We start from the raw sequence: 72,089 nt of genomic DNA, 5'->3' as shown, positions 1-72,089 counted from the left end.
TAACAATTCTGGCAGAGTGTCAGGGGTGAACGACTGAATTTCAACTAGGAAGTCAGCTAGTACCTGTCCTTTTTTAGCTTTTCGTGGCGAGAACTGAATATCGTACGTCCCTAGCTCAATTGCCCATTTAGATAACCTTCCAGAGAGGTCGGGCTTACTCAATACTTGCTTTAATGGATAGTCCGTATATACAATGATGGTGTGGCTTTCAAAATATTGTCGTAACTTCTTCTTTGCCGTAAGGAGTGCGAGTGCCAACTTTTCCATCATACTGTAACGAGTTTTGGCGTCCAAAAGCATCTTGCTGCAGTAGAACACTGGCTTCTGACGATTGGCTTCTTCTCGGAAGAGAACAGAACTCACAGCGAATTGTGAGATAGACAAGTACAAGAATAAATCTTCATTAGCTATGGGGGAGCTCAATATAGGAGGGGAGCTCAAATAAGTTTTCAATTCTTCCAACGCTTTTCTTTGCTCTGGTCCCCAGGTGGTGTTGGTAGATTTCTTTATGCATTGCAAGAAGGGCTGGCAACGGTCAGACATTCATGATATGAATCGACTTAATGCTACTACTTTGCCCGTCAGAGCCTGTATGACTCGGATGGTTTGGGGCTCTTTGACTTCTGAGTCGATGCCCCTCTGACTGACAACGTACCCCAAGAACTGTCCAAAGGACACCCCAAAGACACATTTAGAGGGGTTTAATTTCATTTTAAAAGCATCAAGGATGTCGAAGCACTCGGTCAAGTCGTCTATATGTGAAGAGCTTTGTTTGGACTTGATGACCATGTCGTCAATATAAACCTCCATATTTCTCCCGAGCAATGAGGAAAACAGCTTGTGCATCAGCCTTTGGTACGTTGCGCCTGCATTCTTTAGACCGAAGGGCATAACTTTGTAGCAATATAAACCACCTTCTGTTATGAAAGCCGTGTGAATCCGATCTTCTGATTTCATGGGGATCTGATTGTATCCAGAGTAAGCGTCGAGGAAGCTCATTCTTTCATATCCTGCCGTGGCGTCTATCATCTGATCGATCTTCGGTGGAGGGTAGCTATCTTTGGGACATGCTTTATTTAAATTTGTGTAGTCTATGCATACTCTCTTTTTCCCATTCTTCTTTGGGACCACGACGAGGTTGGCAAGCCAACTGGGATATAAGCATTCTTCGATTGCCCCTGTGCTCAGGAGCCGTTGGACCTCCTCTTGTATGACTTGATTCACCTCTGGAGCGAATCTCCTCTGCTTCTGCTTGACGGGTGGGAAGTTGTTGGAGATATTTAGGCTGTGACTCATGACGGAGGGGTCTATTCTGGGTATGTCATGTGGAGACCAGGCGAAAGTTCTCATTCTGGTCTTGAGAAATCGTATAAGGGTTTGTCTTTCTTCTTCAGAGAGCTTGGTACTTACCAGCACTGTCTTAGAGGGGTCGGCGTTGTCTAGACCCACTTGTTCTAAGGTATCCAACGTAACTAGGGGTTTTTCTTGGTCTTCCTCTAGATCGATTCCTTTTAGGCACGCTGGTAGGTCCTGCTGTAATTTCTATTTGTCAGGGGAGTTGTTATGGGAAGTAGTGCCAGAGCTATTTATTTCTTTCAAGGTAAGGAAGCACTTTTTGGCCTGCTTCTGGCAGCCCTTGATGTTGACGGTGTAGCGCCCGTTGAGTGATTGACACCGCATCACCTGATGTAGAGTTGAGACTACCCCCTGCATCCGGTGGATCCAATTTCTCCCCATGATGGCGTTGTAGCTTGTGGTGGAATCTATAATGAGAAAGTCTACTGGCAGGGCGCGTTCTGCGGCCACCACAGTTAATCGAATGACGCCCTTCGGATATACTCTTTGGCTGTTGAATCCCAAAATGGGCATGGTGGAGGGCCGGATCTGATTCTCCTCTAGCCCCATCTTCTGGAAGGCTTCCCAGAAGAGGATGTCGACCCCACTGCCCCCGTCGATCAGAACTCTGCCCAGCTGGCAATGGTCAACTTGTAGGGAAATTACGAGTGGATCATCATGGGGTAGGTGTACGCCCTTCAGGTCGTCATCGGTGAAGGTGATTGCAGAGGCTGGGCAGCTTCTGTCTTCTGAAGTGACAAGATTGGCCACATGGCCTAATGATTTGTATCGCTTCACTCGTTCTTCCATCCTTTTATGGATTTTGGTGATATGCTTTTGATTGTCAGTGAGTTCTACGATCCCGTGGATCATAGGGACTTGCTTAAGAGGCTCCTGGGTGCTGTCAGAGGCTGTGTGCACGGGGTCTGACGCTTGTGGAGCGGGGGCAGAAGCGGGATTATGCCGCGAGGCGCCGGGTCTGCCCGTCTCCTTGATGTATTGAGTGAGCCTCCCGCTCCTCATGAGGGCCTGGATCTGATTGTTCAGGTTGTGGCATTCGGCGATCGTATGACCGTGATCTTTGTGGAAGAGACAGTATCTGTTTTTGTAATTTTGTAGGGCTCTCGCCAGATAGGTCTGTCTTTATTTTCTTCATAAATGACTTCTTGCGGGATGGTGTATTCGAAGGACGAGTATCGTGATGACTGTCGATCCTGTCTTGGCCTTTTTCCTTCCTTCGTTTGATCTGTTTGGTTCCGCTTCCTCTTGTCATCCCTAGCAGGTGGCGGAGGATTATTTGTTGGTGGAGCAGAGATGAGTGCAGACTTCTTCTATGCGCGTTCTCGAAATTCTAAGACCCTGAAGACGCCCTCGGCTCGGGTCTGCACGTCTGCCATGTCGTATGGAGGCATCATGGTGAGATTCTCATGTAAAAGAGATCCCACCTGCAAGCTTTTGACGAAGAGATTTGCTGCGGTGAGTGGGTCGACGTCGTGGATTTGATGCACGAGGTCAATGAAACGCTGTAAGTATGCTTTCGGATGTTCATTCTCCCCCTGTTCAATCCGATAGAGATCAGCCATTGTTCTGGGTGCCTCTCGGTTCGCACTGTATTGCTGTAAAAAGGTCCGTCGGAGATCACTAAAACTGTTGAGTGACCCGGGTTTTAATTGTCGAAACCATAACAGAGCTGGCCCGGAGAAAGTCGTTGAAAAGACTTTGCACCGAATAGCTTCGTTATTAGCTTCTAATGCCATCTTCTGTTGAAATTGGAATAAATGGTTTAGTGGATCTCCCTTTCCATTGAATGCAGGCAGGGAAGGGATGATGAAGTCTCGAGGCTTTGGCTCATTCTGAATCCATTCCGAGAAAGGCGATTTCTTAGTGGTTCTTGATACTAGATCCAAATGTTCGGTGGCGTAGGCTGATCGCCCATCTGAGAACTTCTGCATCATTTCCCCCATCATGTCTTCTTTCCAACTATCTAAGAACCAGATCGAGGGAACACGACCTTCAGAGGGAGAATCGTGCGCGGCTTGAGGTGTGGTGCGTTGAGGACGGATTTCGGCTACTGGCTGAGCGGGTCCGGTGGGTTCTGCTTCCGTCCGCCCATGCGTGTCAGAGGTTGGGGCTCGTCGCTCTTCGGCCCCGGAGGATGGCGGGATACCTTGGGATCTTTCCTTACCTGGGTTCATGTTTTGATGAGGGGAATTAACGCGCTCGATTAGAATTTCATATCTGCCAGAATCAAGATTGTCGTGGGCTTGGGTGTTGCGAGTTGTGTCAGTAGATCTGCGCAGCTCAGCAATCTCGGGTTCAAGCCTAGCTTGGGCTTCGGCCAATGTCTTGATTGCTTCATCTGACCGCTGCTGGCTCGCCTCCAACAAGCGACACATCCTATCGATCTGGTCGCTCACGTCCACCGGAGGGACGCTCTGTGCGACTGGACCCGAAACTCTGTTGCCTTTTGGTGGCATGATTTCTGGGTTCGTAGTGGATCTTGATTTCTTGGTTCGACAACGTGGCTAAAGCCGAAATGTTTTTCGATTCCCACAGACGGTGCCAATTGTTGGAGCAACAATTTGTCTTTCTATATCTGGAGGCTTCTCCCGATAATGGACAATGCACAGTCACTATTCCGGTGAAATTTGCCTTTGACTCGTCAGGATCACCTGCAAGAAAGAAATTCTGATGCTTAAGTCAGTTCAAAGTTCGATCCCATTCCCTTCTATGAATCTTATATTTATAGGACAAAATATGCAAAGCAGTTAGTCTGTTCAAGCGAACCTTGGAATGGGGTGGGGGGGAAGAAATAACTGAATTTCCCTCCAAAAATACCGACTTTGAATGTCTCGCTCAGGGGTCAGAGGCGCGGATCGCCTCTGACCCACAGCTTCTGCCTTCGGAACTTCTATATGCCAAAACGTTCTGTTTTGAATTTTTGATAAATGAGGAAAGGGTTTTTGGGCCGAACATTTTGGGCCCAACACATAGTATGAAAGATGGTGGGTTAGGAGGCTAAGATGCATTGAAATATTATGTCATGTTTCCGCTGCACTGTCAATCACATTATCAAAACCCAACAAAGGCTTTCCTTCCGGGGAGTTGTAGGCGAGCCCACAGGGGCTTAATCATCTTCCATGAACCTTAATTACTCGCTCACTACACAGTTTCATAGAGATATGTATTTTAAGATGAAACAACAACAATTATTTATTATGGCAGCTTTATTTAAAAAAAAAAAGTTGTAGCTATGCGGGCGTTCCGTACGCTCGCATAGCAGAAGTCCCCTATATTTTTATATCTATTAGTAAATTAAAGTCAAGGCAATGTTCACCAAATCTACTACATAATTATATTCCTCATTTGTCGTTGTTAAAGGAGCTAGTAGATTTGTGATTATTGTGAGACGATATGCCACTCATCATTAGACAAAATTGATTGTGTGTGTAAATATATAATTAAGTACATATGTATGGATCTGTAATAGATTACTTGACTTTATAATATAATAAGATAATATAAGGCCATTAATATTGTTATAATTTTTGCCACACTTCTATGTTCTATAACATTAATTTTTTTTTGTGTTTGTGGTCATTTTTTTAATTTGAATAAAAAATGTTAAAAAAGAAGGATATGGATATACACTTAGCAAATTAAACATTATGTTATTATTAAAAAAAATTACGTAAATAAAAAATTGCTAGCTAGCTTTATTAACTTTAACACATACACACACTTTTAATATAAAGCTAAATATGTAGAGAGCCAAGTATGGATGGATTTGAATTATAGCTAGTGAGCCGCAAAAGTTGACTGTGCATGCAAAGTAGGCTAGCAAAAAATTATCTGCTCTCATACTGTTTATTATTAATGATGCACCAGTTTGATAACAAATCTCAGTAGTGTTATATAAAAACAAGTCATTAATTACGATTGACAATACCCTTACTTTACTTTTTCTGACTGACAAAGTTTTTGTGATTTTGATTTAAAAAAAAAAATTAAAAACCGTAGCTGTGCGGGCGTTCCGTACGCCTGCACAGAAGAAATACCCTATCAATATATACTTAAAGAATTGTGTCATTAGATAACGAGGCCACAATTTGGGATTATAAACTTAAAGGATAAAACAATTTTTTTTAAAATTATTTGTGTCAAAATTTGTGATGGTTTATTTAATGGCTACATTTTATTGTGTAGTGATTTTTTTTCCCTCATAGTAGGTTTTCAAATTTTGAAGAAATTAAAATTATTGTACATATATTTTTTATTTATCTTATCCACCTATTTTTATTATATATCTTGGTAAGTGATTCCAATATATATTTTTAAGTTTAAAATTACTTTTGTATGAAACATTTATTAAAATTCCGAATAACTGGTTACATTTCCCATTTTGTAATACTTCATGGATAAAGTTATAAAATGGGTCAACGTGGCAGGACCTCACATTTTTTTTACAACAGTCGAGTTATGTTTTACTTAAGACCAATCTGACAGAGAATAGTGTAAATAGGGCAGGGGATTTTTCAATAACACTGGTGTATGTTCCACCCACCGACGACACTGCCATTTGCCCATTCTGAAAGAAGATTAGTAAGGTTGAGCAACTGGTGGTATAGTACGCACACCATTAGCCGGTTTGTGAAATGGACTCTAACTCATCCGTGGATTCTTGCAATTTGGAGGTCTTCCCCGACAATACAGGACGACCCTCGTCGTTGGCCGATTATGATGAATTCACAACTGTCCCCCTTAAATTCCTTCCCAGTAATGCACTGGAGGTTATTAACAATCTCAGGCAGTTGGTTGGGCAGCAGAAGCTTGAGCTCTTCCAAAGCAATTGTGACCGCCGTCTCTTGGAAGAGTGTAATAAATCCTTTGAAAATAAGATAAAGTTGTTAGAGGCAGAGCTGGTGGAGAGGACCAATAAATGGGTTGCAGCAACTGAAGAATCGGCATATCTGTACGATACGTGGATGGTTGAAAGAGAAAGGTTAGTGAAAGGCTTGCATGAATTGAAGGCTGAGGCAATGGCCAACTATGAAGCTTGCATTGAGATGAAGATGGGTGTTGTTCTCGGTTCCAGCCTGTTTGGGAGGAGTGATGAGAAATAATCAATTTCGGGGATCACCAACAAAGGCTCCAGTGAACTCTAGGATCCTATCTACAAAACTTTAATATCATTTTAATTAGTTAATGGCATCTTTGTGTTTACTTCTTATGTGTTTTAAGTGTTGTAAAGATTTAGGGATTATGATGGTAATAGGGAATGACTAAACCAAAAATATTAAATATTAATGCTTGTTTTTAGGTCTTCTACATTAGTAGTGAGCTCAGCTCTATCTCATTCCAATTGATCTACTAAAATGCTTAGCAATGATTTCATTAACATAAACATACTGAATGGTCTAATTTAATAACAAGGGTTAGAGATAACATAAATTATGGGCATCACACAATAGTAAGCCTTTATAATAAAACTCTTCACATGGTCAAGCGTAGTGGTCATAATTATTAGGCGGCAAGGACAGCATGAGAAGCAAGAAGACAGTGTATGTAGAGTGGCATGTAGGTATAGGTTATAGTTTCAAGAACTGTGATTGGACTAGTTGTAAGGAGAAATATAAAAAATAAAAAAAAATAAAAATTAGGTCACTTCACGTTGCCTAGTTAATACAGAGTTGTTGTTATTTTTTATGTGTACAAAATCTCCCTTCCTCCCTATAGTCCACGTGTCACTGGAAATTTAATGAAGACCTTACAGGTTGTTTCAATTGAAGTGTACTGTGTACTCAATTTGATTTAACAAGATAAATGGAAAGGGTACTAAAATTTAGTAATATAAAAGTGGATATTGGTTTAATAATTATAGATAAATTTGTCGAAAAATCTTTAGATGTTTGCTTGTTAAAAAAAAGAGTGACTTTGAAATTATTTGAATAAAAAATAAATGACATAAGTTCTATAGTAATGTGGGGAGTGTTCATAACGTTTTTCGTAACTTATAATAGAATATCACTTAACATAGATTTAGACAAATATATAAATATACGATATTTTATGTGATTTATATATTAAAATCTATCTAGTCAACGAGTAAAAATTATTAAAAAATGAATTATGTAAAATATTTTACAATAAATTTAGAAGAGTATTCTTAGTATAAATTTTAGTGTATTTAGAAATTAATTTTTCCAATCTATTTATAGATTGATTTATAAAATATATTATCTCTTATTTTAGGAAGTTATTATTTAAATTTCAAATAAATACAATTACTTTGATTCATTATCAGATTACAAACCATTAGTTAAACTAGATTATCGACCTCGAACATATCATAAGTGACAAATAATAATGTTGTTATATTTTATTGGGATAATTGAGGCGAAATTGCAAAAGTAGTAGATTTGTAACACTTAACTTCCTCTAATTATTACATTATTTTATCGTATATAAAAAACAATATACATATATATTTATTATTAAATATTAATATAAAATGTAAAATAGTACTACTTGGTTGTTTTTGCCATTGCTACATGTACACCCTGATATTCAGCCCGGGTATTTTATGCAGCTTGAGTAAAGCTGGCTAAGAACAATACTAAGGGACCCAAAAGTTGATATCTCCTCGGCGGAGGTAGTGCGACCCCCCAGTTAATAACACGAGTTGAGGAATATAAAACATTAAAGTACGAGCTGGAGATGGATATAAATTACAGCCTCCTGGACACGGGTTGGTATTATATTCAGGTCGGAGTACTCTGACCACCTGCCATGCCCACAAGATTCTGTTAGGGTTGGATACCAAATTTTACCTTTTATTGGTTTGTTTCCCCAAATTTTTGTTTGAACGTTGGTTGATGCCAAAGCTTCACTATTAATGAAGTTTAATTAATTTTGAAGGGTATTTCGAAATTCGCTTATTATTTTTAAAGCATATTTGCCATTTATTATTAAAACTTTATACTACTAATTTTAAATAATATTAGTTTTTATATAATTATTATTTCATAATTAAATATTGTAAAAAGAAGAATTAAAAATCCAATTTAATTAGAAAGAGTTGAATTTTATAAAAAAACTTAATTTTTATTTCAATTAAAACTAATTAAATATTTTTGTTTGTAGATAATAATATTTTTGTTAACATACATTTTTAAAAGAATAATAAAAAAATATGACAAAAATTTGAAAGTAACTGAACGTAATCTGTTATAAAGTTCATTAAATAACATTTATTTTCCCTTTATTTTAAATATTATGTGATGGTTTTCAAATATTAACATCAAATTTTAAATATCAGCCACCCATGAGCCCAATAATCCACTTGCAAGTCTGTGTATGACGTGGCATCATTTCCTTCAATTATACTCTTTCAATCAAAGCATATGGACAGGCGGTGTTAGTTATCATTACGTTTTGCCCGAACTGGTACTCAAAATATTGTTTCCTTTTCATAGACGCTACCACTTATAGACGTTAGGAAGGTGATTAGACACCTTTCATTAGTGTCTAACCACTAATCAACACCATTCGCCACAATTTTGATATTTCATATACATAAACCCTTATTCTTCTTCCGGTCATAACCATTATCCCCTCTCTCTCTCTCTCTCAGTCAACCTCCCAGATACTCTGCAACATCGATGCCTTCCACCCACAAAGGATCTCGAAGGGGCGACTTCGGTAGACGAATCCCCAATAATTCAACTGATTCTTGGACATCAGATGGTTACTCTGACTATTCTGGGCCAGTTCAAGTTTCCTTCAAAGTGCCACCGGATATCCGACCGAAGAAAAAAGGATATGTCAAACGGACGCCATTCATAACGGAGTATATTAAAAAAAGGGGGGAGAAAGAGTCTGTCGTTGACCTCATTTCATCTGAGGAGTTTGGTCCACCAGAACCTCGCCATACCAGTAACTCCCAGTCAAATATCCCAACTGTTTTTGGTTCAACCCATAATCAAGGTACGTAGTTATTCCCAAGTTCAATCACTGTTTTTGCTCACCATGTTAATAGTTAATTGTTTGTTATAACCGTGTTTAGTTAATAATTTCTTATTAGTTATGTTTGTATTATTTTAGTTATTTAGTTTAGGCTTTTAGTTATTTTTCTCAGGCAGTTGTATTCTTTTTCAGTCTGTAAATAAAAGGATAAAACCCAAACATAAGCACATTTGTTGGCTTATGCACTTTCACTTTCTTTGTTGTTTTAACTTTCGCACCAACTTCAAATGGTACATTCCTTTACTAGATAAATTCATCCCTTTCCATGTTAAAGGGAATTTGCCTCACTCTACTCCTCACACAAACTATAATATTATGCGTAAAAACATTTTTTGTAATAAATTTCTTACCCAAAAAATGCAGGAGTTCCTCGCCGTAAACCAGATAATCAGACAAGTTCTTTTAGGCCAGGCAAAGGTGGTCGCATTGGAGATGATTCCGAACATGATGTGGTGTACGATGAAGACCTGCTGGAGGAGCCCATGCTCTACATGAGCCCTGATATCTTCCAGGCAATAACAATCGCTAACATGCGAACAATCCAGGAGGAGTTGGCTAAGTGTAACCAAAAGCTGAGTGACATATGCGAGCGTCTCCCAGCAGCGGCATATGGGGCTGCAGGAGGTAATTCTAAGTTAAAGGGGGTGACCGGTAATCAAATTACTATGACACTGCGCCGTTCCCCAAGATTACTCTCCCGTAAGTCAGGTTAGTGTTGCACTTCCAAGCATGGAAAACCTAGAGAAGTACCTTTTGGTTGTTTTGTTTATAATGCGTACTGGGTATCCAAAAACATCGGACTTTTCCTAATGTTAATTAGTGGTTCATGCTTTTGTATGCGTAATGCTTCAGACTCAAATAGCACGACTTTTGTATGGTTGATGTTTCTGACTAGATTAGGAGGACTTTTGTATGCTTAGTTTCATACAATCTTCTTAATCTTCCAATGAACATGAACATGTCTATTTTACTTCTACCTTTTGCTATGAGATTTTGTCACTGTACAAGTTTAAAACTACTGTCAATTATGATTGTTCGCTAATAGGGCCTTAATTTCGTCGTAGTTCCTATGTCATGTAATATGGCCAATTAACTGTGTTTGGAACATGTAAATTGAGTTCGCACAATCTCACCCTTGAAAAAAGTTAACGTATAACCAAGGACTATGTGTTGCTATCAGATACAATATTAAACCAATAATTCCGAATAACAATAATCACAACAATTTTGGTTTATAATTTTTCATTTCATATACACTTGATTTGCAAAACAATTCTTCTACCTCCCCACCTTATTTTTGCAATATATAATCTATTTATTATATATTCCCAATTTAGGGGGTGTAACATATAAATTGAAGGCTTTTATTAAATTTAATAGTTACTTAATATTCTTCTTATTATTATTATTATCAATCAAGTTTAATTGCAACTGAGCTAACAAAAACACGACAAGTAATGGGAAGCCAAGAGTATAACTGGGGAAGAATCTGTGAGAGTTACCCGGTTGAATGACATCAATAAAATGGGAGACTTCAAAACATACTCTAAAACAAACAACAAATTAACGAATGTAAAAGAACACACATTATATCTAATGTCATCAATGAATTAATCACTTCCAATGGGAACTCAGTTGTGGCATCTGCTTTTCCAAAATGTTCAAAATATAACCCTGTAACAGAAGACGCATTAAACATCCTTCCTATAAAAGAATCCTCCAATTTTGTTGCCTCTTCACTATTCATACGATCAACTAAAAAAAATCTGAAGAACTATCATTGGTGCTAGAACATTGTCAAAAGAATAGATCAATTTTAAAACAATAACCACTGAAATAGGTTTTCAAAAATCATTGTTCTTGATATTTGGCTACGATTTTACTGCCCATTCTTACCTAAAGTAAAAAATGCAATATCTCATTGAAATTGTTATACCTTATTATCACACTAAGTATATCAATGAAACATCGTATATCCTATACTTGATTAACCTTAACTCAAAAATAAATAACCTAATACCCACAGCCTAGAATATAACCAACCAAAAAATGATACTACCATCACAAAATTAAAATTATTAGAATCTATCATGAAGTCATAAACTATACTCAGAAAATATCAACAAAACAAAATTAGTCACTTGTGAAACATGCCTCAGACACAAAAAATGGTTAAAAAATCTCATATTCACATGTACCCGCCTTTCCAAGTGCTTCACAATGGGCCAAATTTAGTTCATTGACAACAGACTAATTTCTCAGACTTCTTCCCTCGTCGACAATTACTCTCCTCAATTATTTTATGAGCTGAGATTTTATCCATTTTGTTTTCTCTCTAAATATCCAAATTCTATATGTCAGAATCATATTGACTAAAAAATAATTTATTTTAATATTTAACATTAACATAAATTGACAAATATTTTAAAAAAATAAAAAATACCCTAAAAATTTATTACAAATTGAACAGACAATTGGCTTTTTTTACGTGAAATGCGAAATGTTGAGAATACAAATTTCGCAAAATATTTATACATAATATTAAAAAATGAATAAACCCTAAAATAATATTTCATTTACTTTTTGTCGATCTCATTCGTGTCCCAGGCCAATCTGTTGTCATACCTTCATTTGAGGCCTAACACCTCATAAATTAATTTGAGTTTGTAAATGAATTTGGATGGTTTGTTGAATAATTATAAGATTCAATGCAGTGTTTGATCGTGTGATATATTTTTTATATTTCAGTTGCATAAGTAAATTTCTAAATTAACATTTTCATACCAATTGTTAATAAAAAAGTGTGTGGTCATAAAAAAATAATAAATACATAGACCACCCTCAGTATATTATACTATTTATTTAATTTACAGGTTATTTTCAATTTCTTTTACAATACTTGTACTAATGTCATAGTTGGCACACATTATTTATCATCTCACACCATTTCAAAATAAACCCCTCTTAAAATTTACAAAAGAATAATATTATGTATAGTCAATGACGATAAACAATAGTATTTTATCTTTTATCTGTAGTTGTCATGCTTCATAGTAATTTTTTCTCCATAAGCAAGTTTTTATTTAGTTATTTTAATGATGTCAATGTATGAGGGTAGTTATGTCAATTTACACATGGTTATCAGTGTAAATGGTTAGTTAAAAACCAGAGTTATTACTGAATGGTTTAGGCCTATTTCGGACCGTTACACCTATTTTAACAAAGGCCAGGTGTACTTGTTAGGGTCGGGTAGGTTGTCAATTAATTTGTAAGATAAAATATATAGATTTGTCTTCATTCATGGTGGATGTTAACATTTTTTTATCACACATTGTACTCAACTCTTGTGAATCTGGTCTCAAAACTCCATTCCCAACCTTCACGAAGTCATTGTGTAGACTACTTGTACTATCGAAGAGATTCGACATCGGTGGTGGCTGGGTACAAAAATATTATCTAGACAGCGGTGGTCGTCAAATACAAAAGCGCAGGCGTCGAACAACTTCGAATCCAATCGTCGGCAAGCAGAAATTGCAGATCCGTTCAAAGGTGTATGTTCTTCAAATGAAATCACTTTCATTTTTACTTCATTCATTATTTATTTACTTAATATCCATTAAACTTAGGGACCTGACTGTAGTGCCCCGAATTCTCCGTTGTGTTTAACGGTGTGAACAGTAGGCCGGAAGGGCCATACTTGTTTAATTATGTTATTAAATGATAAAATTCATGTATGTATTGATTATATTATGATATGAAGTGAAATGCATGCATGTGAGTCCATATTTCTTTATACAGGGGTGTGATGGTAATTTGGCCCGTTGAGGGTAAATTGGTTATTTGAACGCATGTTGGTGATATAAATTGAGACCACATTATGATGTGGGTTTGTTCGAGCCATTTGGCATGAGACGATCAAGGAAATGTTAAATATCGGTTTGGTCATAACAGGCTTAAGCTCGGGGCTCGGGGTGAGTCTCGGGGTGTTTTAATGATTAGAGTGTTACCGGGCATTAAAGGGTAAGGGGATGTGAAATATTGGTGTTTGAGAATTTTGAGATTAGCAGGAATTGGGAAGCGTTAATTATCATTAACGGTGTAGGTGGAAAATGTCAAAATTGCCCTTGAGAGGTTTTATAAGCTTTATTATGCCTAGGGGTATAATGGTATTTTGTGTTATGGATATATATGATGTATGGATGGCTGTAAAACAGAACCCAAAACAGAGTTTGCTTCATCCTTCCCGTACCTTCCCTTCCCTTCATTTTCTTTGCTTCTTCTTTGGAGATTTTGAGCTCAAGGGGGTGGAGCTAAGCTAGGAAATCAAGGGGCTAAGGTTGTGGTTTTGGTTCAGCCATTGGAGAGGGTTCAATACTAAGTTTGAGGTAAGCTTTGATCATAACTTTTCTGGTTTTGCCCTGTTTTAAATATAAGTTTCAGTTTGTGTTTTTATGGAGGATTGTTGGAATTGATGGAGGTTTTAAGGGGTTGCCTTGGGCTATGATGAGGGAGAGTTTTGAGTGTTGTTTAGGGGTGTTAATGGGTGTTTGAGAGAGGTTTGGGTGGTGTTTAAGTTGGGTTTGAAGGGTTGGTTCTAAGTGAAATCGTAGAGGAAGAAAAACAGGGGTTTTGGCTGAACTGGGTGTTGCGCCGCGGCATGGCCAGGGTGTGCCGCGGCCCTTGGTGAAATCTGAGTTTGGGCACCTCTGTTTGAGGGGCGGGCCGCGGCATGGCCAAGGAGGGCCGCGGCCCTTAAGGCATTTTTGGCCAAAGAGAGCTTTTTGGCTCGGGGATGCAAGCCTAAGGCCTCGGGATTGAACCTACTACCCGGTTGAGTAGTGTTTGAGGTCCCGGAGGTTAGGTTTTGGTTTGGGAACCTTTTATTATTCATTTTATTGATGGAATCCCATAATTTGGTTATGACCAGGTAACCGCTAAAGGACCAAAAAGTCGATCGTTCTCAGGGTCACTCTTTTATTTGTTCTTGCTCGAACCGGAGGTAAGAAAACTGCACCCCAAGTGTGACATGCATGGATATTCCTGAGGCATGTTGAATGTGAGAATATGGACATGGATTGTATATGGAATGCTTAGCATATGTTGCTCATTTGTGCATGGCACTGACTTATTAGTCAGGTTTGACAAGAGTGCTAGTATCACCGTGAAGCTGTGACTTATTAGTCAGGTTCGGCAGTGGTATTGGGCATTGGTCACGATGAGCTGACTTATTAGTCAGGACGGCCTTGGCGTGTGTCACGCAAGCCAGTAAGATTTGATCTAATCGATTATTAGCATTGAATGACTCAAAGAGCATTAATGCCAGACTAACCCCGAGGGTCGATGAATGAAATAAGCGCTTGGAGGCTAGTGGCTTACTCAGCAGCCACTCCCCCATTTGATTTAGTGACTTGCATGGCAGTCACTCAGTGTGGTTTATCAGAACCTCATGTGGTGTTTACCCATTTGTTTGACAGCTTTATGCTCAGTGTGATTATAACGATAATCATTTGATAATGTTTATATAAAGTGTTATGTTTTCTTGCTGGGCCTTGGCTCATGGGTGCTATGTGGTGCAGGTAAAGGGAAAGAAAAGCTCACCTAGCCTTGAGTGGAGAGCTGATGTGGTGGTGTGTACATATGCGGCCGCTTGACCGCCACGGTCATGGTGTTCTCAGAGGAACTAGGGGGTTTACCCTATTTTTGCCGCTTAGGTCGGCGGGTTTGTAAATTTAAAACAGTAGAGACCATTTTGTACTGAGAACAACTTGTTAATGTTTTGTTTAGCTCTGCAGAGCAGTTGTAATAAAATCTCCATTTCCTTTTCGTTGGTTTTATGCCTTAACCCGTTAATTACACTTAGAACACGTTTTTGACCAAAGGACTCAGGCAATGAGTCAAATTTCCGGTCCACCGTTCACCGTAACTGTTCTGGGGTAGCCAGGGCGTTACACTGACAAACCGAACAAAACCATCCACTGTGTTATATATATATATAAGCATATATCTTCTCCAAACTAATGCAACAAAGTGTAGGAAAACAGAGGGAGGGACACAAGGATGGCATCCTCAAGTAAAAGCCATATGTCACAAATGACAACTTTACTACACTCCCGAGGTAGGGGTTGGAAAATATGTTTAATTCGTCTTAGATTAGGGAATACATATTTCGCCATGTACAAATCACCAATTTATTTCCACTATTTGTTGTACCATTAGCTTCATTTGTCTCATCGCATTTTGGATTACAATTTTAACTGTCACTTCAATCTAGCTTAAATTTGGTAATCAAATTTATCAAAACACAGAACATGAAAAGAGGAATGACCATGTCCGATGAGCTAAAGATGAAACTGGTCTCCAAGCGTGTATGTAAGTCGGAGACCCCCATCTCCTCCTCCTCCAGCTCTGGCACCAAGGATTTCATGGTGGGGGGGTCCAACCACAACTCAGACATCATTGTACACCAAGGACAGCATGGCATTCGTAGACAGAACAAATTAAGGATAAGGAATTCAATGGACACTATCATATTAAATTCAATGGACAACCTTTCATTTGAGGTAAAACATTTAAGTATATATAGCTCCAATTTCATATAGGCATGTTAGCTATACAAACACTTGTTCCAACGTATTATTAAAAGTCATTCCTAATCCTTACACCTCTCGTTTGGTTTTACATGTTTCTATTTTTATGCATACAACATAAAATTTGGCCATTTGTATTGGGAAGGTCGGTGTGGTTTATTTAAATTATCTTAAAATTGAAAATTTGTATTATTATGAGGACAAAATTAATTTGCATACCATGTCAGGAGAAAGAGATTGATATTGATGGGGCAGGAGATTGTGAACTAATCATCGAATGGTATGCTAAGCTCCCAAATTCAGTAAAAGATGGAGTTAGAGTGACAGGTTTACAGCCTTTAGTGGACGGCATAAACCAATCAGAAATGGATGTTGCACTATTACAAGTACTTGCCGAGAAGTGGTGGGATACAACACATACGTTCATATTCGAGGAATTAGGAGAGATGACATTGACCCCCAAGGATTTTAGTTCAATTTCTGGAATACCAGTGCATGGTAACCCATTGAAAATGGATAGACGCATCCACAAAAAAATAGAACAACTAACAAAGTTAGTAGGACAACCATTGGCAGAAGAAGGGTGAAATTGAGTTGGCTATACAAAGCTTACCGCAATATGGAACTAAGAAATACTGAAGACCATGACATTTTAACTAGGGTCTTCATCCTCGCACTACTTGGGTGCACTTTGTTTGCACGTTCTAATAAGATGGTGCGCTTGTACTACTTACCGTGTTTGGCTAGTATAGGAGATATAGGATCTTTCAATTAGGGGGGAGCTGCATTGGCTTTTATGTACCAACAAATGGATGACTTATGTAGACAAAACACACACTGCATGGGAGGCCTTTGGAAAGCATGGGAGGTAATACAAAATCTCTATATGAGGCATGTTTGTGTTGACATTTTTCTATTCATCACAGAATGTTGTATAAAACATTAATTTTTTTCTATATTATTGAAACTTAACAAACAGTTTTCTTCTTATAACAGGTTTGGGCAAGGGAATACCTACCATGTGTACGTGTTACACCACAATCGATATCATCAAAAGTCTTTCCACGAAGCCTTCTGTGGAGTAATTGCCCTCCACCAACAATGGGGATTGCGGTCCTGTTGAAGTACTATAGGGAAAAACTAACAAATCTAACATTGGACGAGGTAAAATCAAATGTATGCTATGCTAGCGTATAGACTGCAATTATGAAACCAATTTCACTAAATTTCTAATTTAACCAGGTTGAGCTCTGTCCATGGGGAGATGAACAAATTCAACCTTATTATGTTGCCCTAAGTCAGGTAGCCAACTCCAGTCGAATCTTACTGGTTGGCCCGTACGGAGCAGAGTGGTATTTGGGGAAGCGAGTTTCAATGCAAAGTTGTGGAATTTTTCCCAACCGAATACCACAACTACCACCCAAGTCAATGCTTGTTCGAGAAAAACTGGTCATAATTACAAAGCCGTGGTGTTTGTCTGGTAAATCGGCATCAGAATTCTGGGAAGAACAAACAAATGAGAACTGTGAAAAGTACAAAAGAGAAGTTTTGTTTAAAATAACACACCACAAGGTATGTTATTCAATTTAATTATGAAAGTTAAATTCAATATTATAACTCACTTGATATGTGTACTGTGTATTTTTGTATTAAAATAATGTAATCTCACTTTATCTCGCTATGCCACGAACTCCAAACATTATTTATTTTAATTACAGTACAAAAAGACACATCTATGTCTCAGCTGCATCCTTCATTCCAGTATTCCATAAACTTTTTCTGAATACTTAACGCAGTCTTATATATTTTTTTTCAAATTCAATATTAGGTAACACAGTCAACACCAAAAACACTTCTACGAAAAATAGATGCGGTTCAAATAGAGTTAATGCAGCAAATGATTAGAACAACGACTCCCTTGAATAATTACAAGTCCATACTTGAAAATGTCCACGAGGAAATGGTACCTTAAATCAAATAACAATCCACAATATAAGAATATGAATTATATTTTACTCAAAACTAATTGAAATTAATCAAATTGCAGGTTCACTGGACAGGTGAAGACAACAAAAGTGATTTCAAAAGGGACAACTAAGGAGATTACAAGGACTCCATCAACCATTCATATACTGGGCCCGTGGGGCAGCAATACCAATAAAATTAATACTCATACATGTTCTTCCTTCACTTTTAGAACATAATTACAATAAGGAAGATGTTGTTTATTAATGGACATTTGTATGTGTACTTTAAAAACAAGTATTGTTTCCCAAATTTTCCAGTTCTGTATTATTAATTAATATGACTACTTGTGCTGAAGTTTTGTATAATAACCAATTTTCGAATCCAAGTAACATCCAAAATTAGTGACTGCTTCCTATAGTATTTTAACAATTACATGGTTGAAATATCAGCCACGCATGTGGGTCATTGGTTAAGTACAAACATCTAATATTAAATATTTTTCAACAATTTAAAGCCTCAACAACACAAAGCTTTTCCCTAATTTTGTCAATTGAAACTAAGTAACGTTCACTATTATTTCTAAATACAAGCTACTCCAAAGATAGTAGACTGTACAAACAAAACCAAAATAAGGTATATTAACTATAAAATAATTGATAAATTGTAATATATTACAAAACTTAAATCAACACATTCATTGATTCCAATATATTTCAATATCTTCTTTTTCTTCTTCTTTTGCTTCTTCCTTAGCGTAGGTTTGTAACTAATGCATTCTTTGCATTTGATAATTGTGTGTCAATCCACATTACTCACAAAATTACAAAACAAAGTTAACAAACGCAGGACACTTTCTCTATTATAAAATCTCTTCTTTTGTTCAGTGAAGATGTCAAAATTATTGCGCCTATAACCTTCCTATCAAACGCCCGCGGTACCTAATACAATTGAAACATTAATAATTAGTAAAGGCATATTTTCACACAATTTTATTTAAACATTTAGGTACACTAACATATAATTGTCCTATTCGAATAGGTACTCCAGGAACATAGTCATCAACCACATCATCTGCTTCATCACCTAACACTCCCTTCACATATTCTTGTAGAAGCATCCTTGTGACATACACACTGCAATCATAATCAACGCATTTGTATCGATGGGAAATAGGTTCACTTATACTAAATTGTGTAAAAGAAAAATCGGATCCGTAAACTTTTTTGAATTGTTCACTGAATGCATTGTCCATGGAGCATTGCTGTTAACAAAAGAGAAAAACAAAATTTCAAAATGTGTAAAAAATTGACAGTTCATAAATTTTGAAACATTTGTAAAAAATTAAATTATACTGTGAATCAAAAAACTATACCATATATACAAACCATCGACATAATTATGCCACCACATAATAAATACGAAGGAATGCTGAAGTTATCAAACACATTAACTTTCTTCTCAAACAAATTGATTACTGCTAGAAACCAATGCCTTTTTAGCAAGCAAACGCACGTAAACCTGCCAGATAGTCATCAATAAGAATTACTAAAATCTCATATACGAAACCATAAATTCTATTCATAAAAGTAGTCAATTTAACATTTTCCAACTGATCAACCTCTCCACACCATTCAAACCATGTCTTTTTATTACTTATAGTACTATAACATAAACTGTCTTGTCGCTACAAAAAAATAAAATAAAAAAAACCAAAAAATATTGTCATTAACATGGCATACAAAAAGAACAACAAAATTCTTTTAAGTAATACAAACCGATAAAGTTGTCGGGATCCACCAGAATCTCATCTTTTTCCCATTCTTTTCCACTTCAACTACTGATAAAATATCAATCATACAGTTGACAACCATCAACATTAAAAAATTTGCCACATATTATTTAATGTGAGTATAAGTCTTCATTGACCAACTTCAAAATTAAAAATTTATTTAACATCCTCACTCTTGCGCTGCATAGTTGTTTATCTCCCAAACTCAAAAAATCAGACCTCCGCCCAACTACTTTGTCTCCCAAGAAAACTATCTCCCTTGTAAATGAAAAAATGAGTTCAAATAATTATACCATCTGTTTAAATGATAGCATGTCCAAATATTTAAATACAAACCATTCAAAAGCTTACTCCTGGGGAAATTTCGAGTCCATCACATAGTTCAACAACTTTTTCTCAGAATCATTCAACAACTCCAAATTTGACCACTTTGTTCGGCTTAAGAGGTCTCCACTAATGCAACAACGATCCAAAGTATACTAAATTCAAACACCACAAATTAAGTAGATTCTAAGATCATTCCAACTAAATGTATTTGTATTGGATTTAGTACACCAAAATCAAAAATATATAATCAACAATACCTTCCCAACAATTTTATCAACTTCGCTATCTTCAATGTCATACATATCACAATCAAAACCACTACCTCCAAATTTCAAAACCAATTTCCTTTCATCCTCAAAGTGCCATTTTATTTTTTCATCAGTCGTCGACAATGAAATCCTATCACAACATTTGCTCTCACTAACAATATCTGTAAATTTTTCCAGTTGCATACATAAATCATTCCCTTCTACACAACCATGCCAAATATTAGTCAACAACATTTTCTCACTATGATTAAATACACCACTCTTCTCCCTACCCACTTCAGGATCAAATAAAATCATATCATTCAATCTATTACCATCAACACCATCAACCTTTAAATCATTCATTTCTAGAGTAAAAGTACCAACATTGGAAGGCTTCTCTCCAATTTCTACACCCAACTCATCGCAAAGAAGCACACTAGGCAACTTATCAACTTCGCTTATCTCATTTAAATCAACTAAACAAACCTCCTCCGACTCAAGTTGAACATTTTTAACCCCCCCATCAACGGGATCAAGTTTTCGCAAATCCAATTCCACTTGTAATGTTTTTGATTTAGATAACTCAACCTTTCCCAAATTCATCGATGGCGTTCCTACACTAAATTTATCTTCCAAACGATCCACCTCCACCATATCTACATTTGCGCCATCCAATTTACTCAATTTCTCACTCACAATGTTACATTCACTCGTTAGCAAAGATGCCTTCTCCAAAAAAACTTCAAAAGAATTGCCCTCTTCTCCTTCTCTAACCTCAGACAAACGAAGCTGGGAAACACCATGTCTAAGAGATGCAATTTCCTGCTTCAATTCCTTCACTTCACTCTCACGTGAATTCAATGCAAACAAGATGTCTCCTAACTTTTTCCTATCCATAATTGCCTACAATAACAAAGAATTTCTTTCCATAATTATAATTATTATATAATCATTTAAATTGGTTATCGACATTTACAGATCATCAATAGTGTCACATTAAAATAATAATTACTTCTCCAAAATATCATCTTCGCCTAACATATTGGTGAAACCCCCAAAATTGAGTAATATATATTAAAGTATCTTTCTAAGAAATTTCTTAACTGTAAGGTCTTGTTTGTATATGTTTAATTTCGAATTTTGGATAAAAAATAAAAAGAACTCCAATAAAAAACAAACAATACCTATCTAATTATATTTATGTAGTTTTAATAATATCAAAATATATTGTGTCAAAAGAAAAAATTAAAATATACTACTAATCGATAAAAAATACTTTTTTAAGCAAATTTTTTTATCAAAATTAATTTAATAATAACTAGTGAAGAATACTCTTTATTCTATTATTAAGTTCTTGTGTAATTTACCATCTACCATCTACCATCTAACATCCAATCCAATAAAATTTCTGCCAAGATTAATTGCGTCTTCAATTAACTTTTGATCAGGATAGTCATATATCTCTTCTATATAAACAGTGTGTATAGATAATATAAATTTTTAGTTTTAACAGTTTTTATTTTTTTCCGTTAACTTTAACAGAATATTTTTATATTTAATGATAGATTGTAAACATGACTTAAATTTAGATAAAAATAAATAAATAAATAATTAAACAAATTAGAATAATCTATTTTTTAAAATATTTTACAATGATAATTATTTAAAATAATAAAATCATACATTTTATAACTTAAATAAAATTTAATTAAACTTAAACTTCACATTTGCTTAGTTTTAAAGTTGTAAACAATGTTTATAATTTTAATCAAAACTGGTTCACTGTTTTTTTTAAATATATATATATATATAATAGAATGAATTATAATTTTATAGTATATATAAATATTTATATCAATAATCTCTATATATATAACAACTAAACACAACGTTGACATAGATATATATTTACATTGCTACATGACATATATATATGTAAAATACAATAATATTGTAAAAAAAAAAATAATAGAAATATAATAAGAATATAAAAATTCATAGTGTAGACAATAGTATATATGCATCAATTATTTTTAGTTTGTACTGTATCTCACAATGTTCTTTGATGAATTTGATGAAAAAAAGAGTTTCAATCACTTGATAAAAAATAAACTATCACACAAATTTATAAGCTAAAAAAATGATATATATATATGCCTTTATTATTTTAAAATAAATATGATTTAATTATTTAAATTATCATAAAATATCTTTAAAATATCCTATTTTATTAATTAATTTTTTTTTGTTTAAGTTTATATTTGTTCTAGTTTTTGAATTTGGTAATTAAATTTTATTTAAGTTATAAAATATATGATTTTATTATTTTTAAATAATTATCATTGTAAAATATCTCAAAAATATCATCTTTTAATTTTTTTTAATTAATTATTTATTTAATTTTCTTTTAAGTTTAAGGATTATGTTTATAATCTACCATTAAATATAAGACTATCCCGTTAAAGTTAATGGAACAAAAACTGGTAAAACTAATAATTTCTGTTGTCTATATAATTTTTATATAGAAGAGATATATCTAGTCGCCCCATAAGTAGAAAACATTTTTATTTATGATATTTATAATTAATGACTAATTAATGACTTCAAGAGTATTAGAACAACAAGTGGGGTGACTAAAGGGTCCTTCACCTAGCAGACTATTCCATGGGAAAGAAGACAAGGAAAAGTGACTAAGACGATAGTGAATTATTCATTTATAAATGTAACAATAATTCTTATATTCTCCAATTAAATTTATATATATATGAACTATTTAACGAATTTACATAATCAAAATCGATGTGATATCTAGACCAACAAAGTCTTGCATTTATAACTCTCAAAACAAAGTATAATTCAATACATAAATTCTCAACAAAGACTTTGCGTCTAGAATTAATTTTTCTTAAAATATATTTAACAAATTTTTTATAGGGACTTCACTTTAAGCCTTATTGGTGGGACTCTTCACTGTTCTCGACCCGTGAACAGTTTTTGGTACGATATTTTTTTATAACCGTGTATATTGTAGTTGTTTAGAACATCCTGCAAATTTTTAGAAAATTCTGAATAATTTACAGTACCGAAAACTAGGTTCAAACATGTTGTTTTCCACGCGCATAAAAAAAATTAGTCACGCGTGCAACAACATATTTGAACCTAATCTTCGGTACTGTAAACCATTCAGAATTTTCTGAAAATTGCGTTGATGCTCTAAATAGCTACAATATATACGGTCATAAAAAAAATCTCGCCGAAAACTGTTCAAAGGTCGAGAACACTGAGAGCCCCACCGATAGGGCTTAAAGTGAAGCCCCTATAAAAGAATTGTCCTATATATATTTATATAGTAGATGAATGACTTGTATTTGATGTCTACTTTATAAAGCAAGAGACAATATATATATATATATATAAATATATCCCTTCTATTATAATAAGTGTGTAGATAACAGAAATTTTTAGTTTTAACAATTTTTTATTTTTTTATTGTTAATTTTAACAGAATATTCTTATATTTAACATAATATTCTTATATTTAACAGTAATTTGTAAACACTTAAGGAGTTGTTTGATATGGGGTAAAGTAAATGTGGGAATGAGAATCTAAATCCCTTCATATGTTTGGTTCAAATTTTAAGGGGACAAAGTTAATAATTTGTATGAGCCCCACATATATTTGAAGGGTAAAGTGAATTATTTTGTACACAAGAGTTTAATATTACATTCATCCTAAGTCTCTCTACACTTTCTAAGGCAACTCAACTACTCAAAACAAACACCTCTTATAATTAAATAATTAAAAAAATTAAAATATGATATTTTTGAGATATTTTACTATAATAATTATTTAAAAATAATAAATAATTAAATAAATAAAAATATGATATTTTTTAGATATTTTACAATGATAAATATTTTTAAATAATATATAATCAAACAAATTAAAATATGATATTTTAGAGATATTTTACAAGGATAATTATTTAAAAATAATAAAATCATACGTTTTATAAGTTAAATAAAATTTAATAAAACTTAAATTCAATTATTAGAATAATATCATATTAAACCTATAATATAATCTATTGTGAATTAGCAACAAATTACTTTAAAAAAAACTAGGAAGAAACTTAAATTTAAAATTCACGTATAATATTTAATATTATATTAAAAATATAATAAATAATCTCGTATTGTCACTCCCAAATTCAAAAATTAAAACAAATATAAACTTAAACAAAAATAAATAAATTATTTAATTAAAATATGATATTTTTTTCAAAATTTATATGATATTAATATAAATTTAATAAAAATAATTAATAAATTTTATAAATAAAACCAAAAAAACGTTACACATTGTTTGTATCTAGTATATATATATATAAAACTAGATGTATATATTGCATGTATTTATATATATATATATATATTGCACGTTGTTTGTGCAAAAAATATATATATATATTTTGCTGTATATATGTGTGGTGGTTCACTTTTCTTATTGAAGTATCTTTCTAAGAAATTTCTTGTTTATATATAAGAACTATTCAAACAACTTCAAAATGGGGGAAGAGAAAAAAAAATGGTGACAATGACAGTGAACTACTATTCATTTATAATTTTGAACATTTATTTACGAATGATGTTGATAATTCATCTCGACAACTCCATCAATTGATGTGGGCACTCCATCAACTAGCTCTGGATCAACTTAACTCATCTACAACATTTTTCTCCAAAATAAGAGAGATATAAAAATAATGGAATATTATGCAAGGTTAACTAGATTTATAATTTATATATCATGTATGAAAAAGAAAAAAATGTGCATATTGCACTAAGACTCGATATTGAATTGCACCAATAGCAATACGTCACTTATTTGTGGTGTTGGGCACCATTGGTGCCCTTAGCAATTCTCAAATTATATTAACCAATATATATATATATATATATAAATAAAGTATACAAGCAAGTTTAGAGCTTTAAATCAAATATGTTATCTCTACTTCTTTTCATATTTTCTAAAAATATAGCTCACCTACAATTTATACCTTTTATTTATTTTCCATTGTTTCTTACTTCTTTGAAATGTTAACAGTAAAGTAACATTTATATAAATATTATATATATAAGTGGTTTTACATGAGTGTAAATTGATTGGATAGATAATTTACATGTATATTTTAGAAGAAGAATATAAAAAACATAAAATTCATTTCATTCTTAAAACAAAAATCATATTAAGGTAAGCAAACAATCCAATCACCATTAATTAACCTTGACACAACGTTTCATATAAATTTGTTGGTAACCATGTTACAACAACTACCATTTAAGGCTCAACCATATAAAATTTATTGTCGTATATTCTAGAGACACTAAAATTTATTTTATTGAGAATGATGCTTTTTTTTTAAAAAAAAATTATCGAAACAATGATGTATGTAAAATAATGTATAATAATAATTATTATATTTTAGGTAGATTAGCTTAATTATTTAGTAAGTCACTTGTAATTAATTCATGTTATGAATAATTATTAATTATTAGATGGTTTTTGAAAAAAAAAAAAGGAATTTAGATGGTTTTAAATGTATTTGGTGTCTCCATAAATGATACGAAGATTAATACCAAATATTAGAGATACTCTTTAAGGGAATGTTTGTTTTGAGTAGTTAAGCTCATTTGGAAAGTGTAGAAAGGTTTAGGATGGAGGTAATATTAAATTATTGTGTACAAAATGTTTCACTTTACCTTTAAAATAGATGTGGGACCTACACAAATTAATTACTTTACCCCATTAAAATTTGAACCAAACATAAAAATAGTTTTAGATTCTCATTCCCACCTTCACTTTACCCCATACCAAACACCCCCTAATTGTGCAAGTATAGATAAACTAGAGCAATCTATTATGAGTTTGTGTATGATTTTTAACTAATTACATTGCCTTGCAAAACAATATTTTATGTGTTTTTTCATCAAAATATATTAGTTGTTACCGATAACTACTCATAATTGTATATAAATTTTGGCACAAAAAAATATAACTTTTGAGAACACCAAAAATTCAAACCCTTCTAAAAAGGATATGGATAAACATGATAATTTTCTGGGTACCCTTCTTACAAGTCATGAGTTAATAATTAATGAATGCACATATGGACATGTGTTGCAAAAACAAAAAGAGGTAGTACTTGAAAAAGAAAAGGGAAATTTTACCCTTTATGCATCATAATATATTTAATTTTTTTTAAATGACAACATAAAAATTCTCCCCATATTATGCCCCCTCTTATATTTTGGACACAAATACCCTCCTCCCCTCCTCACTCAAATTTAACACTTCACTCTCTCTATCTCTTTCTCTCATCCCTCATTTACAGCCATTTTTTCACAGCTCGGAGGTGGAACGGATTGGAAGTTTCTTGGCGTTTTTAAGAGAAAAAATCATGGGTAAGTATCATTTCATTAATTTACTTATGAATATGAAATGCCATAGTTAGAAATTAGATTTGAACTGTTCCGCAGTTGAGTTTGTATTTTTTTCTGCAACTTTTGAACTGTTCTTCGGATCTGAGATTTCCAAAATCGATAGTACATCGATGCTCCATCGATTCCCCATCGATTCCATGTCGATGCTAATGCGAACATCTAAATTAGATGATATTTTCGATGTAATATCGATGGTGTATCGATGTTGCATCGATGTCATATATGTTGATTTGGTTCAGCGTCGATATGGACTCGATATGGACTCGATGTGGCATCGATATTACATCGAAATTGAATCGCATACATAGGGCAACCATCAGCATCGAGTCCACATCGATTCCATATCGATACTGAGGCAAATTTCGACGTTAGTATCGATGTAATATCGATGGTGTATCGAAATGACATCAATGCCATATATGTTTATTTAGTTCAGCGTCGATTTAGCATCGATGTGGCATCGATGTAACATCGACGCTGAACCAAATGAACATATATGGCATCGATGGCATTTCGATACACCATCGATACTAACGTCGATTATATAATTTCGATGTTGGTATCGATGATGTATCGATGGTGGTATCGATGTTGAATCGATGCCATATATGTTTATTTGGTTCAGCGTCGGTAAGGCATCGATGTGGCATCGAAATGGTATCGCATCGAAATGGCAACCATCAGCATCGATGATGCATCGAAATGTCATCGATGTGGCATCGATTTTGAACTACAATACAGATTTTCATAGGCATCGATTTACCATCGATTCTTCATAGATTACACTTTATTTTTATAATTTTCTTATGTTTTTTTTTTGTAAATTTGCAGGTTCCAGAGTTAATATAATTGTTTCTTACAACGGTGTTTGGGAACAGAAAGGAGAAAAATGGAATTTCAAAGCTGGTTCGAACACTATAATACATGTACCAATTGATGTTGGTTACATAGAATTATTGGAGAAGTTGTATTCAAAGTTGAAAGTGGATCAGTCATTGTTTGACTTAAAGTTGGAAGTGCCGTTTACATGCAATGATTTTAGTGTAGATCCCATTGAAATCACAGATGATGAAGGAGTTAGTGCTCTTATTCTTGAAAATTCAAAGTCCTTAAAACATCGGGTTCCTTTATGCGTTAGTTCGATTGCAAAGAACATTGCTCTTATTGATCCATCTCCTAGAGCGAGTGTTAATATGGAAAATCATAATCAATCATGCACGGCTATTCCACAAACATCTACTGGGCCAAGTGTATGCATGGGAGGTCCTAGTCATAATGAAACCTTTTTTCCCCCAACAAATCTCCCGCATGATGATGGGTATGAGTATGAGCCTTATGTCAATGACGATCCAGTTGCCCTTTTTGGTGATGATGATGAAAGAGTTGAGGGGTGCAGTAGTTCTGATGATAACTCAGAGGATCAGTTGTCGATGCTACATGTGGTTCAAGTAGATAATTTAAATGTACGACCATTGCCAAGTCGTCAAGAAAGCCAAGGACGGAGGACTGCTGGATCAGAGAGCAGTCGTCCAACTACACAAGATGATGGAAATAGATGGAGTTCTCCAGCGTATACTGCTGAAGATATCCCATGCCCCTCTTATGTTATCCCCACGTTATCTGGGGTGAGTTGTGGAGTAATAGAAGTTGGGAAAGTTTTTGAGAACAAGTTAGAGTTGAAGACGAAGGCACACTTGTATGCAATGAAGCAGAACTTCGAGTTTGTGGTGAAGAAGTTAGGTACTGAAGTTTGGTATATCACTTGCAAGGATCCTGATTGTGGGTGGAGATTGAGGGGGAAGAGAATTCCTAAATCTGATATGTTCGAGATAACTCGTTTCACCAACAAACACACTTGCTCACTTGACCTCCGACATAAAGGCCATCGCCAAGCTGCACCTTGGGTTATTGGTCATTGCATAAAGAAAAAATATCAGACTGGATCGAATGCGTACATGGCAAACAACATAAGAGAGGACATTAAGAATGATTATGGCATTGAGTTATCATATGGAAAAGCTTGGAGATGTCGAGAGAAGGCTCTTTCTTATGTCAGAGGGACACTGGAAGCATCCTACCAGAAGTTACCATCGTACCTGTTCATGCTTCAACAGAAAAATCCCGGGACGTTGACAGATTTTGTCACTGAGGAAGATCGATTCAAATATTGCTTTTTCTCACTCGGAGTTAGTAGAAAAGGGTTTCGTACATGTCGTCCTGTGTTATGTGTGGACGGTACCTTTTTAAAGACAAAATACGGTGGGAAGATGTTATGTGCAGTCGCACTGGATGCAAATAACCATCTATATCCAGTTGCATTTGGTATTGTGGATAGTGAGAATCATGATTCTTGGAAGTATTTCATGTCAAAGCTAAAAGAAGCGATTGGGGAAGTCGAGGACCTGGCGTTTGTATCTGACAGGCATGCAAGTATTACACATGCCTTGGAAACTATTTTCCCCGATGCCTATCACGGTGCTTGCTACCACCACATTAGTATGAATGTGGTTGCTAAATTCAAGACTGATCATTGTCATGTGTTGATGTATAATGCGGCATATGCTTTTAGGAAATTCGAGTTCCACGCTAACTTCGAAAAAATCAAATCAAAAGACCCAGCCATTGCTCAATACCTAGAAGGAATGGGTTTTGATAAGTGGTCCCGTGCTTACTTTCCTGGAAATAGGTATGTCATTGTCAATTGTATTTTAATTTTTGAAATCTTCTAAATGTATGTTACTATTAAATTTTAGTTTTCCTGGATACTAGGTATAATATAATGACAAGCAATTACGCTGAAAGTTTCAACAATAAGACCCGGGACGCTAGGAGTTTTCCGATAACTACATTCGTCGAATTTATTCGCTTCACACTACAGTCCTGGTTCTGTAATAGGAGAGAAACTAGCGAGAAGACAACTACCACTCTTGCACCGACCTATGAGAAAAATTTGGTGGATATGGCTGAGAAAGCTCGATTCTTGATTCCTTATGCAATAGGGAGGCATGAGTTCCATGTGTTAGATGGTGAGCTGAATGGTGAAGTCGACCTCCTGAATAAGACATGCACATGCGGCGTGTTTCAGATTATTGGTATCCCATGTGCTCATGCACTATCTGGATCCCTTAAGCGAGGGGTGAACTTTTATTCGTTGTGTTCAGATTACTATAAAATTGAGACATGGAGGTCCTCTTACACAGAATCTATATATCCTACTGGTAACGAGGAAGAGTGGATTGTTCCACATGACATTATGACAATAACAGTGAGAACACCTGCGCAGAAAAATCCGGTTGGTCGTCCAAAGAAGAAACAAGGTAGGCCTAAGACGAAACGCCATCCTTCCAATGGAGATAAATTGGTTGTTCCACGCAAGTGCAGCACTTGTGGAGGTCTAGGCCATAATAGGGCAACTTGTAAAGTTCGTGTTTGAAATTTATGGCATCAATGTTAAACTTTTTATTTGGGTACTAATGGTCTTTGTTACTCTTTTTATTTGTGTATTGATGGACTTTGTTACTCTTTTTATTTGTGTATTAATGGACTTTGTTACTCTTTATATTTGTGTATTAATGGACTTTGTTAATCGAAACGACATTTTTTATATACAATACTAAGGAGAAATATACTATTGTGTGTCATCGAAATCAAAATAAATGTTCTAACATCAAGGGTACACATTCTCATAAAAAATGTCGATGCATAATTTATCCCTGAAGTACTGAATGTTGTCCTCGATGGCATATGATAAGGGAATGTCTCCAAGAATGAACTCCAAGTGTTTGATGGCGAATACACCGCAATCTCCGCTGAAACCAAGAAATCTTTATTGTGAGTGTATTGAAAATTAAAGGAGAACATTATTGAAAATATGAATTTAGTACGTCTACCTGGTTCTAGACTGTGGGACAATATCAGTGGACATGCGCCGCCAATCAAAGTTTGGAACGGTGATCTTCGGTCTAGCTATTTTTAACTTGGGGTGTCCTTTAAACATACCAGAAGCGTTGAGTAAAGATGGAAGCATCCTAGTCCAAGGCTCCATCAACTCAGGCAACTTAGTATGGCTAAAGTTAGAATGATCTGAGTCAAATACAGTGATCATCCAATCAGCGAAATTTATTTCGCAAAGGACCCAGTGCCGATTTTCCATGCACCAGTGGAAGTAGACCTCGTTGCAATCACCCCAAGGCTTCTTGTACTTTTTGGCATCTCCTTTCAGGAAATCAAGAATGTCCGAGTCCCATTGGTAAGTCCTGCCATCTTTCTTGAATTCCTCGTATCTGGCAGGAATATATTGTGCAAATGATGAATCAAGTACGGTGGCTTTCACGGGGTACGTCTTCGGCAACTCAAAAAGACGTCTCCGTATAAGATAATTCGCAGCGTCGAGATGCTGCAAATAAATAGAGTAACGTTAAGGAAGAGTGGATTGTTAAAATGAGATAAATGTTCTAACAAACATAAGAGACTTACAGTTTCTGCCAACCATTCTTTTGCCACCTTCAACTTCAAGAACCAAACAGGGGTCCCATCACAACATTCCAACTTCCTCGGTCTGCTGTTATCAATCTCACCGAGTACCCATCGGTTAAAAGTTGTCAACATATCTTGATCCAACACCTTTAAAGGAAGGATCGTAACTGGGTCCTTGAACTTTGGTTTCTTGGCTGCTGGAGTATAGTCCTCGTACCTTACTGGTCTCTGTCTAGTACGCTTACCTGTAAAGGAGCAATTAGTATCTAATCTTTTTAAAACAAAAAAAAAACTCATGGATTAGTCGTACCTAAGACCGTCTGCACTGGCTGAGAAGGTGTGGCTTCTCCAATAGAAGGCTCGTAACATGAGGGGAGAATGTCGTACTCTACATCATCTGTTGGAGTGGGTGCATGAGTATGTGCAGGAGTAGGTATACTACCTAGTGTTGCCAGCTTCTCTAATATGACTTCTTGATTTTTAAGGACGATACCTAGAGTGGCCTTAACATCGTCCACTGCACCTGATAGTCTGGCTATCTCACCCAACACCTCCTCATAAGCCCCAGGAGCAGGAGCAGGAGCAGAAGTAGGTTCTGTACTAGTATCTGGAGCAGACTCTGTCGGGGCATCCTCCACAAATATGCCAGCCTCAACGGCTATCTCAGCCACCGCAACAGCCTCTGCCTCAGGATCGTAAGGTCTTCCATCCTCTGGTGCAGGCTGGATCATATTCTGCAGCATCGCATACCTAGGAGCATCCCCCTCTGTCCTCTGATATACGGCATCAAAGAAGTCTCGCTCATTTGGTCGAGGCCTTAGGATAGAAATGCATGACAACTGTAATGGAAACACAACAATCAAATTAGAAATGACATAAGTTGATTAGTATAATTCAAAATTTCTTAAATTATTTAAATGTTTTATAACTTACATGTCTCCTCGCAAGTACATCCTTCAAATGCAAATGCTTCGGCTGGCCTATGCTCTCCCACTGTAGCATCCTAGGGAACTTGAATCCACAGGGCTTGGCGTGTTCCTTCTGTAAATCAAGAATCGTCTCGTACGCCCAATATTGCAAGGCTGGTGGATACCCCTTGCAAGTGTACTTTGCCTCCACCTTAAAACCCTTAGAAGACTCCGCCTCAATGATCTTCTTCGCCTTCTTACCTGGTATTGTACCACCAATCGCTTTCATATCTCTATTGAATTGTTTCACAGTTGTATCGAATGAAAGGGATCCCCATGGATACTTCTCAAAATAATCTAAATCCTCGACCATCGACAATGAATCTCGCCAAATAGCATTGTCGTTCTCAGCGCCCAATAGTATCCCCTCCACAAAGTAAACCAAACCGAGCTTGTACAAATCATCAGGTACATCGCACATACTAAAAGCTCGTTCCAAGATACTGAACCGAATGTCTTTTTCGGGTTCCACACTGAAATATGTATCAACTAGGCGGGAGGAAGTAATGTGAGGTTCAATGTCAACGGCAAGTGGTGGACAGGAGCAGCTCAGGCCGGTGATAATGGCGAACTCGTGCACCCCAAACTTACATAAGTTTGGGCCCATCAAGAAGTGCACCTCATCGCCACGCGGAGACTTGACCTTCCGCAAAAGTAGTGTGTGAACCAATGCCCCAGAGAACGAAAAGGGAGGGGCTATGAAGAATGGTCCAAAAACAGACTCATTCACCCTCCCCAACAATCCATGCTCCTCAAATCTTTTCTTCAATTTTGTTAACCTCCCGGAACCCCTATAGGTCATACGACCGACATAATGATCCTCCATAGGGATCTCAAGTGGTGGGATACGTTTGGGTGGCATCTGCAAAATATCAACAAAACAAAAAAAAAGAATTAGTTGAATTTATAAAAAATACTCAATCTTTTGTTCAGCATCGAAATGGGCTCGATGTACCATCGAAATAGCATCGATGGAGCATGGAATCGATGCCATATATGTTCAGCATCAATATGGCATCGATGTGGCATCGATAAACCATCGTTTGCCATCGATTATGAATCAGTATCGACATGGCATCGATGTAGCATCGATGTAGAATCGATGTAGCATCGATGTAGCATCGATGGCCTTTCGATGGTACATAGATGCAGCCTTTCGAGTCCACATCGATGCTCCATCGATGCCATGTCGATGCTGATGCGAACATCCAATTGAGATGTTATTTTCGATGGTGTATCGATGGTGTATCGACGTCGAATCGATGCCATATATGTTCAGCATCGATGTGGCATCGATGTGGCATCGATGTGGCATCGATGTGGCATCGATGTGGCATCGATTATACTTCAGTATCGATTATGCATCGATTATGAAAGAATCGAGATGGCATCGATATACCATCGATGGAGAATCGATGGAGCATCGATTACTCACTGTATGTCATCGTTGGAGCATCGATGGAGAATCGATGGAGCATCGACGTGGAATCGAAAGAACATCGACCCACAAAATTTTTGCAGAATTTGCAGAATGCACATAGAATCAAACCCATTTTAAGCTACATTTTTTGCAAAATAAAGATTAACAATCAAACCCATTTCATCGATTTATACATTACGATTCAATTTTTTTTTAAAAAAACACATGAAAACCGAATGTCTTACCTTACCGTGGCCGGAGATGGAGAAGACGGTGGCGACAGCGACTGTGGGGAGAGAGAGAGCTTCGCCTGAGATGGTGAGAATGTGACCCGAGAGAAAATAATGAGATAGAAATGAGAGAGTTTGGCTGGGAAGAGGGAAGAATTTGGTTTGGCTGGGAAGAGGAAAGAGTTCGGTTTGGCTGGGAAGAGAGAAGGTGAGGGGTCCTGATGGGTATTTTTGTCCAAAATTTTAAAATGGCATATATATGAGAGATTATTTTATGGTGGCATTTAAAAAAAATTAAGTATGATATTACACATACTGTCTAAAATTTCCCAAAGAAAATGAGTAATTGTCTATCTAGTCAACATTTTGTCCTTATCTTACTTAATGATATCTCTATGCATAAGGACATTTCTTGGTGATATATAATTAAAGACAAATTTGTATCAAATTAATTTATAGATTTAAAATTTACTTTGTTTGAAGAGAGAAAGAGAGATAGTGACAAATGATGCATTGCATTGCATACCTTGAGGTGGTGTGATAGGGAAAGAGTAAGGTTTGTGGTGAAATCTTGGAGTGTGACTCTTTTGTTTAGGCCTGCGAGGAAGTAGTTGAAGGAGTAATCGTTGGAGCCACTCCCCACCACAAATAGGTAATCACCCAAAATTTGCTCGCTTTTGCACCCTACTTCGCCCTCGAGTTCCGGCAAAGTTATTTTCTCCAAGTTTCGAATTTGTTCTCGTAGGCTTATTACGTTGCCCTACATAGAAATGGTTAGCCATACAATGTATTTGTTGTATCAAATTTACGAAACATTGTATCAAAATAAACGAAGAGTAATGATATGTGCATTCAAAATATATCTTCAAATATTATACACAGTGATGTAGCAGTTTAGCCTAACCAACCACATTTATTAAAACTGGGACCTACTGTTTTAAAAAACAGTGACACGTTACTGGGTATAATGTTTGAGTGCATATTTTAGGTGCACATATCATTACTCATAAACGAATGATGTTTGATAAAAACATAATTAATTACTAGTTATTATAATTTTTTTTTTCTTTTTCCACTTTCTCTCCCCTTCCCTAATGCTATAAAAATACATACTTCTTATTAGATAATCTTTGATTTATAAATGTCTGGGTTTTATTTATTTTTTTAGATTTGTGACATTTTTGTCTTGAATGTGAAGACATATTTTGGAAGAGATTTTTTGGTTGGCTGTCTAGCGTTGAGATATTGACTTATTACGTTGGTTGGGTTTATGTTATGATGTCAGTACTTGTCACTGCTGCAAAGTAAATATGGAATCTTCATGTATGGTTAAATTATTTATTCATTTATTTTTGAGGGGTTATTAAATTATTCTTTTTAATTGATTTTACTCTAGAGTTTTGGTATAATATTATTCTTATTGTAAATATAGTACGTAGTATATTTTGTTATCGTTTAAAAAAATTTGTTAGTCCACCGGCTTTAATTGGTTAAATATATAAAATATTTTAATAATGAAAATTATTAATTTTAATTATTTTGTTTTGTTAACTTTAACGGAATATATTTTTAAAATTGATTGAAAATAAATATTTATTAATTATATTAATTTAAATTTAAATATTATAAAATATTATTACTATAATAATATTTAATACAATATTAGATATTTAATAATTATATTAATATAAAATATTATTATATATATTTTTTAAAAATCATAGATAATATTTAACTTTAATTTTTTTTTTAATATGTTTATGTCATTATTTTTTATATATATAAAATTATTTATTTATTTAAAATTTATATGACAATCATAAAAACTTAATAAATATGTTAATTTTTTAAAAATAAAACTAAGCGAAAAGTACAATTTTAATTAATTTAATTCTTTGTGTGTGTCAAATACAATGGAACACACTACGTACAATTGACCAAACCAAATTAAACAAGAAATGTCTTATATGCTTATATTAAACTACATAACAAAATGCGACGATAATTAAGGAACGAATTAATATAAAAATTAGTAAATATATAAATTTAAAATTAGTACTGTACTATATGCATTTCAAGCCATAACATAGCTGAAATAACTAGCTGCCCCCTTCTAAATTCTAATAATATATAAGTATATTTATATATCATATATCTATAGCTATAGCTATAGCTATATCACAATAATTGGTTTTGAATAATTTTTTCTTAAGGTGGCTCAATATTTTGTATGAAAAACAAAATTCATTACTAACTCAAATTAATTATAGGAGAACATATAAAACGAAAGCATAAATCTACCTAACTAAAATTCCCACTAGACCTAGCTACTAATAGAAGGAGCAAGTGAATGGATCACCATGTTCAACACTCATCAAAATAAAACCATATCTTTAAAAGAAATTCTTTTGAGAACTTATTTTTCTTAATAATAAAGCATATAGAAGTATAAGGCTTAATAAGCCTAGTTTGCTTCATATAATGGACATTTTTTTGTACCTTGCCCTACTTACAACTTCAAAACATGTGTAAAAACTAACCAAGATTATTGCTTATTTATTTTTAATGACTATAGTGATATTTATTAAGTTGATAAATATTAAAACTATTTATATTAATTTTAATGTTAGTTATGTTTAAATTAATTAAATGTTTATTTTTGTTAAATTATTTTTAAAAATAATTAAATTTAATAAATATTAATTTATTAATTTATTTAAATTTTAATTTAAAAAAAATGATAAAAATAATATTAGCGGCGGACCCCGCAGCTAATAATAATGGCTCGGACATGGGTATTAGCGGCGAGCTCCGCCACTAATCTCCTCCGCTAATAAATGATTATTAGCGGCGGGTGTGTCAGTCCGCCGCTAATAATCATTATTAGCGACACTTTTTTAGGCGCGGCGTATTAGCGGCGGATTTAGACATTATTAGCGGTGGAGTACCCCGCCGCTAATAATGGAATTTCTTGTAGTGACATTGCTTGTATCTAGTATATATATATTGCCCGTTTCTTGTGCAAAATATATATATTACTTGTATCTAGTATATATATATGTGTGGTGGTTGACTTTCCATATTGAAGTATCTTTCTAAGAAATTTCTCGTTTATATATAGGAACTATTCAAACAACTTCAAAATGGGGGAAGAGAAAAAAAAATGGTGACAATGACATTGAACTACTATTCATTTATAATTTTGAACATTTATTTATGAATGATGTTGATAATTCATCTCGATAACTCCATCAATTGTTGTGGGCACTTCAATTGAAGTATAAGTTATTTCAACTAGCTCTGTATCAACTCAACTCATCTACAACATTTTTCTCCAAAATAATAGATTTATAATTTATATATCATGTAGTGTTGCGGAGAAAGATTATTATGAGTAGTTATTGGTGAAATAATTTGGACTTTGGGTTCTAAACAAGATCATATGCAATCGCTTTTTTCTTGTTCATATTTGAACTTTGAGTTTTGGTTAGTATTTATAATACATAGGTTGTTTTTTGACAAATTTTGTATTAGCAGTGATGATTGAAGTATTGTTTTTCGAATGTGTAGTTATAATGAGATTGTTTTCTTTGGAATCAAATAAATTATATTTTCCTAACTTTTCACATATTCAGTGACGATAATATATTTTCCTAATTTTGGAAGCCTAAACTAAACCTATTATTGTAAATTCAAGTAATTAATAATATTTTATTTATACTATTTTGTTTGGCTTCAATGATGTTTTTTTTAGTTACTTTGTTTGCAAGGAAAGAAAGTGTTGTATAGGATTATATGTATGACACTATGTAGTGCACCAATTTTTTTTTTATTATTTAAATTTTGTGTTTTATTTTATTTAAATGTTAAGTGTGATGAATTGTTTTATTTAAATGTTGTTTATTTTATTTAGTTGATTGTTTGTCTTATTTGATTGTTTGCTATTTTATTTAATTGTTAGAATTGTTTGGTATAATCTTTTGAATTTAAATTTGTTAATTGTTTGTTTGGTTAATTATTTTAATAAGTGAATAAATGTGTAACATGTTTATTTTACTATTAGTGTTACATTTTAAATAAGTGTGACAATTGGGGTAATTATGTGAGTTTTGGTTGAATGCACTAAGGTGCATGGTAGATAGTAATGCACCCTAGTGATTTAGTGTGTGCAAGTATATGGTAATAAGGTGTACATGTGTAGATTTTCTACACATTTTATAATTGTCATTTATTTGATATTTTTGGGTAGTTTTATTTAATTGATAGGAAAATAAATTAATCAAATTCAAATGGGACAAGTAAGTGGACGTGTGATGTAGTGGGAAATGGAGTGATATTTTCCATTATTTTTCTAAGGTAAATAAAGTTAAATCGGAAGAGGATAGCTATTATGGGTAAGAGAATTTGACCATTTTAATTCAAATAAATCAATCTTTATTATAAATGATTTTAGGCTTAATTAGGTGAGTGGATTGGGAAACTTACCATTTATTTTGGTGAGGCTTTATGAGGGAATTATGATTAAAAGGAAAGAAAAGAAGCAAGAGAGGCCATTTTGCAAGCTTGTGCCGTGACCTAGGGAAAGAATAGAGAGAAAGAGGGAGGCGAGCTAGAGAGAGAGAGAGAGAGAGGAAGGGCTGCCATATTTTTCTAGAGAAGAAGAAGAAGAAAAGAAAGAGAAGGAGAAGAAGGAGAGGGTTTTGAACCCTAGGTAAAAATCTATCAACTAGTGTTTCACATATGTGCATTTGGATCTTCTCCTCTTCTCTAATCTAAGGTTGACTAAAAAATAATTTATTTTAATATTTAACATTAACATAAATTGACAAATATTTTTAAAAAATAAAAAATACCCTAAAAATTTATTACAAATTGAACAGACAATTGTCTTTTTTTACGTGAGATGTGAAATGTTGAGAATACAAATTTCGCAAAATATTTATACATAATATTAAAAAATGAATAAACCCTAAAATAATATTTCATTTACTTTTTGTCGATCTCATTCATGTCCCAGGCCAATCTGTTGTCATACCTTCATTTGAGGCCTAACACCTCATAAATTAATTTGAGTTTGTAAATGAATTTGGATGGTTTGTTGAATAATTATAAGATTCAATGCAGTGTTTGATCTTGTGATATATTTTTTATATTTCAGTTGCATAAGTGAATTTCTAAGTTAACATTTTCATACCAATTGTTAATAAAAAAGTGTGTGGTCATAAAAAAATAATAAATACATAGACCACCCTCAGTATATTATACAATTTATTTAATTTACAGGTTATTTTCAATTTCTTTTACAATACTTGTACTAATGTCATAGTTGGCACACATTATTTATCATCTCACACCATTTCAAAATAAACCCCTCTTAAAATTTACAAAAGAATAATATTATGTATAGTCAATGACGATAAACAATAGTATTTTATCTTTTATCTGTAGTTGTCATGCTTCATAGTTATTTTTTTCTCCATAAGCAAGTTTTTATTTAGTTATTTTAATGATGTCAATGTATGAGGGTAGTTATGTCAATTTACACATGGTTATCAGTGTAAATGGTTAGTTAAAAACTAGAGTTATTACTGAATGGTTTAGGCCTATTTTGGACCGTTACACCTATTTTAACAAAGGCCAGGTGTACCTGTTAGGGTTGGGTAGGTTGTCAATTAATTTGTAAGATAAAATATATAGATTTGTCTTCATTCATGGTGGATGTTAACATTTTTTTATCACACATTGTACTCAACTCTTGTGAATCTGGTCTCAAAACTCCATTCCCAACCTTCACGAAGTCATTGTGTAGACTACTTGTACTATCGAAGAGATTCGACATCAGTGGTGGCTGGGTACAAAAATATTATCTAGACAGCGGTGGTCGTCGAATACAAGAGCGCAGGAGCCGAACAACTTCGAATCCAATCGTCGGCAAGCAGAAATTGCAGATCCGTTCAAAGGTGTATGTTCATCAAATGAAATCACTTTCATTTTTACTTCATTCATTATTTATTTACTTAATATCCATTAAACTTAGGGACCTGACAAACCGACCAAAACCATCCACTGTGTTATATATATAAGCATATATCTTCTCCAAACTAATGCAACAAAGTGTAGGAAAACAGAGGGAGGGACACAAGGATGGCATCCTCAAGTAAAAGCCACATGTCACAAATGACAACTTTATTGCACTCCCGAGGTGGGGGTTGGAAAATATGTTTAATTCGTCTTAGATTAGGGAATACATATTTCGCCATGTACAAATCACCAATTTATTTCCACTATTTGTTGTACCATTTGCTTCATTTGTCTCATCGCATTTTGGATTACAATTTTAACTGTCACTTCAATCTAGCTTAAATTTGGTTATCAAATTTATCAAAACACAGAACATGAAAAGAGGAATGACCATGTCCGATGAGCTAAAGATGAAACTGGTCTCCAAGCGTGTATGTAAGTCGGAGACCCCCATCTCCTCCTCCTCCAGCTCTGGCACCAAGGATTTCATGGTGGGGGGGTCCGACCACAACTCAGACATCATTGTACACCAAGGATAGCATGGCATTCGTAGACAGAACAAATTAAGGAGAAGGAATTCAATGGACACTATCACATTAAATTCAATGGACCACCTTTCATTTGAGGTAAAACATTTAAGTATATATAACTCCAATTTCATATAGGCATGTTAGCTGTACAAACACTTGTTCCAACGTATTATTAAAAGTCATTCCTAATCCTTACACCTCTCGTTTGGTTTTACATGTTTCTATTTTTATGCATACAACATAAAATTTGGCCATTTGTATTGGGAAGGTCGGTGTGGTTTATTTAAATTATCTTAAAATTGAAAATTTGTATTATTATGAGGACAAAATTAATTTGCATACCATGTCAGGAGAAAGAGATTGATATTGACGGGGCAGGAGATTGTGAACTAATCATCGAATGGTATGCTAAGCTCCCAAATTTAGTAAAAGATAGAGTTAGAGTGACAGGTTTACAGCCTTTAGTGGACGGCATAAACCAATCAGAAATGAATGTTGCACTATTACAAGTACTTGCCGAGAAGTGGTGGGATACAACACATACGTTCATATTCGAGGAATTAGGAGAGATGACATTGACCCCCAATGATTTTAGTTCAATTTCTGGAATACCAGTGCATGGTAACCCATTGAAAATGGATAGACGCATCCACAAAAAAATAGAACAACTAACAAAGTTAGTAGGACAACCATTAGCAACCATTGGCAGAAGAAGGGTGAAATTGAGTTGGCTATACAAAGCTTACCGCAATATGGAACTAAGAAATACTGAAGACCATGACATTTTAACTAGGGTCTTCATCCTCGCACTACTTGGGTGCACTTTGTTTGCACGTTCTAATAAGATGGTGCACTTGTACTACTTACCGTGTTTGGCTAGTATAGGAGATATAGGATCTTTCAATTGGGGGGGAGCTGCATTGGCTTTTATGTACCAGCAAATGGATGACTTATGTAGACAAAACACACACTGCATGGGAGGCCTTTGGAAAGCATGGGAGGTAATACAAAATCTCTATATGAGGCATGTTTGTGTTGCCATTTTTCTATTCATCACAGAATGTTATATAAAACATTAATTTTTTCTATATTATTGAAACTTAACAAACAGTTTTCTTCTTATAACAGGTTTGGGCAAGGGAATACCTACCATGTGTACGTGTTACACCACAATCGATATCATCAAAAGTCTTTCCACGAAGCCTTCTGTGGAGTAATTGTGTAGAGTCCAAGAACTTTACTTAGCTAATTGTTTAGTAGTATTATAGTATGTTTAGTGTTATCTTTGTTACTATGGATTTTTGGTTCAGACCGGGAATTATTTGGACACTCATAGTAGTACTTATAAATTTTCTAAGTTTAACCTATAGTTTAAGAATATTAAGTATAACCTAAGGTTTGATTATATGACTGATATTAAGGATAATATTTATTATACTATAAGGTTTAGATATCAACCAATAGGAATTTAAGCACATGTTATGAATGGTAATTAAGGATCAAAGATTTTTGAGGATTTAATTTAATAAGGAGTAAAGTTTGAATGTTATAGGGTCAGCCAGCAGCTTTGAATACGTTGAGGGCTTAGTCAAGGCTGTTTACTCCATTCAAACTTAGCTAAAAATGTGTAATTTCGTGTTTAATTATTCAGCGTGTGCCGATATATCGCAGCTATAGGGGGCGATATATCGCAGCACGTAAATACGGAAAACACGAAACGATGCACGGTCGCCTCGGGCATACTGGCCCAGGCGATATATCGCCTACAGGGGGCGATATATCGCCTCCTCCAGTATGTTTTCAAACGTTTTTGAATTCATTTCCTTTCAGCCATTCAAACTCCTTCAACAGTCCAGCATCTTTTGAACGAGTCTTCAGCCTCTGCTGAACGATTATTCAAATGATTTTCACCTAAAAAGCCATTATTTTTATTCAAGTAAAATCAAGATACTTTCATTCCCAAACTCTATAAATAGGACCTAGTACCCAGCCATTATTCACCTTTTGCTCTAAGTTCAGAAGCTGCTAGTGTTAAGTGAGTGTGAGAGTGTAAACACCTGGTTTGGGAAAACTAAAAGCTTAAACATCATAAGCTTATCAAACACTTTGGGAAGTGAGTTCTATAGTATTTCGGTGGAGGTGTAGATTGGTCTTTCAAGTCTTTGAGGTAACCAAAACTCTAGTTCCTTTCTGTATTATGTTATTTTCTTTCTCATAACCTTCTACTCAGTCCCCTAACCTCATTCTTATTTTGGTTAGGGAATCCAAGTCCTTAAGCACATAAGTTGTGGTAAGCATATTCTCAATGGTTTAGTCTTCATATTCATTTCCTTTTCATCTCTTTTCTTCTTTAGACTCACTCTTTCTAATGGTTATTAGTAGTGTTCCAAAAAGTCCCAACTCAGTCGACATATCCCGGTAACTTTGGTAAGGAAAATAGGCTAGAATCAATATGTTATGTGCTTATGTTATCTATATGTTTTATGTTATTAAATGTGTTATGATATGTATGTATGTTTGTAGGCTTGGGCATATGACCCATATGACTAACAAGACCCCAAATGGGTTATGGGCATATGACCTACTTAGCTAGTAGGACCCCACTAATTCCTTAGGCATATGCTTGTTTAGTCTATGGGACCCCAAGTAATAATGGCCATTATAATAAGTGTATGTTATATGTATTATGTTAAGTCTTTATGTTTCTTATGAAATTATGTATATGACTATGTGTTAGATTTTCCTTGCTGGGCATTAGGCTCATTCCTTTCTGTTTTATGTGCAGGAAAATAAGCTTTAGAGGCGGTAAAATTCGTGACGCTTAGAGGATGTGTATCGATGGCGAATGGAGTCAAGGGGTCGAGCGTTATTCGATTCAAGGATGTAGTCTCATTTTAATCTTTATGGTTTTATATGTATTTTCCGCATTTTCTTATGTAATGTCTTTTATTTTAAATCATCTTTTGTTTTTAAAGACAATGGGATCCCATATCCTTATTAGTATTTTATTTATTTGTAAGTAACTCTTATTTTACAAGTTACTCAATAAAATTATGGTATTTTCGTAAAAATGTAAGTTTATGTATAGTTTCGTTAATGGTCCAAATAGTCTAGATTAGTGGGTCATTACAAATTGCCCTCCACCAACAATGGGGATTGCGGTCCTGTTGAAGTACTATAGGGAAAAACTAACAAATCTAACATTGGACGAGGTAAAATCAAATGTATGCTATGCTAGCGTATAGACTGCAATTATGAAACCAATTTCACTAAATTTCTAATTTAACCAGGTTGAGCTTTGTCCATGGGGAGATGAACAAATTCAACCTTATTATGTTGCCCTAAGTCAGGTAGCCAACTCCAGTCGAATCTTACTGGTTGGCCCGAACGGAGCAGAGTGGTATTTGGGGGAGCGAGTTTCAATGCAAAGTTGTGGAATTTTTCCCAACCGAATACCACAACTACCACCCAAGTCAATGCTTGTTCGAGAAAAACTGGTCATAATTACAAAGCCGTGGTGTTTGTCTGGTAAATCGGCATCAGAATTCTGGGAAGAACAAACAAATGAGAACTGTGAAAAGTACAAAAGAGAAGTTTTGTGTAAAAAAACACACCACAAGGTATGTTTTTCAATTTAATGATGAAAGTTAAATTCAATATTATAACTCACTTGATATGTGTACTGTGTATTTTTGTATTAAAATAATGTAATCTCACTTTATCTAGCTATGCCACGAACTCCAAACATTATTTATTTTAATTACAGTACAAAAAGACACATCTATGTCTCAGCTGCATCCTTCATTCCAGCATTCCATAAACTTTTTCTGAATACTTAACGCAATCTTATATATTTTTTTTCAAATTCAATATTAGGTAACACAGTCAACACCAAAAACACTTCTACGAAAAATAGATGCGGTTCAAAGAGAGTTAATGCAGCAAATGATTAGAACAACGACTGCCTTGAATAATTACAAGTCCATACTTGAAAATGTGCACGAGGAAATGGTACCTTAAATCAAATAACAATCCACAATATAAGAATATGAATTATATTTTACTCAAAACTAATTGAAATTAATCAAATTGCAGGTTCACTGGACAGGTGAAGACAGCAAAAGTGATTTCAAAAGGGACAACTAAGGAGATTACAAGGACTCCATCAACCATTCATATACTGGGCCCGTGGGGCAGCAACAACAATAAAATTAATACTCATACATGTTCTTCCTTCACTTTTAGAACATAATTACAATAAGGAAGATGTTGTTTATTAATGGGCATTTATATGTGTACTTTAAAAACAAGTATTGTTTCCCAAATTTTCCAGTTCTGTATTATTAATTAATATGACTACTTGTGCTGAAGTTTTGTATAATAACCAATTTTCGAATCCAAATAACATCCAAAATTAGTGATTGCTTCCTATAGTTGTTTAACAATTACATGGTTGAAATATCAGCCACGCATGTGGGTCATTGGTTAAGTACAAACATCTAATATTAAATATTTTTCAACAATTTAAAGCCTCAACAACACAAAGCTTTTCCCTAATTTTGTCAATTGAAATTAAGTAACGTTCACTATTATTTCTAAATACAAGCTACTCCAAAGATAGTAGACTGTACAAACAAAACCAAAATAAGGTATATTAACTGTAAAATAATTGATAAATTGTAATATATTACAAAACTTAAATCAACACATTCATTGACTCCAATATATTTCAATATCTTCTTTTTCTTCTTCTTTTGCTTCTTCCTTAGCGTAGGTTTGTAACTAATGCATTCTTTGCATTTGATAATTGTGTGTCTATCCACACTACTCACAAAATTACAAAACAAAGATAACAAACACAGGACACTTTCTCTATTATAAAATCTCTTCTTTTGTTCAGTGAAGATGTCAAAATTATTGCGCCTATAACCTTCCTATCAAACTCCCGCGGTACCTAATACAATTGAAACATTAATAATTAGTAAAGGTATATTTTCACACAATTTTATTTAAACATTCAGGTACACTAACATATAATGGTCCTATTCGAATAGGTACTCCAGGAACATAGTCATCAACCACATCATCTGCTTCATCACCTAACACTCCCTTCACATATTCTTGTAGAAGCATCCTTGTGACATACACACTGCAATCATAATCAACGCATTTGTATCGATGGGAAATAGGTTCACTTATACTAAATTGTGTAAAAGAAAAATCGGATCCGTAAACTTTTTTGAATTGTTCACTGAATGCATTGTCCATGGAGCATTGCTGTTAACAAAAGAGAAAAACAAAATTTCAAAATGTGTAAAAAATTGACAGTTCATAAATTTTGAAACATTTGTAAAAAATTAAATTATACTGTGAATCAAAAAACTATACAATATATACACACCATCGACATAATTATGCCACCACATAATAAATACGAAGGAATGCTGAAGTTATCAAACACATTAACTTTCTTCTCAAACAAATTGATTACTGCTAGAAACCAATGCCTTTTAGCAAGCAAAGGCACGTAAACCTGCCAGATAGTCATCAATAAGAATTACTAAAATCTCATATACGAAACCATAAATTCTATTCATAAAAGTAGTCAATTTAACATTTTCCAACTGATCAACCTCTCCACACCATTCAAACCATGTCTTTTTATTACTTATAGTACTATAACATAAACTGTCTGGTCGCTGCAAAAAAATAAAATAAAAAAAACCAAACAATATTGTCATCAACATGGCATACAAAAATAACAACAAAATTCTTTTAAGTAATACAAACCGATAAAGCTGTCGGGATCCACCAGAATCTCATCTTTTTCCCATTCTTTTCCACTTCAACTACTGATAAAATATCAATCATACAGTTGACAACCTTCAACATTAAAAAATTTGCCACATATTATTTAATGTGAGTATAAGTCTTCATTGACCAACTTCAAAATTAAAAATTTATTTAACATCCTCACTCTTGCGCTGCATAGTTGTTTATCTCCCAAACTCAAAAAATCAGACCTCCGCCCAACTACTTTGTCTCCCAAGAAAACTATCTCCCTTGTAAATGAAAAAATGAGTTCAAATAATTATATCATCTGTTTAAATGATAGCATGTCCAAATATTTAAATACAAACCATTCAAAAGCTTACTCCTGAGGAAATTTCGAGTCCATCACATAGTTCAACAACTTTTTCTCAGAATCGTTCAACAACTCCAAATTTGACCACTTTGTTCGGCTTAAGAGGTCTCCACTAATGCAACAACGATCCAAAGTATACTAAATTCAAACACCACAAATTAAGTAGATTCTAAGATCATTCCAACTAAATGTATTTGTATTGGATTTAATACACCAAAATAAAAAATATATAATCAACAATACCTTCCCAACAATTTTATCAACTTCGCTATCTTCAATGTCATACATATCACAATCAAAACCACTACCTCCAAATTTCAAAACCAATTTCCTTTCATCCTCAAAGTGCCATTTTATTTTTTCATCAGTCGTCGACAATGAAATCCTATCACATTATTTGCTCTCACTAACAATATCTGTAATTTTTTCCAGTTGCATACATAAATCATTCCCTTCTACACAACCATACCAAATATTAGTCAACAACATTTTCTCACTATGATTAAATACACCACTCTTCTCCCTACCCACTTCAGGATCAAATAAAATCTTATCATTCAATCTATTACCATCAACACCATCAACCTTTAAATCATTCATTTCTAGAGTAAAAATACCAACATTGGAAGGTTTCTCTCCAATTTCTACACCCAACTCATCGCAAAGAAGCACACTAGGCAACTTATCAACTTCGCTTATCTCATTTAAATCTACTAAACAAACCTCCTCCGACTCAAGTTGAACATTTTTAACCCCCCCATCAACGGGATCAAGTTTTCGCAAATCCAATTCCACTTGTAATGTTTTTGATTTAGATAACTCAACCTTTCCCAAATTCATCGATGGCGTTCCTACACTAAATTTATCTTCCAAACGATCCACCTCCACCATATCTACATTTGCACCATCCAATTTACTCATTTTCTCACTCACAATGTTACATTCACTCGTTAGCAAAGATGCCTTCTCCAAAAAAACTTCAAAAGAATTGCCCTCTTCTCCTTCTCTAACCTCAGACAAACGAAGCTAGGAAACACCATGTCTAAGAGATGCAATTTCCTGCTTCAATTCCTTTACTTCACTCTCATGTGAATTCAATGCAAACAAGATGTCCCCTAACTTTTTCCTATCCATAGTTGCCTATAATAACAAAGAATTTCTTTCCATAATTATAATTATTATATAATCATTTAAATTGGTTATCGACATTTACAGATCATCAATGGTGTCACATTAAAATAATAATTACTTCACCAAAATATCATCTTCGCCTAACATATTGGTGAAACCCCCCAAAATTGAGTAATATATTAACAACAGTAAAAACATTAATTTTAAACAACTTTTATTCCCAATCAAAACGAATTGTAGTCTATTGTTAAAGTTTAATGACATATCATAACCCAGTAGTATTGGAATATGTTGTCCCTAGTTTTATATATAAAAATATTATACATAGCTATAACCACCACATCCTTTTTCAATTCATGGGAATAGATTACAAATAAGTTTTCACAGACTACTTCGGAAACAACCAAAAAACCAAGGGAAGTCATGTGAGTGAAGATTTTTGTAGAGTCCAAGAACTTTACTTAGCTAATTAGATAGTAGTATTATAGTATGTATAGTATTATCTTTGTAACTGTGGATTTTTGGTTCAGACCGGGAATTATTTGGACACTCATAGTAGTACTTATAGATTTTCTAAGTTTAACCTATAGCTTAAGAATATTAAGTTTAACCTAAGGTTTGATTATATGACTGATATTAAGGATAATATTTATTATACTATAAGGTTTAGATAAGGACCAATAGGATTTTAAGCACATGTTATGAATGGGTGATTAGGGATTAAGTATTTTGAGGATTAAATTTAATAAGGGTAAAAGTTTGAATGCTATAAGGTCAGTCAGCAGCTTTGAATACGTTGAGGGCTTAGTCAAGGTTGTTTACTCCATTCAAACTTAGCTAAAAATGTATAATTTCGTGTTTAATTAATCAGCGTGTGCCGATATATCGCAGCTATAGGGGGCGATATATCGCAGCACGTAGATACGGAAAACACGAGACGATGCACGACAGCCTCGGGCATACTGGCCTAGGCGATATATCGCCTACAGGGGGCGATATATCGCCTCCTTCAGTGTATTTTCAAAAGTTTTTGAATTCTTTTCCTTTCAGCCATTCAACCTCTTGATAAGTCCAGCATCTTTTTGAACGAGTCTTCAGCCTCTGCTGAACGATTATTCAAATATTTTTCACCTAAAAAGCTATTATTTTTATTCAAGTAAAATCAAGATCCTTTCATTCCTAAACTCTATAAATAGGACCTAGTACCCAGCCATTATTCATCTTTTGCTCTAAGTTCAGAGGCTGCAAGTGCTAAGTGAGTGTGAGAGTGTAAACACCTGGGTTGGGAAATCATAAGCTTGATCATCATAAGCTTATCAAACACTTTGGGAAGTAAGGTTTTAGAGTATTTCGGTTTGAGGTGTAGATTGGTCTTACAAGTCTTCGAGGTAACCCAAAACTCTAGTTCAATTCTGTATTTGTTCTTTTAAGTTCTCATAATCTTCTACTCAGCCTCTAACCTTAATCTTTATTTTGGTTAGGAAATCTAAGTTCTTGAGCACATAAGTTTTGGTAAGTATGTTTTTCGATGGTTTAGTCTTCCCATTCCTTTTCATCTCTTTTCTTCATTAGACTTACTCTTTTTCATAATGATTATTAGGAGTGTTCCAAAGTCCCAACACTGTCCACATATCCCGGTAACTTTGGTAAGGAAAAATAGGATAGAATCAATATGTTATATGCTTATGTTATCTTATGTTTTATGTTATTAAATGTGTTATGATATGTATGTATGTATGTATGTATGTATGTATGTATGTATGTAGGCTTGGGCATATGACCCATAAGACTAACAAGACCCCAAATAGATTATGGGCATATGACCTACTTAGCTAGTAGGACCCCACTAATCTCATGGGCATATGACCTTTTTAGTCTATGGGACCCCAATTAATAATGACCATTATAGTAAGTGTATGTAATAAGTGTTATGATATGTCTTTATGTTTATTATGAATTTATGTTTATGACTATGTGTTAGATTTTCCTTGCTGGGCATTAGGCTCATTCCTTTTTGTTTTATGTGCAAGAAAATAGCTTTAGAGGCGGTAAGATTCGTGGACGCTTAGAGAATGTGTATCGATGGTGAATGGAGTCAAGGAGTCGAGAGTTCGATTTCTCGAGGATGTAGTCTTGTTTTACTTTTTCATGGTTTTACATGTATTTTTCCGCACTTTCTATGTAATTCCTTTTTACTTTAAATTATGTTTTGCTTTAAAGACAATGGGATCCCATATCCTACTTATTTTATGAAAGTAACCTTTATTTCTACAAGTTTCCAATAAAATTATGGTATTTTCGCAAATGTAAGTTTTAGTAAGAATTTATATGTATAGTTTCGTTAATGGTCCAAGAGTCTAGAATAGTTGGGTCATTACAATTTTGAATGGCATGATGTTTCTAATAATGCATTTCTTATAGATGTTCTATAGAACAAACAACATGAAATCATGTATATATATATATAACATAATAGAAAGACTTTAATACTTAACAAATCCTTAGCAAAAGTTAAATCCACTCAAGTTCATAAACAGTAGCTCGTCATCAACCTAATAACATAAATGATATCTTGGATGCATAAACATCATTCTTCTTTAATTTAGCATTTTTTTTCCTGTAAACCCCTCGCGTTGAAACATAACAAGCAAAAAGAATGCCAAACTAAAATCACCAAACACAGTAGGTAATGGCTAAGTTAAGTTGTAAATCAACTATTATTACTGGTCTTAATTTTACAAACCTGCTACAAATCTAACATCACTACGGACCACACAAAAATTACCCCAAAATAACAGAGTCGAACCTGCTTCGGTGCTTCGATAGAGAAACTTCACTCTCCGACTCCGCAGCCCCTAAATCCACAAATAAGAAACCACCAGTAGCCTTGCTTTGAAACCCCGTCTGAAATCAACCACAACCTAACGTCCCACTGCCAAAGACATATATGGTTAATTTACATTCGTATAATAGGTGGAAACTGTGCATTTCTTCACTAGATTTTAACTTTATTTGTTGTTCAATTAAGTATATATTTAGTCCCTGCATTACAAAGAGAGTTAACAATAATTTCTCTAATCAATAAGAAGATATCAAAGCTTGGAGAGAATCAATGAATTAGAAATGGGTTCAATCCATAAACAGGCAAAGATAGTCTATGCATTACAAAGAGAGCTAACAATAATTTAAGCCAAAATCTTCATAACCCACCGCCCAAAATCTGTTAGAAACTGAAACTTTTTTGGTTCACTTCCAAAAGAAAGTAACTCCGGTTGAGCTCTAAAATGGGTCCGACAAAAGTTGCAGAGAGGGAAGAAAATGAGGAGAACAACCAGAGAAATGGGAGAGAGACGAAGATGGGGAGAAATAGAGAGAGAAAGCTTGTAGTGACTTGTGAGAGAAAGAGAGAGAATAGTTCTGAGCTGCACGTTTTGAAATAGAAAAAGAGAGAAAATAAGCTTGTAGTGACCTGTGAGAGAAAAAGAGAGAAAATAGTTATGAGAGAAATCACAGCCCTTCATTTGATCAAATGGTGCAAAAAAAAGTGTCTCCACGGGTGCAGACGTTTTAGCAACTGCACATGAGCAATACCCTATATATATCGTTTTTGGTTAATGACTATCTAGTTATTTTTAATATTTTTTATATATGAATAAGTTGTAACTCTATCTTTTTACATAACTGTGTATAATGTAGTTACATGAAACTTCACACAAATTTTTAAGAAATTCTAGATAATTTAAGATGCTGAAATCATAATTTAAATAGTCTATTACACATGCGTATAAATATTGAAACAAGTATGCGTGCAATAAAACTCTTTGAATCTTGATTTCATCTTCCTAAATTATTGAGAATTTTTTAAAAATTTTAAGAAAGATCTCCGGTAAAAACATTATACATAGTAATGGAAAAAGTTAAATACCAAAAATACATACAGGTCGTAGTGATAAGGAGTACATATATATCTTACCTATTATATAAATGGCAATCTAACGGTGTTTGATATTTAACGGATTTTGGTATGGTTTAACAGAATTTGGTACGACTTTAACAAAATATGCTAAAAAAAAAGTTAACATTTAACAGTAATGGTAAATAACCTTTCACACCCTTTCAGATGTACACATCCTTTCAAGAGTACACAACCTTTCACATTCAGTACCACATTACAAATAGATAAACATTATCTCATCAAATATCATCTCTCATCGTTATAAACACTCAAATAATAAAAAATACATCTGAAACATACTCTCATATCAATTACACCTACAATATATATATATATATATATTAAGAAAAAAAAACGCAGCTGTTGGATTTGCAACTCTCTGTTCATTTATCACACTCAGATCAAAACTCTCAAATTTAAAGCCTTGAACGATCTTAAAATCCAGCATTGTCCTCTATGATCGTTCTCTCTAACTCTGGCAAGTATTGTTTTTTAATTTTATTTATTTTCATTTTGTAAAGTCTTAAAATTTCCATGCACTCTTTTAGTTTAAGATCTGGATTTTGTCTCTTTATTGGTTTATTCGAATAAATGATGCTGTTTAATTAGGATTTTAAAAGATATAATTTCACTGTTTGTATATATATGAGAAGAGTGAATATTATATTATAGTATTTTTATTTTTTTTAACAAAAAAAATCGTACTGTGAAACCAGGAACTATAACCAGGTTTTGATTGAGGAGGCTATAAGTAAATATTCTCAGGTAAAGATTATTATGCTTTTTCTTTTTAGTGACATGAACAAGTGTAGTTCTTTGTCACTATAGACCACCAAAGTAATCAATAGTAAGAACTATTAATAAATTGTGTTATATATTGCTGTTCTCACATTTTGTGTGAAGAGTAATTTTTTTAAGTGCTCCTATTTGTGAGTACTGCATGCTTGAGTTTTCTGTTCTTTGAGGAAATAAATGATCGATTACTCTCATATCAATTTAGTATGGTTTAACAGAATTTAGTATGACTTTCAACTCTGAAATGATTTCATCCTCCTGAAACAAAAAAATCTGAGGTTTATTTCACTTGCAGAAATTGTTGAAGTAATACAGTTTGATTTCATCCATGAAACTTTTACACAAACATTAAAAAGGTTAGTGAGATTTCTTTCATATAGTAATAGCATAGTAAAATTAGATGAGTACATATGTAAGTTTCAAATTAGTAATCCTGCAAAAACTGAAAAAAAAAACTAAATTAATTTAAACAAACAGAGAAAAGAAAACTAATTCTTATTTACATAAACATAGAAAACTAAATTCAAAGGAAAAAGTTACATCTCATATTGTTTCTTACAAAAGTACAATCATCAATTCAGAAAACATAATACTCATGCATTGAACTATTTTTCTCTCCTCAATGGTGTTAAAGAAATGCATTGATTTCTTTTCGAAAAGTTTGAAGGAACAATCAAAAGATTAGTGATTTTTTTAATAGACTAAAAAGATATTAATTTTAGTTCGATAGATAAAATAATTTAAAAAGTATAAAAATTTGTTCCAAGTTATGATGTGATGTGGTAAAGAATATGATGGGGCTAGACATTCATATAGTAATAGAGGGGACCACTCTTTGTTTTTACCAAAATCGAAAATAAAATCAGAAATGAATAACTCATAAGTTCAACATCATCCAAACAACCTTTAAATTAAATAATTGTTAGTTGTGCTTTTTAAAGTTTGTTAATTATAAATATTTTTTTTAAATAATTTTTATAAATTACTAATTTCATTATTATCGAACACAATCTAATTTTTATGTTTTGACTATTAACCAGAGTCTCGTGACTATTTAAAAAAGAATGTTTAAAGATAGATAAGATAGATAGAACTTTGAGACATACATGGCAGTTGATGATTGGTTTCCATATTGGAATAATATGGGGATATTAGATTTGATTCTTATTACTTTCATAGTTGGAGAAGGTGATGAACAAATAGGGCAGAGTTGTCCTGTGTGTTTGGAGGAATTTGAAGTGGGAACGAGCTATGCACATATGCCACAATGTTTACATTTGTTTCATGTCGACTGTATTGTTAACTGGCTTCGTCGAAATCTTTCTTACCCAATTTGTCGAGCTCAATTATTTCATTTAAGTTGGTTTTAACCATTTATAGATTTAATATATTATATGTTATTGAAGCAATCACTATTTGAAAATGTGTCTCAAAGTAATTATTCACGTAGACAACTTTCTACTTAAATAAATTTGTACATTTTAATAATCATGTTATTTATTATCCAATTAATTTTTTTTAATATTACATCATTTCTAAAAAATATAAAATATAACGTGCATTGCACGTATTTTATACCTGGTATATATATATATATATAGTCCTTACTGTCTCTATATATGTGGTCCTTACCTAGTATATATATATGTGGTCCAGGTCCTTACTGTCTCTTTAGTCGGTTAAGAAAATGGGATATATATCCCAATCGAAACATATATAAACAAATTGTAACTTTCATTTGGTCAAGGTAAACGATCAAAACTCATAAATACATGTACAAATAATTATAATATAATATAATATATATATATATATATAACAAGTCTGGGTCGCGTATTAGAGGACAATAGTAGTGAGCCTATAGAATTTTCAGAAATAATTAATATTATTACTATAAATATAAGCAATATATATATGTATGAATAAGTTTAGAGTTGTCTGATTCTCATTTCCGAATCAAACCAAAACCTACTTTTTTTTTTCAAGTACTCAAAAACTCAAAACAGTATTCCAAACAAAGAAGATGATGAGGAAGAACGACATCCCAGCGATTGTCGTTTTTTCTGTGTCCTTGTTGTTCTTGCTTTGTAATTTCCCGAGTATGTCGTTGGCCCAAAAAAGTAGTAATGGTGGGAAAATAATAGGAGTGAAAGTTGGGGTGATTCTGAACTTGGAGACTGATTTTGGGAAGATGGGGCTGAGCTGCATCAATATGGCTCTTTCTGATTTCTACACCTCCAATCCTGGCTTCACAACCAGGCTTCGTCTCCACACTAGGAACTCCAAATCCGACGTCGTTGAAGCCGCTGCTTCAGGTCACTCACTTCTCTCCTCAATACCCTTTTTGTCTCTTCACATAATATATATAATAATGTTATGTATAAACTATATATAATATATGTAACAGTCATAAACACACACACCTAGCAAATACCATCAAATCTTTCGACTGAGTTAAAGCATTTGATTCTGTTCTGTCTTATTGAATTGTCTGTGTGTCTTGTTCTATATGATAAACTGTATATAGCGGTTTATTTATATATATATATATATATATTTATATATATGTGGTATAAACTGTCATTGCATATTGACGAAAAATAATTAACCAAGCATATATATTATTGTGACAAATACCTATTTTCCAAGATATGCATGTATAAATATGGGTGTTTGTGTATATGTGAGAGTAGAGGTTCGTTCAAAGACATAACTATATAAATTCTAGAAGCATGTGGAATATTATTACGGGCTCTCAGCAAGCCCAGGTGGTTGCGGCCCAGAAGCACAGCCCAATAGCGCTGAATGAACGGTTGCTAAAAGACAAAGCCCAGGAATGGATAGATCAAGCCACAATACGAGAAGGAGAGGGCAGTGAAGTACACGAACAGTCGAAGGACCCTTCAGGAGAAAACGAACCCATTGAAGAGCAGCAGGCGCGTGAAAAAAGGAAGCGAGTGAGACCTCGATGGCTGGACGAGTTTGTTAGGATGGAGCGGCAGTGAGGCCTTGGAGAGGAGTGAGGAATTGTTGAGATTTCTTGTAATTTCTGATTCTGTTAATCGTTTGGGTATATGTTAATTGTATTGAGACAATGGGAATTATTATGGAGAAATCAAAGCTTTTAGCTGCTGGGAGTTTTGCACTGACTCGAAGAGTGCTTAATTTTACTATATTATTGGTGCTTTCATTGCTTCTACTCATCATGAAGAATGAAGAAATCGCTGCTCTGTTTCAATCCATGGAGCTTAGCTTCAAGCAGTACTCAGATGAACAAATGGAGAAACAGTTTCAGAAATTTTCCACTCTGTTGAATCAACATGCAACCCAGACTGAAGAACGTTTCGCCGCCATTCCATCTCCGCAGGGACCACCGTTGGAAGGAACTAGCAGTATTCGAGGGGACGGCACGAAGGGGTCAAGTGAACGATTCACAGTGGCGCAAAGTCATGGAGACATGCATTCCATTCTCAAAACTCTGAGGGTGAAGGTTCCACGTTTCGACGGTTCGAACGTGGAGGACTGGATTTACAAGATCACTAAGTTTTTTGACTTGCATAAGGTGGACAATGAGATGAGGCTGGCTGTTGTCCCTTTCCATTTAGATGGAGCACCATCCACTTGGTTTCAATGGGTGGAAAAGGGGGGTTCAATCACCGATTGGGATTCTTTTTTACAAGCTTTGGTTCAGCGCTTTGGCACTTCGATCTACGACGATCCTTTGGGGCGTATCTCGAAATTGACTCAGACGGGCCGAGTATCACAGTACCGAGCTGAGTTTGAAGCATTGATGCCGCGTATTACGGGGGTAGCTGATGCGATGTTTCTCAACTTCTTTGTGTGGGGTCTGAAGCTGGAAATTCGTAGGGAACTTCTCCTTGCTAAACCGGTGGACTTAGCCGATGCAATGGCTAAGGCTCAACTATTCGAAGATCGCCATGATGATCTGGGTTTTCGTCAGCGTCCGGAGATGAGCAAACAGGGATGGCAACCACGAACATACAGCACTCAACCAACGCAACACACCACGCCAACATATGCTCCGAAAACAATCGCCCCATATCCAAACACATTTGGCTCGGGTTCTCAACCCCCAGCGAGTACGCATTCCCTACCGATCAAGCGATTATCCCCAGCAGAATTTAAAGAACGCAGAGACAAAGGATTATGTTTCACGTGCGATGAGAAATTCAATTATGGGCATAAGTGTAAAAATAGGATGCTGATTTTGTGTGCTTAGGATGAGGAGGAAACGAATTTGGAAACTAAAAGTACAGACCAGGACGGGCATCAATCCGAGGAGGCTGAAGTAAGTCTAAACACTTTATCTAATTCATTGAACCCGCGGATCTTCCGTATTATGGTCAAACACGGCACTGAAACATTGGAGGTCCTTATAGACACCGATAGCAACAACAATTTCATACAAGCATCCTTGGCCGAGCGGTTGGCTTTGAAGTGGGAAGACACAACTCGTTTCAAAGTTTACATGGGCAATGGCAATTTCTTAGTGTGTTCGAAGATCTGTATTGGAGTGGAATTGCTTATGCAGGGACACCAATTTGTGGTAGATTTGTACGTTCTACCAATTTGTGGGCTGGATATTGTTTTAGGAATGCAGTGGTTGCAATCCTTGGGACCGTGTCTCCATGACCATAAGAACTTAACCATGGAGTTTCAGTGGCAAGGCAGCACGGTTAAGTTGGAGGGGTCCAAAACAGCTGCTCCAAATCAGCTTACATTTACACAATTTCATGCCCTCATTAGAGAAGGTGACATTAAAGATGTCTACAGACTGATGGCATTACAGAAGGAAGATCCGCCAGCTTTAACAGACCTCCAAACCGTGGAATCACAATTTCCTAGCGAAGGTTTCGGCCTTCTTACCAAGTTTCAAGCTGTGTTGGCCGAGCCCACATCTCTTCCGCCATATAGAAGCATCGACCATCGAATTTTTTTGCAACCCGGTTCAAACCCAGTGAAGGTATGGCCATACAGATACCCCCACTTTCAGAAAGACGTTATGGAGCAGTTGGTTAAGGAGATGATTTCGTTTGGTTTCATACGCCCAAACACCAACCCATATTCATCTCCGGTCCTATTGGTCAAGAAGAAAGATGGTACGTGGAGGTTTTGTGTGGATTACCGAGCTCTCAACGGCATAACAATCAAAGATCGATTTCCCATTCCGACTATCGATGAGCTATTAGATGAATTGGGTCACGCAAAGGTATTCTCAAAACTAGATCTCCGGGCGGGCTACCACCAAATCCGGATGGACCCTAGAGATATCCACAAGACCGCCTTCCGCACCCATGAAGGACACTACGAGTTCGTCGTGATGCCCTTTGGGCTTACAAATGCCCCGTCCACATTTCAGGCCACAATGAATCGGCTATTCAGTCCCTTTCTGCGACGGTTTTTCATCGTTTTTTTTTTATGATATTCTTATATACAGCCGTAACATTTCAGATCATGTTTTCCATTTGCGAATGGTCTTACAACTTTTACAGGATAATAGCTTCTATGCCAAAGTTACCAAATGCAGTTTTTTTCAGTCCACTATAGACTATCTGGGTCACTTGGTCTCAGCAAAAGGAGTTAGCGTGGATCCTTCTAAAATAGCAGCAATGTGCGACTGGCCTACACCAACTTCGGTTAAACAGCTGCGTGGGTTTTTAGGCTTGACTGGCTATTACCGCAGGTTTGTCGCTCATTACGTATCTGTTGCAGCGCCTCTGACAGATTTGCTAAAGAAAGACAGCTTCCAGTGGTCCTCAGAAGCCTCCCAAGCATTTGAGAAGCTCAAAGCGGCCATGACCTCAACACCGGTGTTACAGCTACCAGATTTTTCCCAGGATTTTATTGTGGAGACAGATGCTTCCAACATTGGCATCGGTGGGGTTTTGATGCAGAACGGCCACCCAATTGCATTCTTTAGTAAAAAATTGGGACCACAGTTTGCAGGGGCTTCGGCGTACAACAGAGAGATGAGAGCCATTATGGAGGCAGTGACAAAGTGGCGCCAATATCTGTTGGGCAGACCTTTCATTATTCGCACAGATCATAGAAGTCTCAAGGAGTTGTGGACACAAGTGATACAAACGCCTGAACAACAACACTTTCTGCGCAAGTTGCTGGGTTTTACTTTCACCATTGAATACAAAACTGGCCGAGAAAATACAGTGGCAGATGCATTATCCAGAAAATACGAAGGTGCTCCTTCGTTGTTGCAAATGGCTGTAAGTACAGGGTGCTTCGATTTTTTGGAGGAACTGCGGCAAGAGAACACAACTTGCCCGGATCTTCGCTTATTACACAGTGACTTTCAGCAGGGAAAATTGGACACAACAGTCTATTCAGTCCACGAAGGCTTGCTGTGTTTTCATCATAAGATTATGGTCAGTATCCACTCGAATCTAAAAACAAAGTTGTTGTTAGAATTTCATGCTTCACCAGTTGGGGGTCATGCAGGAGTTACACGAACTTATGTGCGTTTAGGGGCCAATTTTTACTGGAAAGGCATGAGAAAGGATGTCAAACAGTTTGTTTGTTCATGTTCGGTGTGCCAAACAGTGAAGTATTCGACGACAGCCCCCTATGGCCTGCTGCAACCGCTACCGATTCCGGAGTGAGTTTGGGAAGACTTGGCGATGGACTTTATTGTGGATTTGCCCAACTCATGTGGACTTACGAATATTTTGGTGGTCATCGATAGGTTGACAAAATATGCCCACTTTGGAGCGCTGCCTAACAATTATTCAGCCACCAAAGTCGCTGAACTTTTCACTCACATGGTTATTAAACTACATGGACTGCCCCGGACAATTGTTTCTGACCGAGACCCGGTGTTTACAAGCTCTTTTTGGACAAAATTATTTGAGTTGATGGGCACCAAACTCAAGATGAGTTCCGCATACCATCCCGAAACAGATGGCCAAACCGAAGTGACGAACAGGTATGTGGAGCAATATTTGCGGGCGTTTACGGCTGATTTTCCAAAAAAATGGAGCAAGTTCTTGTCATGGGCAGAGTATCACTACAATACCAGTCACCATTCAGCCATTGACATGACTCCGTTTCAGGCGGTATACGGCAGACTTCCTCCGTCCATCCCAGCTTATACACGCGGGGCAACAACAATTCATGCAGTGGAAGAAGATCTCTTAACTCGGGATGAAATTTTGATCACTTTAAAACAGAAACTACAGCAAGCACAACATAGAATGAGGCAGCAGGCAAACAAGAAGAGGAAGGACGTTGAGTTTACAGTGGGGGAACTTGTGTTGGTTAAACTACAGCTGTACGCCCTGGTTTTCCCACGGGCTGTTTAGCAGGACGAGCCTCGGACTAAACATGATTTAGCCCGAGGCTCCCACAGGCCAGAGGCTCTATTTTCAGGACGAGCCCTTTCTAGCTCGAGGGGGATCCTGTTTCCAGCTCCGTCTTGTTGCACCAGGAGCTGGGAACAACATCCGGCGACCACTGACGGATCAGCTCGGGTTATGGATTGCTCCGGTAGCGAGCTTCTCAGGAAGCTCTGACCCTATGTGAAGTCAACACGCAAGATAAACGTGCATAATCCTGCCATCACGTGTCCGATATCCCCCTGACTTCTCGGACACGCAGCAGGAACGTGCGTATTCAGACACCCACGGACGGGTTGGGCCGTGCGGCCCATTATCTCCTTCCATACTGATTAGACCACACTTGTGTGTCAGGTTTAGGAATTAATCATGAATATCACAGACTTGATATGACAAATGGTAAGGTCACGGGATGACCTCCCTACCAACTTCCAGGTGCCTTCTCCTATAAATATGGAGACCCTGGGAGTTGATAGGGGTTGGAAAAATAGTCTTGTAAGAACTATATACTTTGTAAACCAATTACCCAGAAAAGATCAATAATATTGACTAGTGGAGTAGAAGGATTTGAACCTTCGAACCACTTAAAAACGTGTCTGGAGTCACCTAGTTCTTTCCACAAAGATTTCATATCTGTGACGGTTCTACTTTTAAGTACTAATCTCTTTCTCTTCTTCTCTTAATTATCTGTTGCCGAAGAACCGCGTCAACAACAGCCATACCGACAGTCAACCGTTGCTAAACGTTTGAATCCTAAACTCTCTCGTCGATACTTTGGGCCATTTCCCATCCTAGCCAGAATCGGAACCGTGGCATACAAGCTCGAACTGCCGCCAACAAGCCGCATTCACCCTACATTTCATGTCTCCTTGCTCAAGAAATATTATGGTGCTTCCCCACAACAGTGTTACCCCTTGCCCGAATTAGCTATAGCTAATAATCCACTCATGCTACCTGTGGCCATCTTGTCATCTCGCATCATAGTAAAGCAGGGTCACCCAACAAAACAAGTGTTAGTCCAGTGGTCGTTGAGCACGTTGGAAGAAGCAACCTGGGAAGATTTTGATTCTTTTTGTCAGATCTATAACTTGCCGGACCTTGCGGACAAGGTCCAATTCGAGGAGGGGAGTAGTATTACGGGCTCTCAGCAAGCCCAGGTGGTTGCGGCCCAGAAGCACAGCCTAATAGCGCTGAATGAACGGTTGCTAAAAGACAAAGCCCAGGAATGGATAGATCAAGCCACAATACAAGAAGGAGAGGGCAGTGAAGTACACGAACAGTCGAAGGACCCTTCAGGAGAAAACGAACCCATTGAAGAGCAGCAGGCGCGTGAAAAAAGGAAGCGAGTGAGACCTCGATGGCTGGACGAGTTTGTTAGGATGGAGCGACAGTGAGGCCTTTGAGAGGAGTGAGGAATTGTTGAGATTTCTTGTAATTTCTGATTCTGTTAATCGTTTGGGTATATGTTAATTGTATTGAGACAATGAGAATTATTATGGAGAAATCAAAGCTTTTACTGTATTAAATATGGTAAATAATTAATAATATCAAAACTGAAAAATATGTAATTATCTCTATATACATAATGAATAAAATGTTTAAAACATAAACAATTATATATATACACATTATACATACATATACGCATCTACATAAATATATAATTAAAATGTTTACTTAGTTATTATTATTTTTTTACTATTGTATTTTTTCCCTTTGTTGTTTTTAATAAGATTACATAGCTTGTTTTGTCAACTCTCTCAAGCTATAAATATTTATATATATATATATATCGTACATAAATATCCAAGTATTAAAAGTCTTTTCTCGTATATATTTATAAATATATAAATCAAAATTTATTAGAAGTAATAATTAATTTATGGTCATAGTTAGTCTCATGCTTAGCCGTAAAATTGGAAGTATTGGACTAATAATAATATGGACTTCATACAATGATATTCCACGTTGGAATAAGAATCGATCTGTCCTACTTAACTTGGCCACGCGGTTACAACAATACCATCTTAATTTGACTTTGACTTCTCAATAATATAAACATTCCAACTCATATATACAGAGGATACTTTTTTTTTTCCGTAGTTTCATTTTAAGTTTTGCTGGCTGGCTTTCAGTGTTTTCAGTATTTTTCGATATGTGAATATTTTTTTGTGTGACTTTTTTTTATGACTGTATATATTGTAGCTATTTAGAGCATCCTGCACATTTTCAGAAAATTTATAATAGTTTATAGTACCGAAAATTAAGTTTAAACATATTGTTTTCCACGCACATCACACGTGTAACAACATGTTTGAATCTAGTTTTCAATACTGTAAACTATTCAGAATTTTCTGAAAATTTGCAGGATGCTCTAAATAGTTACAATATACACGGTCATAAAAAAAAATTGTGCCAAAAACTGTTTACGGGTCGAGAAATACTGAGAACCCCACCAATAAAATTTAAAGTGAAGTCCATACAGAAGAATTAACATTTATATATAATTGTATTTTTATACTCCTTTTCTGAAAATGTTGTGTGTTTTAATGATTCGCCATAAATGTATCGATTTTCTAGAATATATAATATATAGTCCTGAATTAAGTCCACCTGTACGTGTCCATTTTTTTTTAACAGGGTAAGAAGATGAAGTTTGAATCCTTCTAAAGATTATATTTATATATAGAAAAAACATGCAAATCACGTGTGTAACATTGTTTATAATTTTAATAAAAATTAATTTATTGTTTTTTTTAAAATATATATAATAAAATAATTCTATAGTATATATAAATATGTATATTAATAATATCTATATATGACATCTAAATATAACGTTGATATAAATATATATTTACATAATTACATGACATATATAAAATCTAATAATATTTAAAAATAAATTAATAATAGAAAAAATAATAATAATAGAAAAAGTCATAGTGTAGACAGTAGTATATATGCATTAATTATTTTTATTTTCTAATATATCTCGCAGTGTCCTTTAGTGAATTTAATGAAGAAAAATAACTTCAATCACTTGATAAACAAAATTACATGTTAGACTGTAAATTAATATGTAAAGCTTTTCATATATTGTTTGAACAGTAACTACATAATTTAATATCTTAAAAAATATTTTTTTAAAACAAAAAATAATTCAGGCTTTTGTTTGAAATTTAAATTTTATCGAAGAAATTTTTTGTCAAAAAAAATATTAGAAAACAGATAAACAAAAATATTTTTCTAAAACTTATAGACTTTATTTTTAATATTTTTTCTTTTAAATAAATTATAAATAGTCTAAATTAATAAATTTCCCTCAATAATTTCTCTAAAAACATATTCTATCTTTTTCTTAACAAAAAATTGAAATTGATATTTTCTCTTTTAAATTCAAGTCCAAACAGAATGTTAGTGTGTCTATAACTTGTTCAATTAAAAAAATTTCTCATGTAAATAGGAAGAATATTTTTTAAGATTAGTTTGTTATTATAAAAATATCATGTCATAAGTGAATAAATTTATTTGAGAGAAAAATGGTATATTATAGCACAATAATATAAAATTCGAATGATGAAAAATGAATATTTAAAATAATAAGAAAAAAAGTTATAATAATTTTGCTTAGGACAAGAATAAGATTTGAAATATATTATTAGGAAATATATTTCTTATAAAGATCAAGTAGGTGAATGTATGCTTTCTTATATAAATCACTTTTACAAAAAAAAATAAAAAAATTATCCAAATATTGACAAAAATATTTTACAAAGCAACCATTGTAATTTATTAAATTCTTAATCTTTTTTTTCCTAGAATCAGCTTTGGATCTTATAAGATTAATTCTTGTTATCATATCATATTTCTATTGAAACTTTTTTGTTTTTGATTTCATTAAAATTGTAACAATGTAATGAAATTTAATACGTGAAATTTTAAATTCTTAACCTTAATTTTTTTTCTCCATTTTTTTTTATTGAAACAGCTTTGGATCTAATAAAAAATGTTAAAGTCGAAGCCATTCTAGGCCCAGAAACATCAATGCAGACCCACTTCGTAATCGAACTCGGTGACAAAGCCCAAGTGCCCATCATAACATTCTCCGCAAAAAGCCCATCTCTCACTTCTCTCCGAAGCCCATACTTCTTCCGAGTAGCCGCAAACGATTCGTCTCAGGTGGAAGCCATAGCTGCCGTCGTCAAAGCTTTCGGATGGAGAGAAGTAGTGCCCATCTACGTCGGCAACGAGTACGGCGAGGGAATCATTCCTTACTTGACCGATGCTTTACAAGACGTCGATGCCCAAGTACCGTACCGGAGTGTGATCCCTCCGACCGCCACAGACGACCACATTTCCGCCGAGCTCTACAAGCTCATGACAATGCAGACAAGGGTCTTCGTCCTTCATATGTTGCCGGATCTCGCGTACCGAATCTTTGCCATGGCTGAGAAGATTGGTATGATGGGTAATGGTTACGTATGGATAATGACTGATGGGGTTGCTGATTTTCTGGGCTCAGCTAATTCAACTGTTCTCCATTCGATGCAAGGAGTTTTGGGGTTGAAAACCCATGTCCCTAAAACGAACAAGCTTCAGAATTTTACGGCTCGGTGGAAAACCAAATTCCAACGTGAAAATCCCACCATTGTTAACCCTCCTATGGTGACTTTCGGGCTTTGGGCTTACGACGCCGTTTTTGGATTGGCCAAGGCGGTTGAGGAGATTGGGAAGGCATCGAACTTCAGCTTCAAAATGGTGAATGTTTCGAGTGATAATAACTCTACTGATTTGGGATCGTTTGGGGTGTCTCGTACTGGTCCGGAGCTTGTTCAAGCGTTATCGAAAATGAGGTTTAAAGGGCTTTCGGGTGAGTTTAAACTCGTCAATGGGCAGCTACAAACTTCTACTTTTGAGATCATTAACGTGAATGGAAGTGGGGAAAGAAAGGTTGGGTTTTGGACGCTTGAGAATGGACTCGAGAGAACGTTGGGTTCGGGAGATAAGACCAAATACTCTGCTTTGAATACCAGTTTGGCGCCTATAATATGGCCTGGTGACTCTACCTCAGCTCCTAAGGGGTGGCAGATCCCGGCAAATGGGAAGACGTTGCGAATTGGGGTCCCGGTGAAAGATGGGTTTAAGGAGTTTGTGAATGTGTCTTTTCCTTTCTCAAACGACACCGTTTCAGGATACAGCATCGATGTTTTTGAGGCTGTTTTGGGGGCACTGCCTTATTCTGTTTCTTTCGAGTATGTTCCCTTTGCCTATGCCAATGGCAGTAGTGCTGGCACTTACAATGACCTTGTCTACCAAGTGTTTGATGGGGTAAAAGCTTTAAACTTTTGTTGCCTTTTTTGTTTGGTTAGAAGTTGATTTACTTAACAGTAAAGTCTGTTGACCTTACTTAAAAACATTTTTTTTTGTTATACAAGGAGAATAAATGTTCTTATTCTCGTGTTGGATGTGTTTTTAAACCTGAAATCATTCTTAGTGAGAAATATAGAGACTTGTCTAGAGAGTGAGTTTTCTTCTTTGAGAATTGTCCTTAAACATTGCTTTTTCTAAAATAAATGTTCTTACTTTTGTTGCCTTTTGGAGTGTTTCTACTCAGCATTTTAATGGCTCATATTTGACAGAAAATGGATGCTGCAGTTGGGGACATAACCATTAGAGCAAATAGGTCCTTGTACGTGGACTTTACAATGCCTTATACCGAGTCTAGTGTGTACATGATAGTACCAATCAAGGATGATAGAAGTGACAATGCTTGGGCATTCTTGAAGCCTTTGACTTGGGATCTTTGGGTAACATGTGGCTGCTTTTTCATTTTTGTTGGGTTTGTAGTATGGGTTCTTGAACACCGAATAAATGAGGACTTTCGTGGCCCTCCATATCATCAAATAGGAACAAGCTTTTGGTACTCTTTTTCAACCATGGTTTTTGCACATAGTAAGTTCCTTGTGATTGTTTGAACAAGTTGAAAACATAACCTTTTCTTTTACAAAGGACTTAACATGTTCTTTTTGTTGTGCTTTGTTTTTATAATAAATTTACAGAGGAAAGCGTTGTGAGTAACTTGGCAAGGTTGGTAGTGATCATATGGTGCTTTGTAGTACTCATACTCACCCAAAGTTACACAGCTAGTTGGACCTCGCTTTTAACAGTCCAACAACTCCAACCAACCATCACTGATGTGAACCAGCTCCTGAAGAACAAGGAGAAAGTTGGCTTTCAACGACGTAGTTTTATAGAAGGAATATTGAAACAAATGGGGTTTGAAGATCACCAATTTGTGATCTATGACACTCCAGAAGAGTTATACCAACTCTTTATAAATGGGAGTAAAAACAATGGGATTGCTGCTGCTTTTGATGAAACACCTTACATGAAACTTTTTATGGAAAAATATTGCTCCAAGTTTACCATGGTTGAACCAACATTCAAAGCTGACGGCTTTGCTTTTGTAAGACCTCTACTTCTTTATTACCAACATATGTATTCATTTGTCTCGTATATAAACTCATATATGATATTATTCTCAACATGTATATCCCAGGCTTTTCCAAAAGGCTCGCCTCTTGTTCAAGATATTTCGAGGGCAATATTGGAAGTGACTGAAGGAAAGAAAATGTGGTTCAAGAAAGACACCAACTGTGTAGACCCCAACAACAAGTTCTCATCCAACAGTCTTGGGCTGGAAAGCTTTTGGGGACTCTTCCTCATCGCAGGTGTGGCTTCATCGTTGGCGCTTGTCATATATGCTGTCATGTTCCTCTATGAGCAAAGGAATCTCTTGATGAACGCCGATGCAGAACCATCAGTTTGGAGGAGAATTGCGGCCATTTTTAGAACATTTGACGAAAAGGACCTCAGCTCGCACACTTTTAGAAAGAATGAAGTCGGAGAAAGAAGCGTCATTGACTTGTCATCGCCGAACACCAACTGCCCGCCAAGTCCTTCAGGGTTCTCAGTCCATACAAATTCAAGCTTTGTGTTTAGGGAGCCAGGATCGTCTTCTCCAGACCCAAATGGTACACAAACAACTTATCAAGAGACTGTTGTAGTCTCAGCTGTAGAGGTTACTTACCCAAATCAAGACTCGAGGGAGAATCACAACTCTTAGATTATGTATATTATGCTAGTAATGATGGAACTCTACGTCAATTTAAAATGGTAGGATTTTTTATTCGTATATAATCATGTTACATGTAGATATAACTCTGATATACATGCAAATTCTCACACTCCCATGACATTACAAGAGATTAATTGTTATTCTTTAAGATTTGGGTTTGGTACAATTAGAAATTTGACATGTCTTGTAATAATTTTTAAATAATCTGTAAAAAAGATAACTGAAAAAAAAAGTATTAATTTGTGATACTGTATAGTAATTTAGTGTTGCACCATTAGAGATATTTAAAGAAGAAATATTAGACCGAATTATTCAGAAATCAATATTTTTACATAATATATAACAATATAAAACAAGCAGATTTTGATGAACATATTAATTGTAATTGTGGCTTGTTCTTCCTTTTTCTAGTGTCTTAATTTTTTTTCGGATAAACTGATGATAAGAATAATAAAATTATAAAAAAGAAAAACTACAATTTAAGAGACAAGTAGAGAAAACAATTACATGAAATTAAATATGTCAAACAATCTAACACAAAGTTTCATAAAATTCAAATTTTTGGAAACCAACTACCAAAGAAAGAAAAGAAAATGTGACATTAAGTGGTGCGAGCACTTGTATCTGGATCCTAACTTGAGCACAATTATTAATTTGTGTTCTGCCTAAACAATGAATACGGAGAGGGGATCATTCCTTATTTGATTGATGCCTTAGGAGAAGTAGATGTTGGAGTGTTATTCCACCCTCGGCCTATGACGATCAAATCAAGACCGATCTTTACAAGCTAGTTACAATGCAAACTAGGGTTTTGGTTGTTCACACATCATATGACCAGGGATCAAGGTTGTTCAACATGGCTAAGATAAAATATATGCAGAGATAGTATTTTTAGACTGAAAATGAATGGAAAGAAGCAGCTCAAAAACGAGACTGTTGTAGTTGTTGTATATATATATATATATTGTTATGTGAATATACAATTACAAATAGAGTCCAATAGACTTTGTACACGTTGCTATATACTTATAACAGAAAATATTCTCAATAACAAGAATTTGTTACAGAAGGTGATTTGCTCATCTTGTGGTCCTGGCTGAATATTCTAGAGTGTTTGAGTCATTTGCTGAGTCATCAAGAATGTCCAGTGCAGGTGCTGATCTAGCAGCTGATGTGATTTCCTCTCAAACGAAAGGGTGATGACAACACTCCAAGTTTGGAAACCAGAAACTGAAATCGAGTGTGGGAGAGACTCTTGGTAAGGCAGTCGACTACTTGGTCTGCAGAGGGAATGTATCGAACTTCAAGTTCTTTCTTCAATACTTTGTCACGTACAAAGTATACGTCGAGCTCAATGTGTTTCGTTCTTGCATGATACACTGGATTTGATGCTAAAGCACCTGCACTAACATTATCACACCAGATGATTGGCTTCTGAATACCAGGAAACTTCAGCTCTCGTAACAAGGACTCAATCCATGCAATCTCAGCAGCAATTTGAGCCAAGGCTCTGTATTCGGATTCAGTACTGGACCTTGACACAACAGCCTGTTTCTTAGAGGACCATGACACCAATGTGTTGCCAAGATAGACACAATACCCAGCCACTGAACGTCTATCATCTGGGCAGCAAGCCCAATCGGCATCTGAATATCCTGTTATATTCAAACTCTCACTGTAAGCAATGTGAAGACCAACATTAGCACTGCCTTTCAGCTATCGCAGAATTCTTTTTGCAGCACTCCAATGTGTGCTGGTTGGTTCTTGAAGGAATTGACTCAGTTTGTTTACTGAGTATGCTATGTCCGGTCTTGTGTGACAGAGATATTGAAGGGCACCTATAAGACTTCGGTAGTGAGTTGGATTTTGCAAGAGCTCTCCATCTGTCCGAGATATTGGCTATCCCACAGTCATAGGAGTGGGGACTGGTTTCAGATTCTTATTTGGCAAACTTAGTCAGAAGTTCTTCAATGTATTTGGTCTGAGTCAAATATAGCCCAGTGTCATCTCGGTGAACCTCTATACCAAGGAAGAAGTTTAGAGGTCCAAGATCTTTAAGGGAGAAGCTTTATTGAGAGCAACTATGAACCCTTGTACTTCTTTTGAATTGTTCCCTGTGATGATAATATCATCCACATATATGAGGACTAATATCTTGATCTTGTCGTGAGTATAGAAGAACAACGAGTTATCTGCCTTCGAATTAATGAAGTTCCATGAAACCAAGGTTTGTTTGAGTTTATCGAACCATGCATGAGGTGCTTGTTTCAGTCCATATAATGACTTGTGGAGTTTGCACACATGGTGAGGCTTATTTTGATCTTCAAAATCTTGTGGCTGGGCCATAAAAACATCTTCCTCAAGGCTGCCATTTAAGAAGGCATTATTGATATCGAGCTGTCTAATCTCCCAATTCATAGAGACAGCTATTGTAAGCACTATCCGAACAGTAGAGGCTTTTACCACAAGGCTGAAAGTCTCACCAAAATCAATGCTAGGCCGTTGGTGAAATCCCTTAGCAACTAGGCGAGCTTTGAACCGCTGAAAGGAACCATCAGAATTGGTTTTTACTTTGAAAACCCACTTGTTGCCGACAAGATTGTAATGATCTTGGTGAGGGACAAGAGTCCAAGTTTTGTTGTCTGTCAAGGCACGGAATTCCTCTTGCATAGCAGCTCGCCAACCTTCATGTTGTAAGGCGTCATCTACAGTGGCAGGTTCATCACTATTGGGAGTCCATTTTTCTTGGCCAAGGTACACTTTGGGTTTGTAGATGCCATGCTTGGACCGAGTGACCATGGGGTGAGTTGGTTTGGGCGGAGCTGGAGGTTGAGGTGAGTGATAGCTGCTGGAAGATAGCTGAGAACCAATAGATGAAGCAACAGGGCAAGTAGCGTGAGGTGTACAAGGTGAAAGTGAGGAAGGTGAGGAAGATGATACCTGAGTGTGACTAGAAGAGGAGACGACAGGTGGTGCTACTGCAGGGGCGTCGTCAGTAAGGGTACTGCTGGTATGTACGGGTTCAGGTGCAACATATGGCAAGTGAGACCACCCTGTATATGATGTTTCAGCCTGAAGTTCTGAGTTGTGCGTGTTTAGAAAACCATTTCGGAAAGGGAAATCAGTCTCGTTGAAAGTGACATGGCAAGAAATATGCACTCTCCCCGTGGAGCTAAGGCACTTGTACCCCTTAAAGGTTTCACTAAACCCCAGATTGACACACTTGAGAGCATGAAATTGGAACTTGTGGGTGTTGTAAGAGCGTAGACATGGGAAACAGGCTGTGCCAAACACTCGAAGAGAGCTGTAATCTGGCTGTTTAGACAGTAGGACTTCAAAGGGTGACTTGTTTGCTAGGACTGGTGTGGGAAGTCTATTGATCAAATAGACTGAAGCTTGGAAGGCATCAACCCAAAATTTCAGTGGCATTGCAACTTGGGCAAGTAACGTAAGACCCATCTCCACGATGTGCCTATGCTTTCATTCAGCTCTTCCGTTCTGAGCGAAAGTATGTGGACAGGAGTGTTGAAAAACAATACCATGGTCATGCAAGAATTGAGAGAAAGAAAGGTATTCCCCACCCCAATTAGATCTGATTGTTTTTATTTTCCTATCAAATTGGGTTTCAACGAGTTTCTTGAATTCAATAAAGGCAGCAAGCGCCTCAGATTTTGCTCGTAATGGATAAATCCAAGTGAAGCGGCTAAAATCATCCATAAAGTGAATATAAAATTTGTATTTGTTATTAGACAAAATCGGTGTTTGACCCCAAAGGTCCGTGTGAATCAGATCTAGTGCATGAGAGGCTCTAGTAACAGAGTTTTTAAATGGAAGAGCATGAGATTTGCCCATTTGACAAGCATCACAGAAATGTACAGAGGTATTGAGCATCGATTTTTCATTCATTTTCAGTAAAACTTGATTTAAAACTCGAAAAGATGGGTGGCCTAGTCTCCTATGCCATACATCATTCTTGGAGATACATAACAGTTCAGACTGAGGTGTTTGATCTACATTATTCTTAAGGGCTGAGCTAAGTAGACACTTGGGAACATGGCTGGTTGAAGTGGAGGAGTGCAGCTGGGAAATGGAAGTTGGGGTGTCAAACTTGTAGAGACCATCCTTAAGACGCCCTTGAAGTAGCACCGCCCCTGTCACCTTGTCCTTCACACAACAAAAATCGGAATGAAACTCAATGAGAACATTATTTTCTGAGGTTAATTTGGAAACACTTATAAGATTTTTGGTGATTTGTGGGACATGAAGTAAGTGCTTAAGAAAAAGAGGGTTAGGCGAATGAGTGTACAAAGAGCCAGAACCAATATTTGCTATATGTAGTGCCTTACCATTACCTTTACCAATGACTACCGACTCCTTACTAGAATATCCTGTTGCCATGGTGAGTTTGGCTAGATCTGAGGTGAGGTGGTCACTTGCTCCACTATCAACATACCAATCAGCATTATTAATGATCTCAGGAGAGACTACAAGGGCAGTGTGAGAAGAGGTTGGTTGGATCGGAGTGTGAGTGGGATCGGAACCCATGTATGCTTCATTGAATCGGTTGTAGCACACTGCAGTTGTGTGACCAAGTTTCCCACAAACTTGGCAAGTGGGACGAGAGCCATGACCTCTGCCTCCCCTTCCTCGGGAGCGTTGGCTGAACCCACGATCAGACCGAGGACCACCAGACGAAAAGGGACGACCCCGGGCAGGGACACCACCACGATAGGAAGACGGGGACCGATTGGACGAGGACGACGAGTCAGTCTTGGTGGCCATGTTGGCAGTAACGGAGCCGAGCAACTTGGGTGTGGGTAAGGCATGAAGGCGCTCAAGGCGACTGTCAAAGCGGAGAAGCACATCCTGGAGCTCTTGCCAGCTGATAGACGAGGGTGCCTCAATCTGAACCAAAATCGACAAGTAATCGGATTCCAAGGCATTCAGAACGTTAGTCACCAAATGAGATTCAGGGTAGGGACTACCGGTGTAACGCCCTGGTTACCCCAGAACAGTTACGGTGAACAGTGAACCGAAAATTTGACCCGCTACCCGAGTCCTTTGGTTAAAAACGTGATCTAAGTGTTATAATTAGGTTAAGGTGAAAAGCCAGTAAAAAGGGAA

General features: G+C 35.4%; 4 protein-coding genes and 1 long non-coding RNA gene across 5 annotated transcripts in view; 2 read left to right on the top strand and 3 right to left on the bottom strand.

The window, feature by feature from the left end:
- Positions 1-543, bottom strand: part of LOC133804633 (uncharacterized) — a 2,564-nt gene extending 2,021 nt beyond the window's left edge. Inside the window, exon 1 of the mRNA XM_062242779.1 lies at positions 1-543. This exon is cut by the window's left edge and continues 64 nt beyond it. Within this exon, the coding sequence (XP_062098763.1) occupies positions 1-543 (543 nt within the window).
- Positions 544-2,666: 2,123 nt separating this feature from the next.
- LOC133804631 (uncharacterized) lies at positions 2,667-3,812 on the bottom strand. The gene has a single exon (XM_062242777.1). It carries the CDS (start codon positions 3,810-3,812, stop codon positions 2,667-2,669), a length of 1,146 nt encoding a protein of 381 aa, XP_062098761.1.
- Positions 3,813-26,509: 22,697 nt separating this feature from the next.
- LOC133804627 (uncharacterized) lies at positions 26,510-30,219 on the top strand. The gene is made up of 3 exons (XM_062242773.1): positions 26,510-26,747; positions 27,618-29,472; positions 29,556-30,219. Exons 1-3 carry the CDS (start codon positions 26,744-26,746, stop codon positions 30,217-30,219), a joined length of 2,523 nt encoding a protein of 840 aa, XP_062098757.1. The 5' UTR covers positions 26,510-26,743.
- Positions 30,220-30,364: 145 nt separating this feature from the next.
- LOC133804738 (uncharacterized) lies at positions 30,365-30,829 on the bottom strand. Its single transcript, XR_009878597.1, has 2 exons — positions 30,677-30,829; positions 30,365-30,595 (listed from the first exon to the last, which is right to left on the bottom strand). It is a non-coding gene; the product is annotated as an uncharacterized LOC133804738 (long non-coding RNA).
- Positions 30,830-54,390: 23,561 nt separating this feature from the next.
- Positions 54,391-67,186, top strand: LOC133805831 (glutamate receptor 2.7-like). Its single transcript, XM_062243984.1, has 5 exons — positions 54,391-54,772; positions 63,816-65,155; positions 65,467-65,779; positions 65,887-66,293; positions 66,387-67,186. The coding sequence occupies exons 1-5, from the start codon at positions 54,481-54,483 to the stop codon at positions 66,951-66,953; spliced, it is 2,919 nt and encodes a 972-aa protein (XP_062099968.1). The 5' UTR covers positions 54,391-54,480; the 3' UTR covers positions 66,954-67,186.
- Positions 67,187-72,089: the final 4,903 nt, after the last annotated feature.

Source organism: Humulus lupulus, chromosome X (assembly GCF_963169125.1).
Source record: "Humulus lupulus chromosome X, drHumLupu1.1, whole genome shotgun sequence".
In the NCBI taxonomy this organism is placed as follows: Eukaryota; Viridiplantae; Streptophyta; class Magnoliopsida; order Rosales; family Cannabaceae; genus Humulus; species Humulus lupulus.
Note: the sequence above shows the minus strand (reverse complement) of the source record. Positions and strands in the feature narration are given on the sequence as shown.

Excerpts from the sequence above, each read along its gene's own strand:
- LOC133805831 (XM_062243984.1), top strand. The coding sequence starts at position 54,481 with ATGATGAGGAAGAACGACATCCCAGCGATTGTCGTTTTTTCTGTGTCC. Across the intron at positions 65,780-65,886 it reads AACCATGGTTTTTGCACATA|AGGAAAGCGTTGTGAGTAAC; the intron begins GTAAGTTCCTTG and ends ATAAATTTACAG. Across the intron at positions 66,294-66,386 it reads AAGCTGACGGCTTTGCTTTT|GCTTTTCCAAAAGGCTCGCC; the intron begins GTAAGACCTCTA and ends TGTATATCCCAG.
- LOC133804631 (XM_062242777.1), bottom strand. The coding sequence starts at position 3,812 with ATGCCACCAAAAGGCAACAGAGTTTCGGGTCCAGTCGCACAGAGCGTC.
- LOC133804627 (XM_062242773.1), top strand. Across the intron at positions 29,473-29,555 it reads GCTTACTTTCCTGGAAATAG|GTATAATATAATGACAAGCA; the intron begins GTATGTCATTGT and ends CCTGGATACTAG.